This window comes from Macaca fascicularis, chromosome 2 (assembly GCF_037993035.2).
Source record: "Macaca fascicularis isolate 582-1 chromosome 2, T2T-MFA8v1.1".
In the NCBI taxonomy this organism is placed as follows: Eukaryota; Metazoa; Chordata; class Mammalia; order Primates; family Cercopithecidae; genus Macaca; species Macaca fascicularis.
In genome coordinates this window covers 29,469,287-29,541,375 of record NC_088376.1, presented here as the reverse complement: position 1 = coordinate 29,541,375, position 72,089 = coordinate 29,469,287, and the positions used below count along the sequence as shown (strand labels likewise).

At 36.8% G+C, this 72,089-nt stretch overlaps 1 long non-coding RNA gene across 1 annotated transcript; it reads right to left on the bottom strand.

The window, feature by feature from the left end:
• Positions 1-33,283: 33,283 nt before the first annotated feature.
• Positions 33,284-47,474, bottom strand: LOC141409766 (uncharacterized). Its single transcript, XR_012431786.1, has 2 exons — positions 47,261-47,474; positions 33,284-34,672 (listed from the first exon to the last, which is right to left on the bottom strand). It is a non-coding gene; the product is annotated as an uncharacterized lncRNA (long non-coding RNA).
• Between the last annotated feature and the right edge of the window lie 24,615 nt (positions 47,475-72,089).

Genomic DNA, 72,089 nt, shown 5'->3' with positions numbered 1-72,089 from the left:
TGAACCCAGGAGACGGAGGTTGCAGTGAGTCAACACGGTGCCACTGCACTCCAGCCTCAGTGACAGAGTGAGACTCCATCTCAAACAAAAACAAAAACAAACAAACAAACAAACAAACAAAAATTGGCCAGTAATGATAGAAGGATTTTCCCGAAGCTTTAGTGCTGGGAAGATGCAAAGTCCTTTAGGTGCAGCTTTGGAAGTGTAGGGGTGTGTGTGTGTGTGTGTGAATGTATGTGTGTGTACAGTGGAACCCCATTGTTTATTTAAATTGAGTTTATCTTATCTTTTTGTTATTATTTTTATTTTTTTCTTTAGAGGCAGAATCTTGCTCTGTGGCTCAGACTAGAGTGCAGTGGCATGATCCTAGCTCACTGCAGCCTTGAACTCCTGGGCTCAAGCAATCCTCCCCCCTCAGCCTTCCAAAGTATTGGGATTACAGGTGTGAGCCACTGCACCTGACCAAATTGAGTTTATTTATATCAAGTGAACAAGTGTGACACTTCCTCCAGAATATATAACTGCCCAATGGGTTCACCTTGCCCACTAGCAAGACAGGGGAATTGCAACAGAGAAAGAGTAATTCACACAGAGCTAGCTATATGGGAGACCAGAGTTTTATTACTACTCAAATTAGACTCAAATTAGACCTAAAAATTTGAGGATCAGAGTTTTTAAGAATAATTTGGTGGGTAAGGGACCCGTGAGTCAGGAGTTCTGATTGGTCAGATGGGAGATGAAGTCATAGGAAGTTAAAGCTGCCATCTTGTGCTGAGTCAGTTCCTGGATAGGGGCCAGAAGACCAGATGAGCCAGTTTATTGATCTGGGTGATGCCAGCTGATCCACCGAGTGCAGGGTCTGCAAAATATCTCAAGCCCTGATATTAGATTTTGCAATAGTGATGTTATCCCCAGGAGCAATTTGGGGAGGTTTAGAATCTTGCAGCCTTCAGCTGCATGACTGGCTAAACCACAGTGGCTAATTTGTTAGTCCTGCAAAGGCAGTGCAGTCCCCAGGTAGGAAGGGGGCTTAGTTGGGGAAAGGGCTGTTATTATCTTTGTTTCAAAGTTAAACTATAAACTAAGTTCCTCCCAAAGTTAGTTCAGCCTACATCAAGGAATGAACAAGGGCAGCTTAGAGGTTAGAAGCAAGATGGAGTTGGTTAGGTCAGATCTCTTTCACTGTAATAATTTTCTCATTTTTTAAATGAGATTTTTTGCAAAGATGGTTTTACCTTCAGGTTTGGACTAAGTCAAATGGCTATACAATTATAATGATGGTGGTAACAAAAAATAAGAGGTGTGACTGGTTTCAGTGGCTGTTTATCCCAAGAAAAAGTCACATTCTTCCGGCAATCCCAAGATAGATATTACATAAGAATATCAGAAACTGGAGAAATTAAGTAAGTTGTGCAAGGAAAACAAGCAAAGAAGTTACGCAGCCAGAATTAAGCATGAGCCTATTTGACCCATAAGCTTATCTTCTAATGACTGTAGAAGAGACTTTGACATCTGATATCGAAGTTGGCTTTCTGGGGAAGACAAACCAGACAGCTGGCATTGCAGTGGGCATTTGAGAGCTGAGAAAAGATACTCTTGAAGGAAAGTATTTCCCTCTGAGGCTTATAATTTTGGGTAACAAAGATGTTTCTGAGGAAGGAGGGTGTGAAGTGCTTTCTTCTAATTAGCCACAATTCAATGGAGATGGACACCATTAGGGATAAAGACTAAGTTTCTACATCTAAACAGAAAGGTGGGCTGTGAGGATAAAGAGGACTGGGGTGGAGTGAGGCGGGAGTCCAAAACAGGGAGTTGTTCTGAGAAACTTTAGAGGCTGGATAGGTTACTGGAGTGAGGAATCCGAGGAAAAGCAGCGCCCTGCCTACATAGAAAATGGAGATCAAGAATTGTGTGTTTGCTTCATAGTTTTCAAAAAACTGACTCTGTCCTATAACTGCTGTGAAATTTCCTGATGCCTCAGACAGCCTGACAGTCTACCAAACTAAAGTCTGGAAAAGGTGACAACATCCTGACAGAATATGATAGCTGGAAGGAATCTTAGGAGCATTGTGTCTAGTGGTTTGCCAAGTTGTTATAGATGAGAAGCCTTTTCAGCTACAAATCCTATCTGGAAGTCAGGTGAGTAAAAGAGAGAAAAACAGCTCTTTTGGTTGAAGCTGGTTTGGGAAACTAGTCTCATGCTCATTCATTTTCCTCCCTTTCTCTTCTCTTTCTAAAGTGTGGGTCTCTTTTGGTTTACCTATATACTAGGTAGATTTTCTGTACATGTGTCTGTCTCATGAATCTCTCAGAAATGACAAGTGGTCATGTAATGTCTCTTAGGTGCCAAGATATGGGGAGCAATATACCAACATTATTATAACCCCACAACCAAATTAAGGACTAAGTTTTATTCCTACGTTATTGACAGGGAATCTGGAGCATGGATAAATTTACTAGCTGAAGATTACAAAAGAAGTCAGTTCAGGAGCCAGAATTTGAACACAATCTGTCTGACTCCAAAAATTGTTATTCTTCCCACTGTGCCTCACTTAGATTTTCATGGAGAGTATTTCCTTTTGTGTTCCTAGTTTACCTTCCCCAAAGTGTGTCTGAAGAAAGAGTACCCTATACCTCTGAAATCCAATTCATGTTTAAAAAAAAAAAAAATACACGTGCACACACACACCCCTTCACCCCCAGTGATCATACAGGTCTATACAGTATATATTTAAAAAATCAATTGAACCATTTCAATTTGCTTAATTAAATTCACTAGACAAGCCCGTCAACGTAGTTCTACAGCCCCTTGAAATCACAGCTTCTATACGTGACTGGACGGTGATCAAAATTCTAGTGGGAGGCAAAGGACAAGACAGAGGTAACAGTAGGGAAGACACTGCCTCTGAAAACATTGCAGTTCTGAGCTCAGAGCGTACTCCACAGGGGTGCCAAGCAAGATGAGAAACTGACCCTATATGTTCAGTGGGAAAATCAAAAAGTAGGCCAACTGCACATTAGTTAATATTAAAGTGAGAGTCTCTGGAATTGTTTCTGCAAATCCCTCACTCACTGGTCTAATTAGGGAAAATGGAGGATCCCAATGTATCAGTAATTTCACACCAGTGGAAAGCATTGGAGTTACATAAATGTTTACCTCAATAATCCAGGCATGGGGCTATGGCTGCCTCTGAACAGTTTGTGAAGGAGGAGGGCATATAAGCAATTGTCGGAGGCTAGTGGAATTGACCCCAAAATAAGAAAATAAAATCTAGCCACTGGTCTTTGGTCGCTCTCAGCATGGTATAAAAATGTGACTCTTACAAATTCCATTTTCCAGTTGCCACTTAGCAGGCTGCTTCTCTCCCACACAAAACCCATCCTCATATTGGGCAGAGGCATGGATGTAGAGCAGCCATCATCTATCATTTCTGGCTAGGCAGCTCCAAGATGGAAGAAATGAATTGTCCCCTCTGTCTCTTTTTCCTCTTGTTTATACTTAATTGTCTTAACATACTACTGGAAACACATGTGATAAATGAGGACAGGAAACAGCATCACTCATCATCCAAATGTTTTTCATTCTCAGCTTTGTGCAATAATAATACATATTTGCATAGCTCTTTACACAACTCATTCACCAGCATCAATTTTTTACATTCTCATATGAATACTGCTAGAATAACCATGGTTTTTTACTGCTAAATAACCATGGTTTTTTAGATACAGAAACCAGCTCTCAGATAAGTTCGGCAGCTTTCCTGAGATCACACAGCTAATGAGGTGACAAGCCAGAGTTAGAACCTCAGGTCTTTTGACTTTGAATTCCGCCCTGTTTGCCTCCTCATTCTCTCTACTTTCTTTTGTCATGATAACATCAGCGTTGTCTGTCTTCCTATGAAATCGCATCTCTCCTCATTTATCTTTATCTCTTAGCCAATGAGAGTGTAGTGCATTTATTTTCAAACCTTACTGAGAGATTCCCCAATAATTTAAACACACTCATCAGCAAAACATTTCTACAAAGTTATTAAGTCCTTCACAAGCACGTTAGAGGGCCACTTTACCAGCAGCCAAAAAACGCATTAATACATTCTTGTGCGTGAAGTAGGTTAAAAATAATATGCACACCAGAGATAATGGAAACATGTTGACATTATTAAGGTTATAACACATTTGAAGCTACCTTAATTGTAATATTGAGCAAATTAAAGATTATCAAGTACAGTGTCCCTGAACATCCTGGAGCAGCATCTTTCCCCATTTGACTAATTGCTGTGACACTTGAGATCTCAGTGTGATGTTTTCCTCCACACAAGTGCACAAGTGGAGGCCACCACAACTCTTTAAATAAACAGGCAGATGTGCTTAAATAATAAATTAATTTATTGAGTAATGTCAGAGTCACAGCCTTGATTCTTTGGCTCTGCCACAAACATCCTCTAGCAGCTGAACAAAAGGGAGGTAGCTGCAATTTTTGCTCCACTGAGCTCATGTGAAAGACGGAGGGTTTTCTTAATGCTTTATCCGTAAGTGAGCTCTGCAGAGTGTGATACCCCCAGTGCTATGATGACAGAGTACAGGGGTCAGCAAATTTGCCCCCAGAGGCTTTGTGAAATTGGTGATCTCCACTGGGCTGAGCAGATGAGAAAGCAGCCAAAGACAACAGGTAAACAAGTGGGCGTGGCTGTGTTCCCATTAAACTTTATTTTCAAACACCCGCAGTTGCTGGATCTGGCAGATGGAGGTGCTGTGGATTGTCTACTGTGAGGCAGGGGATGGAACACCGGACGGGGTCCGGGGAAAGAGGTTCATTCATCTTTGAAGCAATCATGCTGTGTGGCCTCAGGCCATTCACTTGCAGTCTCTAGGCCTCTTCCTTCCCTAAAGTGATTTCTATTTCTCACAGTCTGAGGCTATGAAATTTACTCTTGAAAAGCAGTTAGCACGCAGAAGGTGGTCTAAATCAGGGGTGACAGTTTCATTGGTTGCAAGTCCTGTCATAGTTTGAGTTCCCCTCAAACAGACCCTCAAGACAAGGAATTGGATGCGAGTAGCTTATTTTGGAGAGAATCCCAGGAAGCCTGAGAAGGAACAGGGAAGTGAGTCAGCAAAGTAGAGACAGTTAATAAAGTGTGTTAATGAGGGGGTTACCACAGTAGGCAACTGGGGCTCAATCCTGCTGAGAAATCTCTGAAAGACTACCTGGAAATACCTCAGAATTGTCTCGCTGAGATGTCAAGGAAGCAGGAGTCTTTATCCAACAACTCTCATTACTCATGGGTTGATGGTTACTAGGGAGGAGAAGGGTGACTCTCTGGCACCTCCAGCCTGGTCCACAGCTATGCCAAGTGCATTCCCGCAGGAAGAGGACAACCTCAGCAGAGCACACAGGAAGCCGTCAGAACCGTCTGAGGATTAAGGGTAGGACTTTGAAAGCATCTACTGTATGTAGGTCCCATTCAGGAAGCACGAATGATTGGAAAAGGCCTGTCAAGGAGGCAACAGGGAGTGGTAAGATTTGTACCAAATTAGAGAGCACAAGTCCTATGCAAAGGGATTGTGGATTTGGAAGACATTGGCAGATGTTTCAACAGCAGTTAGAAATCCAGATTTTTATGTAATGCACTTGTCTTTTTAAATGTTAGCAACTAATTTAAAATTTTAAGCACACAGTGCTGGCTAAAGAAAAAAAAAATATGTCAGGGCTAGCAGGACTATTACGATGAGAAGATCCATCTTACATCAATAGAAAAACAAAGCACCAAACTTCCAAAGTGAATAAATGAATGAATATAGGTTTGGCTTTTTCATAAATTTATTTTCTCTGTGCTTTGTCTGCAAACCTTCTAGCCCTTACTTATTTGAGTTATTAGCACAGACCCTCACCCACCCACTTACTAAAGCCAGAAGAGAGAGATTCTAGATTTTTTTCCTAAACCTGGTCTCATTGCCAATTACTTTTTTGTTTACAAAACAAAACTTCTGGGTGCCCTTGAATTCTTTTCTAATATTTCTATTTCCAGTGCCTCAGTGACCTTAATTCAAGATCTACTCACTTTTTTTTCTAATTTATGGCCTTATCACTTTTATTACTGGCATAGACTGTGAGCACATCACCCGGCAGCTAGTATTGTTGCCTCTAACCTATGTTTCAAACTGCAAGTAAATTACTTTCTGTAAAAGACTGATCCAATCATATGACTTCCCGATTTAAAACCCATGGGGAAAATCTCCATTTTCTAATTATTAACGAAAGTGTAAATTCTTGGCATGGTTTATAATGTGCATGATTATATCTGGTTCTATTTGCTATTTCTCTGCCATGGCAAAGGATCACACTAAGCTGTTTGCTGTTCTCCAAGACCTTTTGCCCACTGGTCTGCAATCTTTTTGTAGAACCAGGATTCCCTCATCCTCACTCCACCCAAATTCACATACACGCACTGTCTCCATCTCTTCAGGTAGTCCCGAACTACCTAGGGTTTTCTTGAGGCTAGAGAAGAGAAAGACTAGTTTTCCATATAGAATTTGAAGAAATATGATGTCTACCTTTCCCATAGGTTTAGGGAATAGAATTTTCCAAGCCAAGTTCAAAGGAGTAGTTTCCTAGATGCTTATGTATGCCAGGCATATTTTCCACATTCTACTGTCTCTGTCTCTGTGTCCCTCCTAACTTAACCCGTTCTCATCATTATGACAATCTACTTTTCATAATAAACAAGTAGGACAGAGACACCCTGAATCTTTGTCTTTAGGGATCCCTTGAAGTGGTTATTTCTTGAAGCTTGGAAGATCTTTGTACTTGTAATGTACAACACCTGACAATTAGCTCTGTAACAGTCCCCAGATGCACCCAGGTGCTCAGACACTAAGGCACCAAGAGTATCACTTTAATCTATGCATGTCCTCCCCCATGTCCAGCATCCACACATCAAATTAAGAGGAGCATTACAGTTACATAAATCGGACATAATAAATGTAGACAGAGAGAAAGATCTCTCTATCTACTATATTCTAATCACAAAGGAGACTGACTATTCAAACAAACCAAGGCAAAGGAAATGCAGAATGCTATCAGATATTCAGCTACCAAACTGAAGTCCTCTTCAGCTTATAAGACAACTGTAATGCATTATAAAGGTCCTAACTAGGTGGGGGAGGCAAAGGTTCAAAATGCAATCTAAACAGGCTAGGCAGCTTTACAGTATCTATCACCCCTAAAGAAATATATATATAGCATGTGAGAGAGAATGTAAGTAAAGAAACCTGAAAATAAAGAAACAAGGAGGAAGTCAAAGTGGGCCTGAAGTCCTTTGCTCCTGAAGTTGGGACCCACCAGAGTTCCCCTAGTTCCATTTGAGTATTCCATTTATTTAGAGAATGCAATGCTATATTGTATACCTAGAATGCCCCTTTCCATTCTCCACGTGAGTTGTTATTAAAGACTTATCTCTGGAATTTTAATAATCTACCTGAGATGACACAGGGGAGCTCTCTCTGATGTTTCCACAGTTTGTTTCTTTTCTCTTTGGTCTTTTTGAGTCTTGTTGGGAACGTTATAATCCTCACCACGCTACTGTTATGCTTACATTTGTCTCTCCACTAGATTTTTGAACCCTTCCAGAGGAAGGACTTGACTTTTATCTATTTATGAGTTTCTAGTCTTGTAAATAACTGACCAACAATAAAAGTCTGTGGAGTAAATGAGAAAACAAGTCAATAGGTGAAAGGCTAGTGTCCCCTCAGGGCTAAATTACCTGGGAGGAAAATAATTGCGTGTTTAGGATACCAGCAAAGCAGAAGCACCAAAAAAATTGGAAAAATATTTTGAAAGATTTTATTGTATGATCTTATTAAAAAGTATCATGAGAGAAATCTCATGTTATTAGATTTCCTTACTCTTGTTTTACAGTTCAGAATTGCTTTTATATTATTTTGAATTACATAGGGAGGCCCATCATCTTTTCAAAGCCTAGGGTCTTAAAATCTAAATTCATCCCTGAGTCTCTCTCTCTTTTTTTTAATCTTTCCACAGTTTAACCCATCCACAAGGTATCAAGCAACTACTGTGTGCCAGGCCTTATGCTAAGTGCTGGAAATTTAAAGAAAAAAAATGCTCACCACTTTCATTTACATCTGCTTCAATATTGTACTTCAGGTTATATTTTTTTCCTATCCAATATTTCTAAGAAGACCCTCAAACTGTTTCATTTGGAGTACCAATCTTTCAAGGGTAGGTTCCAACTCTGAAATTTTGCCTTGTAAAGCAGCCAGCCCCTAACCAAACAGGCATTGCAAGTTTTTTTAATGTATATGATGGTGATCACAACCTTTCCCAAGATATGGGAAACAACTGTCATAAGAAAAGCACTTAGAAACTCAGTTTGGCTCTCTGAAATATTTATAGCAACAAACCTAAACTTGTCCAATTTTTTTTCTGCTTCTAATTTTGCTTCTCAAGAAGCATAACCATTTGCTATTATTGCTGAGGAGAAAGACTATGATGCAGAGATACCAACAGAAGGGATTTGTTTCCTTAGGTGCCTGCAGCAATGAAAGGAAGAGCTGAGATAGTAATCTATGACCACAATGCTCTTCAGCAAGCATGTGAAGAATGTTAACACTTTTGTTAACTTCAGTTGATTAATGGACCTACCTCTTTTGGTTGATACAATTTCTTAAAAATGTGCAGGTGTTTCTGTATGGGAAAGTGTTGTGTTTTGGTGCACAAGAGAGGTCCTTCAGAGGAGGTTTCTTTGATCTCTAACAATGTGCCTAAAGGCACATGCAAGAAAAGGGTACCCAGCCCTATTCTTTCTTCACAATAAAGGGACCTGGAGTGTGAAGCTGAAGTATCAGTCATGGTTCCCAAGTTGTTGACCGCAGTCTGAAAGTCTGAGTTTCCTCTGTAGATGTGTCCCTTACCAGTTCAGTTCAATTTCAGTTGGTTCATTTCTAAGTCTTGATGATCAGGGCAGAAAATATGCATGCCCAAGCTATCCACAGTTGAGGACAGTGAGAACTAAATCATAGTTTAATGCCTTTTTAAAATAAAACTCTATTACCAACACTGGATTAATGAAACATGTCCTACTAATATGGAAAAAAAAATGAAGAACAGAATTTTAATTCATTGTACTTATGGTAAAAGCTGGTAGTTCCTTTAGAATGGCCATCATTCAGCTCCTATATTCATTAGATTTATTTATCTCAAGATATAGATAAAGACAATAAGACAATAGTCTTATTATCCTATGTGGTCCACTCCTCTAACATCCAGAGGAAGCTATAACTGGGGAAAATGCTAATAGTAGTCATGGAAAAAAAGAGAAGAAAAGAAACATTTTAAAATGCTTACTATGTGTCAACCCCTGTCCTTCCCATAGTTTCTAAACAACCATACAGTAAAATTAACCCTATTTTATTGATGGGGAATTGATATTGACAATAACTTGACCAAAGGCTGAGAGTAAACTGCCAAATAAGACTTCAGATCCAAGGATACTGTTTTCCCTGCGTCTACACCTCTTCTGAGCCACAAGGGTGATAGTCATGTTTATGATATTTAACTGAAACAAAACAAACAGAAAACTAGCATTCAACTGAGCTCTTACATCTTGAGTTTTTTTTCCTGTTTCTCTTTTCTCTTGACTTTTTATATTTAAAGTATATCATTCCTGTTATAAATGTCAATAATACACCAAAAATCTTGACTCCATTCTCTCATAAAAGACGAAATAACTTCTTCCAGACGCATTAAGTTAGAGGCTTGGCAGTCAGGAAAAGTGACATAAGATTACATAAGCTAAGAAGAATTGCAGTGTATCATTGGTATCTATATTATATTATATTTTTTGGGGGGGAATGGGGCTACCTACCAGCAACTCATTTTTAGAATGATGTTGGCATCCTATCATATCTTCTCCAAAAACTTAAGGTTTCTATTCTGACATGCTTGGCAGGAAGGGCAATTTTGCATGCCAGTAGTAACAATGAGTTATTCAAGGTCACATAGCTTGTATGTGGCAGAGCCAAAGACTCAAATTGAGGTCTGCCTTATTCCAAAGACACGCTCCTAACGTATTTCGCCATGTTGATGATGAATCTGGCATTAACCACTTATAACACATACCACACATACTTATACATATGCACATGCACATGTATTTTTCCCTTTGAAAAACGTCAAGCAGTACACTTTTCTTTCTTCTTTTTTTCCCCTGGGAGTATCTCTAGATCTGGGCTGTCCAATACAGTAGTTATGCACTGCATGTTACTATTTAAATTATTAAAATTTTAAAAATTAAGATATACTTCTTCCGTCACATTAGCTGTATTCCAAGTATTTAGTAGTCCTAAGTGGCTAGTGGCCACTATAATGGACAGCACAGAAATAGAACTTTCTCATTACTGCAGAAACTAATATTGGATAGTGCTGCTCTAATTCTTTAGCCTGATAGTCTATGTAAATAAAACTGGTAGTAAAAGTTTACATAATATATTTGCATTTGATGCCACTATTTAAATACAGCACCTTTCCCTATCAGCATGCACCTGCTTCAGCTGAAAAAACGTTTTAATTCATTCACATACAGACGTATTCAAGTAACATTTTTCTTGAGTATCTATTATTTGCTTGGTACTGTGCAGAATCAAGAGAATACAAATGTAATACCTCTTCTGTGAGTAACTCACAGGCAAATGCTGAAAACAGATATAGAAAAAATATAATTTCTGTATAATCTGGAGAGTTTTGGAACAGAAGTGAATGCTGTGGGAGCAGGACTATGGTTAATACCACTGTCACTGAGATTGGTGTCAGTAGGGCTACCCTCCTGTTCTTTGAACAATCCAGCAGGACTCTCCTTCAACAAATAACCCCATGAGAATTGCATAAATCTACCCTGCGAGTCAGTGATTTAGCTGCTGTCCTCTGACTTGACTCTCTTTCTTTTCGCTGTGGCTGAAAATGGTACCAGGAAGCTGCATAAAACACCAGCGAGCTCTATCCCAACAGCAGGTGGGTATTTCTCTATTTCCTATCCCTGCTTTACAACATAAGATATCTTCTCAAAATCACCCCTGAGACACGGGGAAGCCAAATACAAACAGACTTAGATCAGATGCGCCTCCTGATTGTCCCCAATAAATCATTTGAAATTAAGAGCACTTCCATTTGGAGCCAAGCAACATAGGAATGCTACAGGGCAAATGCCAGGCTACATGGGAGGATGTAAGAGATGGCCTACAGGCAAGGTTGAGGCTCCACACAGCTCTGCATTAAGATGCCACTTTTATTATAAGGGAAAGTAAGCAATCTTTATCCAGAATCTGTGTGTGTTGGTTTGTGGCTTTAAATAAATAATTCCTAGCTCAATGTTTTAGTCTCCCTTGTCTAGTTAGAGTTGCAAAGGGGAAAATTAAATGGCAAAGTTGTATCACTGGATTACTCCAAGGAATGATCTTAATATTTGACTTGCAAACTGTGATTAATACTGCATAGGTAATGCTTTTTATGGAAGGATGGGATAGTGATCCAAATGTTGTTTGGTGAAAGTCAAAGCCAATTACACTTAAAAGAAATCTGAAGAGTTCACCCTTTGAATCAAAGAGTCAGGGGATATCTGAGCATTCTAGAATTCTTCCCCTGAGAAAAAGAAGCCAAGGGCAGCAAGGAGAAGAGAATGATCCCATTGTTTAGGGAGGGTGTTCAGGTGGGAATATTTCCTCAGACCGATCATGGCGTCTGCTTCACATTTTAGTTGCCACCAATTCTGAGGTTCATTTGCATATAAAGCATCTGGAATAAGCAAAACTAATTTGAATCTTCTTTGATAAAATGTTAGCTGGATTAAAGGATCAGGTAGCTGGTTCCTGTACAAGATTCACTGGAGGGAAGTCAGACAGAGAATGAGATAAAATCATTAGGCCAGTACCACACTGGCAACTGTTCCTCTGAAAACTCAGTCTCTGAAAATGGTATATTGATCTGGCAGCTCCCTCTCCTCCCCTCCGGACTTCATAGTGATCTATAGCGCAGAATTGTTTCACCATAGATACACCTGTGGCATTCTTATCTTCCCCTAAATTTTTAGTTCCTTTGATAGTCAGCTTTACCACAGGGCTGGGAGAACACCCAATAAAGTGTCCTACTTTAAACACCTGGGTAGGTCATTGCTACAGTTTCTATCAGAACCTTTTTAGGTGGCTTCATCCCCATCCCCCACCCTTTTGGCTAAGATAACATCTGGCAAAAACAGCAATGACACCATTCCTGTATCTAAATGAGAAGTCATTTTTAAGTGTATCTTTTAGAATTCATAACGAAACGCAGACTTGTAGCTGGAAGCCATCTTAAGACCTCACAATTAATTCCAATTGCTTAAGTTAATAGAAAAGGAAACTGAAACCCAATGAAACAGAAGTTTACAAGATCACATAACTAGTTAATGACTGAGTCAGGCTTAAAATTCCAGACTTCTTATTTCTAGTTTGTAGTCTCTTCCGTCTAATGCCAGTTTATTCAATTTTATTCAACATGTAGTTATCAAGAAACACTTATGAGAAAATGTCTCTCTTGTCTAGGCTCTGGGGAGAAACAAAGATGATGAATATGCAATTATGTTCTCAAGGAGCTTACAGTTGAATAGAAGGACAAAGTTATTGATATAAATAAAGAAAAGTGGCCTAAGAAAGAGAAATAAAAATGCTATTCAAAAGAAGGGGAAAATGGAGTTCTGGAGCTACAGGAAATTTTCTAAATGAGGGTAGGCAATCGATTACGATATTGGGTAACTTTTGTTATTGTTTCAACCCATAAGACTAGGCTTTTCACATTTTGAATTAATCTATTGGCCCACTGTGGTGTGAGAGTGAGGATGTGCCTTAGGACAAGGCCATGGCCTATATGTCTACATGCTGATAAGGAGTGATGCAGGCCAGCTTAGTGATGCCTGCCTTTCCTGCATGCCTCTTTTTTTTTTTTGTCATGCTTCATGCATCTGGATTTTCATTATCATCTCTCTGGGACCATTCAAGAAAGAAAGTACCTTGAGGAAGATCTCTTCTATTTTGTTTGCTGAGCATTTTTTATCATGAATAGGTGTTGGAGTTTGTTAATTAACTTTTTTTCTGCATCTATTGAGATGATCTGATTAAATGCTTTTTCTGTTTTTAGTTTGTTAATATGGTGAGTTACATTGATCAATTTTTGTTCACAGTTCATTTACAGAAAATGAATATTTTTCTTCCTCCCTCCCTTTCTTTTTCTTCCTCCCTCCCTCCTTCGTTCCCCCTTCTTTCCTTCCTCTCTTTCTTCTTCCCCTTCCTTCTTCTTCTTCTTCCACTTTCCTTCTGTCCTTTCATTCTTCCTTCCCTCCTCTCTTCTTTCCTTCCTCCCTTCTTTTATATTATTTTTGAATATGGAAAGCCGAAACATGCATTTTAAAGTAAGTCCCTATTGTTGGTGCTCAGAAACAGATACTGCAAAATATGGCACTTTGACATGCTGGACTGAAGAGGCACTCAGGGTCTCTCTGACCTTCCCAGCCCTCACTCCTGTCTCTCAGTCCTCTTTCTCTCCTGATGCACAAGATGAAGTTGTCCTCTGAAGTTTTCTTATCTGCCTGAAGTCCAGATTCACCCAAGAAAAACACACATCATCTCTGTTCCCTTCCCTGAGTTTTCATTAACTCACATCACAGGAAGAGTGAAGTCGGTCAGCATATGTGGACAGACTTTTGTTACAAACTCCTATCTGCTCTTTGGGCCCAGTAGACTTTGTCCCAGGCCATTGTATGTTCTCCAAGTCCATTTTCTGTCCTCTGAAAATCATTTGCTATCACCCAAATTGCCACCCATTTTTCCCATCTCTGTTCCTTTTGTAGGAACAGGGTTCCTACTGGGTTATTGGGTAGTCATTCCCCTGCACTTCCCCCGAGCCATGCATGTTAAAATAAAATATTGTATGCATTTTCTCCTATTAACCTCCCTTTCGTAAGCTGATTTTTAGCAAACCTTCAGAACGCAAAGAGAAAGTTTTCCCTTCTTCCCTATACTATCCTAGACAAACAATTTAAAATAATATGTGAACGTTGCTAAGTAGAACAGAAGGCCTTGTGTTGAAAATGTAGGTTTTTCTACTTTACACTCTAAGAGGTAAAGTGGTTTTTTTTTGTTTTGTTCTGTTTTTTGCATTTTCTGAGTTTGTTCATTTCCCTCATAATATTTAATAATAGCATTCTACTGTTCTTTTTGATTTGTTAAACTTACATAACTATTGACTCTTCTTTCCAAGTGAGCCCCTGAAAAGAGAGTGTTGCTAATGTCAAAGTTTAATGGCATCTTTCCTTAGTCTGGGCTCTCTAGAAGAAAACTCTGAGAAAAAAATTTATATGCAAGAAGTTTACTGGGGAGTGCTCTCAGACTCTGAACTATGAAGAAAAAGGATTGAACAGATAGGTTTACTTTTTTCCTTTCCTTTCCTTTCCTTTCCTTTCCTTTCCTTTCCTTTCCTTTCCTTCCTTCCTTCCTTTCTCTTTCTTTCTTTTTCCTTCCTTCCTTCCTTCTCTTTCTTTCCTTCTTCCCTGCCCTTCCTTCCTTCCTTCCTTCCTTCCTTCCTTTCTCCTTCCTTCCTTCGTTCCTTCCTTCCTTTCTTCTCTCTCTCCTTCCTTCCTTCCTTCCTTCCTTCCTTCCTTCCTTCCTTCCTTCCTTCCTTCCATCCCTCCCTCCCCCCTCCCTCCCTCCCTCCCTCCCTCCCTCCCTTTCTTTCTTTCTTTCTTTCTTTCTTTCTTTCTTTCTTTCTTTCTTTCTTTCTTTATTTCTTTTTTCTTTTCTTTCTTTTCTTGACGGACTGTCGCTCTGTTCCCAGGTTGGAGTGCAGTGGCACAATCTCGGCTCACTGCAACCTCCGCCTCCTGGGTTCAAGCCATTCTCCTGCCTCAGTCTCCAGAGTACTTGGGACTACAGGCGCCCACCACCATGTGCAGCTAATTCTTGCATTTTTAGTAGAGACAGGGTTTCACCATGTTGGCCAGGATGGTCTCCATCTCCTGACCTTGTGATCTGCCTGTCTCGGCCTCCCAAAGTGTTGGGATTAGAGGCGTGAGCCACCGTACCCGGCCACTTTTGTACTTTTCTAAACAAGTGCAAGAGACAAGGGCAAGGTGACTTTTTTTTCCATTATTAAATGAAATACAAAAGCATTTTTACCAACTCACAGTGGGCATTCAAAAATATTTTTTGGTCATGTGACCATCACATTCACATTTTCTATAAATTATTCCTTTTTTTTTTTTGTATTACTTGTTTCTCTGTATTTTTCTCTTTTAAGTAATGATAAAATATGTCAAATAGATTATGAAAATCACTTTGTAGCTATAGATTATTCTCCCTCTTGGCTTTGGCTACTTTTTCCTAATTTCTAAGAAAATTTGGAGCTTGAACTATAGTGTTTCCACTTGTATCTAAGGGTATGGTCATCAGTAGATTTTAGAGAGAAAACAAATATACTGGATGCCTAAACCAGACCTGGGCATTACCTTCTGGATACGATGGCCTTTCACACTAGTTTATATTTGACATTTCTCTAACTACCACAAGGTGGCAAAACATGTAATTGACTTGGATCATTAAAGTCTCACGAGATTTGGCTATTGATAAACAAGGGCAAGTATTCTCAAGAAAATGAAACTTGACCTGTTTTTTACTTTAAGGTGTATCTTACATGCTTGGATCTCTTCTCTTTTATAGAAACACAATAGTATGTATAATTAAAATTTATCATTCTTAACTAACCATTGGAGCCACGAAAAATAGCTAATTGTTCACTGTGAGCAATACTGCAGAAATCAGATCTGCTGATTAACAAGTAAACTTACAAACTATTCCTAAAAGGTTTTCTCATAAACCTTCTAAGAATTCATTTAGCCTCAGAAATCCCTCCAGATCTGGAAGTTACTCTGAGGCCTCTAATATAATCCCCTTGAACACACTCTTAAGATCCTTCAGCTTGCATCGGTACTTATCAAATATATTTAAATATTTGGCAATAAAATTAAAATATGAAAACTAATATAGCAATTTCCCCCAAACACACAGTTTTCCAAGGAGATTTTGATGATTTAGAAAGAAATCTGTGGAGGATTTTTGGTATTTAAATAAAAGGGCTGCATTCTTACAGTGTTTTTTATAAAAATAAATTGGTCCAAGAATATGATAAAAAATAACCTGTATAAACTAGCTAAACTTTCGAAAGACAGGGAATAGGGAGAGCAGAGTTACCTGCAGGACTGTCTTCTAGTAAGTAAAGCTGATGTATAAAATTCATATTTATAAGTCAAGCATTTTATGGAGCATAATTGTACTTTGTTAGCACATTTAAAATATGATTCAATTATTTCAACTTTTTAGGAATGTAGATATTGTATGTAATTAAATATGCATCATTATTTTGAACAGTAATTTTTAATCAAACAAGCTGCATTCACATGTATCTAGGTATGCATGTATAGAAATGTGAAAACAACAATATTTGTGTCATCATTTCACCAAATAACCTTTGAGATCTTTAACTACTTTCTGTGAATATAACTAACATGGTTAGTTATGGTTGCAGAACAAATAACCTCTTTTACTTTTTAAAAATTGAAGAAAGTACTTTCAATTGTAAAAGTGCCACTTAACTACATGCTAAATAATTAAATAATACAGATAGAATCATGTCACTCGTAGTCATCACTTCTATCCCTATATTTTTCCTAACAACAGTAACAATTTTTTCTTCACTAAATCAGTTCAGTGTAAGCATTTCCTCTATGCATTTACACACAGTACCCTCAGCAATTTTACCTTGTGTGAGGTTTTTTTTAAATGGTATAACACCATATATATTCTTCTTTAGCTTGCTTTTGCAATTCAACAGCATGTCCTGATAATCTATTTATATCATTTACATAAATTGACCACACTCAGTCCAAATTACACACAGGATGCCATTGTATGAGTATATCTATTTTCCTTCTCATTTGGATGACCACTTTAACTCTTAATTTATTTCCTAACACAACAATGCTGCAGTAGACATCATTGCATGTGACTTTTTGTGTATTTGGATATGTGTGTTTCATTTTTATTACTTTTAATAGCTTTAAGATATATTCTGATTTCCAATTCTTTTCAGTTACAAACAATGAAAAAAATTATCCCAATAAGCACTTATAAATTTTTTAGATTTTGGTGTTTTGTATCATTTGTCTTACTGACATTTTCTTCAAATATAAAACATACGGCATTTTCAATGTATATCTTGTTTAAGAATACCTATCTATTTCAAACATTTTGCCCAAATTCTTTTAAAGTAAATTTAGAGTTTAAATCCACTTGACATTTTGTTTTATTTAGTAAATAGTAAGTAGGTATCTAAGGTTATTGTTGTTTTCCTAAAATAGCAGCCAATTGTCATAACACCATCCTTTTTTCATCATATGTGTAATATACAACATTTCCATGTATATTTAGATTTGCATCTGAGAGCCCTACCATCTTCTACTACTGATGAATACTTTTTATGTATCAGCATTATTCTCCTTTAATTACAACTTTATAAAATAGTATAATATTTGTAAAAATTGAAACTCTCAATATTTCCTATTTTCTAAGAGATTTTGGTTATATTTATATACATTTTCTTGCATTTAAATTTTTATTCTTAAGAGACATGAAAGATTATAATGACATTTTGGTGGAAATGAGATTACATTTATCATTATATTGAGGATAATTGGCATTTTTCACTGTCGAATCTTCCCACTAACTTGATACATCTCCTCCTTATTGGGGGCAGTGCTTTATTAACTTTTAGATTTATTTTTGTTATGTTTGTGGTTTAGTAATTCAGATTTTCTTCATCTTCTTGAGCAAGTTTACATTTTCCCATTATATTTTCTGTTTTATCTAGGTTTTCAAATTTATTACCATAACATTTACCTCTGGATGTACACCTACGCCCCTAACATTGTTGTCCTGTGCAATCACATTTTCTTTTGAAGCAGACATGGCAAAAATGTGTTTATCAGTCTCTTCAGAGAATAAGTTTTTGTTTTATTGGTTAATACTTACGGGTTTTTTCTTTTTTTTCTGTTTTGATCTTGTTGTTTTTTTCTATTTCTCTAATTGCTGCATTTATATTTTATCCTTACTCCTACTTTTCGGAACTTGTTTGTACTTTTCTAGTTTATTTCATTGTTATTTAGCTCATTTATATGAATACTTTTTATATGCCCCTGAAGTTGTAAATTTCTCTTAGTCACTTCTTCAATAACATACCCATTGTCATTTATTTATTATTTTCTTTTATCTGTAACTTTGTTTTTATATAATTTGAAACTTTCACAAAAATTACAAAATAGTACAAATAACTCCATTATGCTTTTTATCCAGATTTGCCAATTGTTAACATTTTGCCCCATTTCCTTTTTATTCACTATCTAGATGTATCCATACGCAAACATGTATATGTCTTGTGTACACACATATATATGTGTGTGTGTATATGCATATATATTAAATGCATACATTTTTCTGAAAAATTTGAGAGTAAATTACAGACATTTTTGTTCCTGTACTCCCTAAGTATTTCTTATATAATCACAACTGAATTTTCAAATCTCAAAATATAACATTGATACAATTATATTAGCTAATCTAAAATCTATGATAAATTACACTAATTGTCCAAATAGTCTTCTTTTTCATGATACAAAACAAATACCACCTACTTCAGTCAGTTGTTACATCTCTTAAAAATCCTTTAATCTGGAAATTTTTTCTCAGTTTTTCTTTTTCTTTCATGATCTTGATTTTTTGAAAGGTAAGGATCTGTGAACAAATCGTGAACCTTAGTAGATTTGTTTCTCACAGAAACATAGATTAGAAGTTCTGAAATCACTTTTAAGCTTGAGGACCTGAGTAAATATATTGAGGATAAACAGAATTAGATTTCTCACTGACAGAGAAGGGAGTTACACATGTGAAAAAGCAGACTAGAATGAATTCTGTCCTGTGGAAGATGCCTAGAAGCAATGGTACTGCTAGAGTAAGGAGCCTAGCTAAGCTTGCGATGTAAATAGTGTTTCTTGTTAAAAGGAAACAGGACTCCTGAAGAAATAGCTGGCTCCAGAGCTAGAACAGGAAAAGTATAAAATAAGCCAGTAATACCTTAGCTCAGAGAGTAATATTCAAAAAGTGATGGAGTCACGTAAAAAAGACAAAAGAGCTATTTTGAAAGGGCTCTCATTAGCCAAATTTGAAACAATTTTGAGGTCAAAATACACAATGATTATAATAGATTATATTGTATTGAATAAAAGAATTCATGAGTCCACAGAGCTATTAATAAATTCGATCAATCGATAGATAGATAAGGGGATGGAAAACTCTTCTACTAGAATGTCACTCATAATTATTTATAATTTGAATCTTACTTTTTCTTTAATTCGGGATTACTTAGAAGTTGTGATTTTTAAAGTGAATAAATTTGGATGGTAAGGTGTGTTCATGGTGGTAATGGTGGGGGATTCTTGCTTATTGTAGTTAGTCTCTGTATTCAATTACAATCAATAAATGTGGCCCAATGAATTTTTGCTTTTTTGATTATGTTGAGATAGCCTCTGTGGAAAAATGCATAATCAATTTTTGGGAACATTCTGTCCATGTTAAATATAATTATCTCATTTAAATTGCTGTGCTCTCATTTAATGTATAAAATTATATGCAACTATACATATAATACTCTCTGTACATACAATTATACTTAAAACCAAGAAAGAGAATTACTTTCTCACAGCATAAGAGATCTAGGGCAAGAAGACACAACTCATGCAGTAGTTTCACAATTTCATAAAAGTCCCAGGCTCCATCTATCAGTCTGCTATTCCATTTTCAGCAGGTAGTTTTCTTCCTAATGGCTACCTCTTGTTCACAATCTAGTCTTTTTACCCCCACTTATCATCTTCTATACAAGAAGAAAAAAGCATGGTGCTTTGACACTTATATCAGAAAGGCTGGGTACACTAAGAAATCCGTAGTAGCCACCTGCATGTATCTCATTAGCCAGCAGCATGGCGAGTGGCCACCCCTACATATTGGTGTGAAGCTTAGGAGTGAGATTGCACATAGAGAACTGCTTGGGCAGTTATCAACATATGGATGTTACTTGCAGCTTTGTGGTGGATGAAATAAGATCTCCCAAGGACAGTGAGCAGAGATCAAATGACTTAGGGCCTAGGATCAACACCAATTAAGCAATGAGCAGAGGAAAAGCCTGCAAAGGAAGTGGAGAAGAGCCAGTCAAGGAGATTGGAAATAAACCAGGCGACTTTGGATCATAACAAAGCAACTTATTTCAAGAAGGTCCAGGAATCAAATGTCAAGAATCAAACATCAAGAGTTACAGAAGGCTGGGCGCGGTGACTCACGCTTGTAATGCCAGCACTTTGGGAGGCTGAGGCGGGCAGATCACGAGGTCAAGAGATTGAGACCATCCTAGCTAACACAATGAAACCCCATCTATACTAAAAATACAAAAAAAATTAGCCGGGCAGGGTAGCAGGCGCCTATAGTCCCAGCTACTCTGGAGGCTGAGGCAGGAGAATTGCTTGAAACAGGGAGGCGGAGATTGCAGTGAGCCGAGATCGCGACACTGCACTCCATCCTGGGCAAAAAAAAGAGCAAGACTCTGTCTCCAAAAAAAAAAAAAAAAAAAAAAAAGAAATCGCAGAAAGATAAGGATAGAATTATATATTTTGTCTACAATTGCCTGATTTTTCCCTTTTCTTATTTTTCTTCCTGCTGCAACAAGGCATGGACAAGAAATCACCTTTCCAAACCCCTGCTTACATGCTCCCTAACACACGATAGGTCCTCACTTAGTTATCATTAGCCCTCATTCTTTTCATTTACATAATTTCCTCAAGAAACTTAATGAAAACGTCATAATAGAATTTTTAAAAGAAGATATTTAAACAGTGGCTCCTCAGGGCCAGGCAGAGGGCACCATCCCTTTGCTATATTCTGTTCTCTTCCTATCACACTCAGTTCAACAAAAACAACAGCAAAAAAAAAAAAAAAGAAGAAAAAAAGAGGGGGAAAAAAAGGGGGAAAAAAAAGCCCTTATCTGCACAGTTGTGATGAATAGACTTGATTGGGCTCTCACACAGCAGGCAGGTGATGGCCATTGCCTGTCTATTTCAGGACTAAACTTTAGACTGGCCACAGGTGTTTTTCCTTTTTTGGCTCTGCGGCCCTGCCATCATTAAGTTTGCCTGAGGCAGCAGACAGCTTCTGGGAGACCAAAAGATGGGGGGAGGCAGGGTGCAGAGACAATCCAGCTGACATTTTAAGCAGGAAATGCAACCATCTGAATGTAAAGAAGATAAACCCTGTCTCTACACAGACTGTTCACTCAGGGGAAATTGAGGTAAAATATAACAGGATTTAGAGAAGGGAAATTCTAGAGAATGTGCCTTTGAGATAACCCTTGCTCTTGCCATCTGATTACTAGTAGTCCCGTCCCATTAGCTAGAAAAAAAAATGAAAAAGGGGAAAATGAAATTCAGAGTTATGACTGGAAATCTATAATTTGGTGGGAATGCTTTTCCTGTATCAAATTTAATAATTAGTTTAAATTATGTACTCAATCTAACAACACAAATATAAAACAAATATATGTATAAAATGAACTTCGTCGGGTTTCTTCTTAGCTCAGATAGATTGTTACTTTTTATGAAGTATGATTTCTAGGATACTGAAGAAGTCTTCTTGCCCCTGCTTCTCAACCCTTACCCCTAGGAATTTTTTATCTACCAACTGGTGGTGCTCTAAATTTCTTTAACAGGGTGCAAATGTTTCAAATTTGAGTTTAGGTTTGACATCCAAGGTCCCTAGAGGAAAATGAATGCTGTCTTAAATTTACCTTAGAATATAAATGAATGATATCATAGCCTGGCATTAGGTTTTCATAAGGAGGCTGTCACTAGAGGTAGAAAGGACAAGATGAAATGCAGAAGTGACAATTGTGAAGGCAGTATCCCTAAGACTTTTACATCAGCCTGGATTTTTTTTTTTTTTTTTACCCTGATGAGTTTATAAACTTTACCCTGGAGTGTATATGAGTAAATATATGCAAAATGCAGATTGCATTTCTGCATATGAAGTCTTTTACACCAGAAAAGGAAAAATTATGTGAAGTAAAATGAACACCATTGCTTACATAATTTCTAAACATAGCTTAAAAGTACAGATTCATAGATTTTTAAAATATAGGGATCATGGGGAAAGTTAAGAGTTTTGTTTGCTTGTTTTTCTTTCTGCCTTTTAAACAGAGTAGATGGATTCTTCCCCAGTTGTTAAAAATCTGATTTCTGGGGAACATGGAAACACATTTCTAAAAGATTATAAAACCTTTTATTTAAGATGATCTTAAAATTTCATGAAAGCCCAATCACTTATTTTGTAATTGAAATGTATTATTAAGAAAATTATAAAAACATTATCCAGACATTTTCCACTGTGACATTCTTGTACTTTTAGGAAGGAAAATGATGCCCTATAACAGAAAACATGCTTTTCAAAGATCAGCCCAGCAAATCGGCAGCATTGCCAAAGTTAGAGCTGTGAGATTTGTCTTCCAGGTCCCTGTTCTAATCTGCTGGATGGTCTTCTCTTTTAGTTATCACGTAAAACCATCCATGTAGCTCCAGAGAAAGGATAATTTTTTCATCAAGTGAGCCAGAGACATTCTGGCAGCCATTTTCTAAATTACTACCAAGACTCTGTTATTGCTAGGTTTCCCACCTCCATCCCATCCCCAGTAGTTAATTGATTTAAAAAACACATTTATTGCTGTTATAAAAGGAGTAGGTGATATTTACATGAATTGTATATTTGCATGTGGTGTTTCTTTTACAGAGGTAATGCTCACAGGGGACCTCATAAATGTAGACTATTTAGTCTACTCACATGCTGCTCAAGGACCTTCACATTTGGAATCTGGGATGAGTTTCCTCAAGCTGGAATAACTTAAGGGTGCTCTAGGGGAAATCTGGCTGCTGATGGGCTGGAGAAGCTGTAGTGAACAATATCTGGACTTACATGTAGATCATTGCTTGGAGGAACTAATGATGATAAACAGTCATTGACTTTGAGCCTCATCCCAGAATATGTGTGCTGGGCTAATGGATAATGGGAAAGAATTAGACAGTTCAAGTATGCATTCCAATGGGCACACAGATAGGCTTAGTTTATCAGGAGACAATGCTCTGTACTTTGTGTTTGTCACTATATTTCCAAGGATACACAAGACAGTCATATTTCTTGGTGTTTTAAATACCCATATGTATTTGTAAACCATAGAGTTGTAAAATCCAGTCCCTTTGGATGGATTGAGTAAAACTGAAGTGAAAGAAGTAATGGTTGTAAGTCAATGTTTTTCTTTGTTGTTGTTAGCATAATAAAAGGGCTGCAGAAGAAATATCTCTTGCAGGTGGGGCCTTGGTAGGTAATTAGGCCATGAGAGTTCTTCATTAATACTTTTGCAAAATTATAATCTTCATTATGGTGAGGTTCTGTAGCGTTAATAGAAGAAAGTCTCACAATTATGGAAAAATAATCATGTTCATTAAACAAGCCTGCTTGCCGCTTATGCCACTCAAGGTACAGCACTAAATTCTAAGGAAGACACAGAGTGAGAGAAGTGATGGCTCTGCCTGCCCTTGAGGAGCTTAGAGTTTATCAGGGAAGATAAGGAACATGAATATAAACAATGATGGCATAGGATAAAGATCAGAAAGTTTTATAGAAAAAGTTCAGGAGAAAACTGTGGGAGTGGTGAGGAAACAGGCTCTACTCAAAGCTATTGGCAGTCAGAGAAGGCATCCTTGTGGCAGTGAGATAAGATTAGAGCTTTAAAAGATAGGTGGAATTTGAGTATTTAGAGATGAGAGAGGAAGGAATTCTAGGAAGAAAAACTAATGCAATCAAAAACTTGAGGAGCTATATAGAAAGACAGACGGTCAAGTTCTGAAAACAAGAAAGTTAAGATTGACTGGATTTTTATTAATCAGTTCATAATTAGATTTGCTTAGAGTGCCTAGAAAGATGAATCTAGTTTTAAGAATATTTTTCACCTATTTGACGCACCTTGGTGAGAGAAAGCTAGTGGTTACAGAAAAGACCATATGGAAAGATTGAATTTAGTTAGCTACAGAGACTCATTAAGAAACAGGAGAGTTAGCATTTGCTTGAGTGGAGCATCTCAAGGAAACCCTATTTGGAAGAGAGCAAGTTTGTTAAGTAGGTGGAATATTCCTTTGCCTAGCATTTGTTGGATAAAATTTTTTGGTCCTCAATTTTACTGTTAACATTCATTTCAGGAAGACATGTTGAGTTTTAGTTGGCTTTCTGTCATATCCCATGGGTCATTTTCAGACTAATTTGTGTTTTTCAAGATTCAGCAACCAAAGCTATCTTCGCCTGTCTGCTCCATTTTACATCCATCCTCCACCCAAGAAAGTGTTCTCAAATAACAGTATTAATTGGAAGAGAGACAATGAGAAAAAAGAATAAAGGAATATATTTTAACATTGATGTAGAGTTTGCTATCTTACTGTGAGCCATTTGTGAATATATTAGTTCTATTTCCCTTTTTATGAATAAGTGTTGGTGTGACTGGCTAATTCTTCTGAAGGAAATAGATACCTGCAGAGTCCATGTCATCTGCAATCTCACCTACCACTTTGAGCTTTCTTTTTTTTTTTTTTTTTTTTTTTTTACTTTTTGAAATATATATTGTGAATTCTTTTGTCAGAGAGCCATACCCAGATTATAATTTCTTAAAATTATCTGAATATTTTTTTGAGTAGTTTACATTTGCTATAAACAATTTGAAAATTTTAGTAAAGATTTATATGTGCTGCTATCTGTAGTCTACTTCAGTTGTTTTTGATCTTTGAGTTCTGTCCGTATTTCTGAATATCTTCATGCAGCTGTAGTCTTGCCTTTATACGACTTTCTTTCTTTCCTCAACCACTTAAGTATTCTCCTTTGTCGTATGCTGAGGTATATATTTTAATGGCTAACTATTCTGTCAAAATGGACTACGAACTTAGCCATTAAAATATATACCTCAGCACTTTGAGCTTTCATATCAGTGTACTGAGTGTATGACCCAACCCTAATTCTTCATGCAGCAAGGGCCAAACAAAAGTAACTATCTACTTACAAGACTTGGAATTTTGGTGTGTGTGGAGGGGGAGGGGCGTACTCAGTACCCCGGAAATCCTGATTTCAACAGTAGCATGTTCATTATTTCAGAAACCTTTCTGAGATTACGAAAGACAATTTTGATTTACTCTCATTCTATAATTCACTTCCTCCTCCTTTCTTTCTTCCCATTTGGTTTTTGTGATTCTTGGTCTGTTCTTGACTTCAATAATGCTGACAATCTACAATTTCCTCCTCTATTTTTTGAGTATCTTTTTTTTTTATAGTAGCCTATAAACTACCTCATTAATCAGATAGTGTAAAATCCAATTAGAGACATTAGAATCCAGAAATACAAGTGTTAAGGAATGTATTTCTTGATTGACAAGGAAGCCAAATAGACCCATCTATTTAGAATCTTAGCAACAATTAGCTGCCTTAGTTTCATTTATTGTGACATAAAAAATCTGGTTTATTGAGAGCTCTATTGAAGAAGATTTCTATGATATGCACCATGAGAAAATATCTTCAAACTAAAATGATTGTTTTGCTGTAATAAATTGAACCATATGTACACTATGTTATTCAATCTTTTTTCTTCAAGGCATAAATTGATATTAAAGACATTTAAGTCATAACACATGGTTATCCAGGCATGAACGAGGCAATAACCCATATAAGTTGTCAAGGTGAAGCCAAAGCATTTATTAAAGGTTTGTGTTGTTTTTGAAAAGTGCATGGTTGGATAAACATGGATTAGTGCTATTATGCTGCTACGATGACTCAAGTGTGTTTTTACAGTGTCAGTAATTTTTATGTTTAAAAATCACTGGTGCAGTATATTAGCTATAATTTATGTTTATCATCTTGTGTACTCTAATAGGTTTCAACAAACCATTTAACACTTCAGCTTGTGCATATACATTACTTAATAGGTATTTATCTTAAAAAAGAGATACTTAACGGGACTTTCAAAGCTTGCAACTGCATGCTAAGAGAGAATACTGCAGTGTGTCACATTAACTTTCTTTTTCCTGTTTGCAGTTAACTTTGAACATTCTGACCACTTACTTCTTTGTTCAATGTGCCTCAGAATGGCACAAGAAGAATATAGTCTGTTAACGTCCTTGTCAGCAGGAATGACATCAAGTTCTCCCTGCATTGAGTGTCCGTCACACTTGCTAAGTAGGGTGGCTGCAAGATACAGCCAGCACAGCTGAAAATATGACAAAGGCCCAGAAATCAGTTTGCCTTATTGGGGTGCCCTTTCAGAAAGTACTGGTTTACTTCTGACTGTAGTTGTATCTGTGAGGCAATTTTTTATTTATGTGACCTAGCCACTTATTTTAGAAGAGTCTCAGAGAGAACTCTAGGGGCTGACTGTATGGGAGTGGGGGTTGGTGGGGAGTCAGTTGCAACTTCCCAGTCACAGGAGGTTTGTTGCAGCAATACAAGAGGGGCACTTCATTTATCATGACACTATTGATTCTTCCAAATAGTGCTATGCTTATTGTTTTTGCTGCAATGATGACCTATTTCTCTTTTGGTTATTCTCGGTAGATGAATTACCAGAGTTTAGTTTTTTCATAAAGGAGATTGATTCACTTTTAAACTATATCCAGAGTTGGTGATGTGGAATGAGGTGTTTGTCTGAAAAAAAAAATTAGTTTAGTTTAACTACATTTTGACTTACTGAAAGGCATGACAGAGATGGATTTGGAGGGGAAATACTCATGAAACTCTAGTTACCACTCAAATAAATAATGCCACTTTATTTCTGAGATGGCTGGATAAGATTTTGTTAGGGATCCTGAAATTATAAATATACTGATCCACTCAGTAATAAATGTTTAGAAAGAGACTATAAATTCTCTAGGGCCAACCAAGCACATCAGTTGGCTGAGTTAGCAAACAGGGAGGATTTATTACTCATCAGAGACAAGTTGACCAAGATGAACTGTTTGGTATTGTGAACAACCTTTTCTCTTGTAAAACTTGTGATGTCACTTTGACACCATATCAGAGATAGCCATTATATCTTGATCTTTTCAGAATCAGCAATCTCTGGTAACTGTACCAAAATAGTTTCTAACACATTTCATACTTTACTATTTTCATAATACCATTAAAGTTATATGCAAAACATCATGGACAGTTTATATAAAAATGCATGTAGATTGTGTTTTCCATGAAAATAATTGGAGGGAAAAACTCATTAGCATCCAGCATGAATAGTTATAGTTTCCAAAGGAACAATAAGGATAATGATTTAGCCCAAAACTTCCAATAGAACTTTCTAGAATGATGTAGAACTTTTGGAAATGATGCACCTTCCAGAATGCATCATGTCTGAGCTATCTAATACAGTAGCCAAGAGCTGCGTATGGCTATTGAGTACTTGAAATGTGGCTAGTGTAACTGAAGAACTGAAATTTTCATATATTGAATTTTAATTGTAATATAAATAACTACATGTAGTTAGTGGTTACCATGTTGTACAGTGCAAAGAGATCAGTCTATGTAAGAGAAAGCTTGCAGAACTAGTTACCTGTGGGAGTAGCACTGGGTCACAGAAACAGAACTGATAATGGCAGACAGGGAGATATTTCAAGTGCCCTCTTTTAAAAGTCAGTTTAGGGCAAATCAGAAAATACAAGAAAGATGACAGGAGCCATAAGATATCAAAACCTGAACAGCAAGAGAGCTTACTGTAAGAGTGAAACTGTCCACACACGAAGCTTAATATCAGTACAAGTAGACAAATATGGAACTAAATTTTATGAAACATAAAACAGATAAAATATTTTAAAGAGTTTATATTTAGAAAACAAAGCATACTTAGTAATGGAAAATACTTAGGTATCATTATTAATATTCTTATTTACTTTAACAAAGTACTTGAGAGAATATGAACTGGAATACCTATACTAATTTAATAGTTCTCATCTCAGCAAATGATAATGCCATTCCTGAGTAGTTAAGTGAGAATCCTAGGACTTACTCCCAATTGCTGTCTTTCATCTCATCCTCAATTAATAATCTATCACCGATTCTGCCCTTCTTACCTTTTACAGAGAAGGTGTCTTGATTCTCTCCTCTTCATCCTCTCAAGTGCCATTTTTGCTCAGGCCATTTCTCTGTCAGGCTTTTAGATATATATCATAGTTGTCTTCTGGCTTATAGTTTCCTCTGTCCCTCTAGCCACCCCTTCCCACAAGTACCAAGGTCATGTTGGTCACCTACTTAAAACCCTTCAAGGATTCTGTGGACTGAATTCTGGACTAAATGTTTATATCCACACAAATTTATATGTCAAAATGCTAGTCTTCAGTGTACTTGCAGGTGGGGCCTTGGGAGGTAATTATGCCGTGAGAGTAGAGCCCTCATGAATGCGATTAGTGCCCTTATAAGAAGAGATATGAGAAAGCTTGCATCTTCTCTCTTTCTGCTCCCCTTTAGATGAGGGTAGAATGAGAAGATGGCCATCTGCAAACCAGGAAATGAGAAAAAGGGCCCTCACCAGGCACCATATCTACCAGTACCTTGATCTTGAACTTCCCAACCTCTACAACTGTGCCAAATAGATGTCTGTTGTTTAAGTCTCTCAGTCTATGGTATTCTGTTTTGGCAGAGCGAACTGACTAATACAAAGGGCTTCTCATCACCTGCAAGTTATTGCTCAAGACCTTTAGCACACCATACATGTCACTTCTTCTTCTTTCCCTTCCTGTCTTTCAAGCCCTGACCCCTGACACTGACTGACTTACACCTTCTATTCTAACCCTTACTGAGTCACAGCTTCCCCTTTTGCTGGCTCTTCATCTTTATACATATTGTCCCTATATTTCCTCCCCCTTTTACTCATCCTTCAAGACTCACCTCAAATACCTCCTCTGTGAATCTTTCTCCTGCACGTCTCCCCCAAAAAAGAATTAGTAATATGGTATTCTTATTCTACATCCCTATTCAGTGTAGTTATGGCGTTGAATTCTGATTCTCTACTTGCCTGTCTTCCTCAATTGACTGGGGGACCTCGGGGCAAGAAAACATACTTTATTCATCATTACATTTCCAATACCTGGTGCCATGACTGACTCCCAGTAGAAACTTCATGGATGTCTGGTGAATGAATGGACACTTACACGGTCACGTCTCTTACCTAGCAATGTCTGAGGTATGCCTAGCTGCTGAGGCTCTGTTATGACTTGGATATGCCTGACTGAAACTACCAGAGGTGAAGTCTTTACAACTTGGAAAAATTAAATACTTACCTCAATAGATAGATAGATATACAACTTTATTTTTAAATACATTTTAGCATGTTATATTATCAAAGGGGACTCTATTAAGACCACTAATAATCCCAAATAACTAACTTAATGAACAGAGTTGTCAGACAGTTAATCTATACAAATATTGTTACTTTTTCATGTTTTGTGATATTTGTAGTATTTTCGGCATTTAAAAAGATTGTATCATTTGTGATGATTTTCTTACTCCAAAATATATTCATGTATATACCAAATATTGCGTGCATACTTTTGGGTTCTTTTTCTTAAAAAGCACCTCCAAAATTGTATAAGCTTCAGGTCTTTAAAAGGGAGGCCGAAGTATTAACCTTCTCTAAGTATAAAATGTAGAATCAGAATTGAATTTTTTTGAAAAAAGACCAAAAAAGTTAAGCATTGGTATGAATTTGGACAAGTCAGTTAACCTCATTGTATCTCCATATCCTTTCTATAAAATGAAAGAGTGGTAAGAAAGAGGAAAGACCCTGTAGTCTAAATTTTATTATTTCCTTAAGTCTAACAATAATTAAAAATTGTGTGATAAACTGGTTTGTTCATACCTGTGGCATACCTGGTGTTTCTCTGAGAGTCCTAGGGTTGTAATATTCAGCAAATATCTAATTTCCACCTTCAAATTACCTAATCATAGTCATAGGAAGGTAAGCAGGCAGGACATTAGATGACTGGTGGTTGGGGATATTGGCAAATTTGGTTGAAAAAAATTAACTTTGGTCAGTATAACAGGTATGTTAGCAAAGCTTAAGTAAACAGTTTATTTTTTTCTTTCCTTCACCAACTACTTATTTATCCCTTCTATAACTCAAGAACTATGTTAGTAAATGAGAATACAAAAATTAATAAAATGCAATGCTCTCCCCCAACAACTATACAGGGTAAATGGCTAAGACAGGTAAAGAAGCCCAGAATGGCCCATTTGGAAATATTAAGAGAAGGCAATGAATATTAACGAATGTGACTAATTTAGCCAGGCAGAAAAAATTACGTAGAGGCAGGTAGTGGGATTGGGATAGGATAAGATTTGAGGCAAATTTCAGGTGGAGTCTTCAGTATGTACAGTGGTATGAACATGGGAAATAATTTATTGCATATTATGATCTAAGAAGAAATACGACTTCAGAGTTGTAATTTGCAATAGCTACAATCTTCCAGGGAGCTAGAGTAAGTGAGAGTAACACAATAGGGATTGATAGGGGGCTGTTCTCAGCTGGAGGGCACAGACTCTCTGTAAGGGAGAACATCAGTACTCAGCCCCAGTGGACTCCTATCTTGGAGAAGACAGAGCTGCTGTTTCTATAAGACTTTTAGCACATCTGTTGAAAAAGTGATCACTTGGTCATGTGAGAAAGGCTGTAATACATGACAGACATGTTTAAATCATTGCTTAAAGGAAGCAAAACATGGTTTCAAGGCTGTATGTGTTAAAGGCCTTGTGGAATATATTGTTTTATATTAATTACAGTCAATATTATTATTGCATTAAATGTAAGAAGTTCTCCTTTCTTATAATCTCAAAATCTCTCAAGAGGAATCAACAGTATTTTAAAAACTTTTTAATTGTAAAAAATTTTAAACATACGCAAAATTAGAGAGAATAACATAATCTAGGTACCTGTTACCCAGCTCCAACAATTGTCAGCATTTTACCATTCTTGTTTAATCAATGTATTCACTCTTTAAATCCCAAACATTTCATTCCTTCATCCATAAAAACTACTATTTCTCCAAAAGATAAGAATTTTCAAAACATTATCACACTGAAAAAATTGCAATAATTCATTATTATTATCTAATACCCAGTTTATGTTCAACCTTTCCTGATTATTTCATTAAATGTCTCTTTTTCTTTCAGTTTGTTTAAATCAGCATCCAGACAAGGTTTTAAGTCCATTTGCATAGCTCTTCTCAAAAATGATTTTGCAACAGACAAAGCTATTTACTTTAAAGAAACTGTGTTGCCCTTAACAATAAACATATAAAAAGTGGGCCATGATTAATGCTCTTGGTAACTCTTTTACTCTTCCGGGCTCTGTTAATTATTGCTGTGTGACCTTGATTTTAACCTTTTGTTTAAATTCCTTCATCTGTAGAATAGGGATTTAAAAAAAATCTATCTTGTTGAGTCCTTAGTAGGATTAAATTAAATAAACCAGTATTGGGGGATTTAGAGTGGTGCCTAGTACAAGGCAAGCCTTATGTAAGGGTTTGTTAAATAAATTTTTTAAAAGTAATTCCCTTCCTTCCGCTCCCCTCCCCTCCCCTCCCTTTCCCTCCCCTTCCCTCCCCTTCCCTCCCCTCCTCTTCCCTTCCCCATATTGGCCAGGATGGTCTCAAACTCCTGGCTTCAAGAGATCTGCTCACCTTGGCCTCCCAAAGTGCTGGGATTACAGGCCTGAGCCACCATGTCCGGTTATTATGACCTCTCTTATCAGAGATTAAAAAATAATAATAATTAAAATATATATATATATATATTTCTTTTAGACTGGAAGATCCCTGCCCTTATTTTCAAGTGACTTGTGTGATGTTCTCTATTTTGTGCAGTGAGGTAGTCTGTCATTTAAAAATAAAGCCCTTAATGTTTAAAAAGAAAAATACAAAATAAGATAGTTCTTTTTTCATTGTCAAAAAGGCAAGTGTCAACAATATCACAGGGAAAGTTGTGGAATCTCCCCTGTTTGTGCATTGAATGAATTATAATAACATTGATAACATCTTAAATACCAGAAGGCTTACAATTCTTTTATTTATATATGTGGAAAAACTTGGGAAATTTGGCTACAGCTTTCTTGTTGTTGTATTATAAGAAGAAAGGGGTTTCTTTGTGGCATTACTGCATTTAATATGCAGATAAACTTCTGCCTTGGATGACACATAAAGTGATACTCAAATTCTAAGATCCTTTTTTTATCATCCCAGAGAGAATCAGTTTGTACAAACTTGATACATAGCCATAGTCCCTATTTTTTGTTTTTTAAAGTCAAAGGAAGCCAGTAAGCTGAAGAAATCATGGGAAGAGTTGAGTCAAGCAATTCCAGACAAAGCATTCCAGACTGCTTCCAACTTCAGAGAAATTTTCTGACCATCGTCTTAGACTTTCCTTATCTATGATGTCATACTAAAAGAACACTTTGACTATGTAACAGCAGATTATAAATACATAGCCTACAATTTGTATTTTTGCCTCTCAATCCAAGATACCAAAAATTATATTTAAAAAAATTAGATGAGTCCTAAACTTCATATTTATAGGATTCAAACAAGTTTAGTAGCTATATCCTCACATTCTTCTTTAGCGTGTTTTTTTTTTTTGTATAAAGTTTAGAAACACTGCTTAACAAATACAAAAAATGCTACTAGTGTTTTACTATTTTAATTTGAACTTGATATATCTCTTAAACTGTAAGTATCCTTAGCAAATTATTGGCAGTCATAGAAATTATCATCTTTACATTTAATCCCTCCCTCCCTCCCTCCCTCCCTCCCTCCCTTCCTTCCTTCCTTCCTTCCTTCCTTCCTTCCTTCCTTCCTTCCTTCCTTCCTTCCTTCCTTCCTTCCTTCCTTCTCTTTCTTTCTTTCTTTCTTTCTTTCTTTCTTTCTTTCTTTCTTTCTTTCTTTCTTTCTTTCTTTCTTTCTTTCTTTCTTTTTCTTTCTTTCTTTCTTTCTTTATTTTTCTTTTCTCCTTCCTTCCTCCCTCCCTCCCTCCCTTCCTTCCCTTTTTCTTTCTCTTTCTTTCTGTCTGTCTTTCTTTCTCTCCTCTCCTTCTTTCTCTTTTTCCTTCATGCCTTCCTGCCTGCCTGCCATTATCAATCACTTGAAACCCAGCATATATAACACTTGTAAGGTCCTGAGAATGTAAAAGCAGATAAGACATGCTAGCTGCCCTCACGATGCTCGCAGTCTTGTGGGGAAGACAGATTGTGTAAACAATCAGCATTGTCGTGACTTAGAAGTGCCATGATTGAAACTTCATGGTGAGAACATGCAGAGCCATGGAGATATAAATACAAATTTTCCCCTCTTGTCAAAGGTAAGGCCTACATAACAGCTAAGTTACAGAGTGGATCTGAGGTAGGGAATGCTGAGGGGGAACAGGTTTGGATGAGGAAATTTGAAGTGCCTGTAATATATCTAGATGGCAATGCCAGGTAGGTTGTTGAAAATGCAGGTTTGGAGTTTAGAAGAAAACACCAACCTGAACATTGGTGAGCCAACAGCATTCAGGCAGCAGTTAAAGCCAATGATGTGGGATAGTGTTCTACAGGAGTCCAAAAGACAATCGCCTCAACATCCCCAAGAGAAACTTCATTCTATTAGAGACAGAATGAAAAGGGATCTATGTTTTCTAAATGCATTTTAAATCCTTGCCTGAGAGCCAGTTTTGAAAAAGCATCTTGGCTACAGGGAAGCAAGAGAAAGTATAATGGAGGAGAGAGAAGAGGAGAGGGGGACTAAAACTGGTTTGAATTGTTCATGTTCTCTAAGTAAGAAAGAGAGCAGGTATTCAGACCTAGAATTCAAAGCCCATTCTGTTTCCCCATGAAAGCCATGGGTCAAGGACTCAGGGAGAATTTCTGGATACAGCATATTCTCAGCTGCGAGAGGCAGAATAAGGGGTTTTGTGAATTTAAAGATGGGTTTGAGACTCATCTTGGAGAGTGATTTGTAAATATATAGATTAAGTTTCCCTGTAAAGTTAGGTTGGGACCCAAGGATGAAAGCGTTTACTAAGAATGCTGATGCAAAATGTCTTGGAAAGGAAAAGAGTGTTATTTAAGTACATAACTTAATGCCTCCAGGTTTATCTCCTCACGTTATTATAGGTAGTTGTTAAAGAAGGTGTGTAACAGGTAATCAAGCATCTTGAGGACAGTAGCTTTGATGAGTCGTCTCTGAGCATGAATCCCCTGATCTCATCTCCTGTGGATCTCTGCTGTCAGCCACTCTTAAACCTTGCAGCAAGGCCCAGTGGACAGGGAGTGTAGGCTAGGATGTAAGCTTCATGAGGAAACCTGTGTGAGTCTCCACATATCTTTCCATGCTAACATACCACCTCTGTTACCTTGGGCCAGTTCTGTAGCATGTCTGAGCTTCAATTCTCAGATCTGTAAAATAAATACAAAAGTCCTTACCTCCTGAAGACTCAACATGATAATCTAAGCATCATCAAAATGGGGGGTTATTCTTGTTCTAGACCAATTCCTACCTCGTAGAATAATAATCATTTCATAAATATTTGTTGAATGAGTAAATGTACGTGAAGTATGTAAGTGTGTCTAGCATAAAATAGGTGCTTAAGAATTATTTACTTCTTCCAGAAGTTAGTATGGGCACTCACTCTTCCCATCTCCCAAGTTTAGGTAAATACACGTCTGTCTCATCTGCCTATACATATTACAGATGTGCTCAATTTCTTAAGGAAACACCATTGATGTATTTCCTTGGCCTTAGACTTCACCTGAAAATCAACAGAGAAAATATAACAGGATGAAATACAGTTGCAAAGCATTATTTCACAATGTTCCAAGTGATTTCCAAAGACTGTTAATGGGAGCTATGTGGGAGTAAAAACATATCAAATGTCAAATCCAAAAATGTTGAGGAATCACTGCCTTAAACAGGTTTCTTCATTCTTGGACTTTTCAAAGCCTTTATTATTCGAATGCAAATTGTGATTCTCCAAGAGTTGAGTAAAATATACAACTTCCCAACCCTATTTGATCAGAGGACCCTTTTGTCGTAGAGAATATTTCATTTTCCTGAGATAACTCTTTGGGAAATGTGAATCTAATCATTAGCTAGAAGAGTAGACACAAGGCAAAAGAATTTATTTTTATGGGGTAGTAAAACACTTTTTTAGGTCAGGGAAGGCTTGTTTAGGATTGAGATGTGGAGTACTCACAACCCAAGACAGTCATCGAGGAAATTTCCTTCCAATGAAGCAGTTAGGTGAGTGAAAACAAATGAACATAAAATAAGTATATAATAACACCTTGGGAAAATTAAACATCTCTCCATTTAACATCTGTCACATAGATAATTGTAGCAACTAGATTGATTATGAGAGAGGAATCTGGAAGTTCAAAAGGGAAGCAGCTGAGTTTGCTTATATCACCTGCAAAGGGACTACTTTCTTTGGCAGATTGATATTGCACAAAGGCTTGAAGTTTCATTAAAGACACATGGTTGGATGCTGTACAGTATGTTACAGAATGTGTGTGTAATCAGACAATATGTTGCATTAGACTATCAGAAAATATAATAGTATTATACATGCATCCTGGACTGTGCTATGCTGTACATGACATCTTTATACAAGGAAACTATATAACATCATGTCATATCTGTATAACAATAAAAATATGATCAGCATATTAATTATAAAATGGCAGGTCAAATCCTCTGAATCATGATTTAGTGTCAATTGGGATTTTTTTCCCTTGTGCAATTTCATAATACTTCAGTGTCTATTATAATTTTGAAAAGCATAGAAGTTTGCATTTTCTGAAAGTCCTGGTTATGTAAAATGGAAGAATTCAAAAATAAAAACAAAACATGAACAAGGACAAATAACACAACAGAATTCTTAAGTTAACCATGTCAATGGAGACATTCACACCTGCAGATAATACTCTATTCTTTACATGTAAACTTCCTGCTGAAAGCAGGTCAGAGTTAACAGCTGAATCAACTTGGAGAGTTTTTTTTAAAAAAATTAGTTTTATGTTCCTTTAAATAATTGCCTCATTATATTTTGTACATCTGTGCAGGGGTCTGATGATGACATTTGGTAAATTTCCAAATAGCTATAAAACCAGGGGAATACCAGTTAAGCAATAGTATCATCCACCTGTAGGTTAGAAAGAGGCTTTATATAATAGCTAAAACAAAAAAATTCCTTAAACAAAAGAATTGATTCTGCTCTGTGATGAAATAATTCTGTTTCATGTGATGATATCAGATACCATATTTTTTTAAATAAAATTGTCAGTAGTCCAGAAGAGACCAACAAAAATGATAAAAGGTTTGGAAAACAAGACCTGTGAGAAATAGTTAAGAGAATAGCAATATTCATTCAAGTCAAAGGAGGCTGAGGGGAGATATAACTGTCTACCTAAAAGTTAAATGATGTTACAAGCAAAAGAGGCATTAATTATTGGTGGTAGTAGAAGAGGGTAGTTAGAAGAAAAGAGCTGCACCCATTTTATTTAATATTAGGAACAATTTTTGTAGCCAAAAATCATTCATAGGATGGAGTTAATGGCCATTACTATTGCTACAGTAATTTGTTATGATGAGAAAGGAAATGTCCATCAAAGCATTCATGGATCCATAAATCAACCTATAATAAGTGAATGAGCATCACAATTCACAAGAAAAATATCCTTAAATATTTAGATCACAAATGGCTGATGCTTTTAGTAAAAAAGCACAATTAGCAAATAGAAAAATTTTGCATTTGTTCTTTGAACTACCTGATAATACATTTTTTATAAAGTTATAATTATCAAAGAATGGAACTATCATATGAACTGACAGAAAGGGTTGAATAAACAGAATGTGAAACCTAGAAATGCATTCTTACTTATTATATAGAGTAATATGCATTCTTACATTATTATATAGAGAATTAATATATGACAAGAAAGTAGGAAAATAAATTACATTTTTAAATTTGTCAAGAAGAAAGGGGGAAAGAAAATTTTATTTTATAGATTAGGCAAAACAATTGATTAATGATGTAGAAAAAATTAAGGTAATAGTCACATGTTACACCAAAAGGAAGTCTTGTTGGATTAAAACAATGATTTTCAACAGTTGGTAATGGGAAATGATGGGGGGTGTCTATGACAATCTTTTCATGGTTTTGTGAGCTACAAATGTTTTCACCACTCAGAGAGTCTGCTATACTTTCTGGGAGTTACAACCCTGTCCTTGGTGAGAAAATTGAAGTTAAAGGGATATAGTGATTTGCCTAGGAATTAATTGAACAAGTATTTATTTAGGATCTGCTATTCACCAGGTATTATGCTAGGCACTAGAAATAGACAGATGAAAGGGTAAGATCCCTCTTCCAGTGAACTTTGGTGTACACCTGCTGTTTTAGTCCGTTGAGACTGTTATATACTATAGACTGAAAGGCTTAAACAACAAACATTTATTTCTCACAATTTTAGAGGCTGAGAAGTCCAAGATCAAGGTGTCACCAGATCCTGTGAGAGCCTGATTCCTGGTTTGCAGATGTCATCTTCTCATTGTATCCTCACACAGTGGAGAGAAAGAGAGCAAGCTCCCCTGTGTCTCTTCCAATCCTGTTCATGAGGACTTCACCCTCATGACCCAACTACCTCCCAAAGCATTCCTCACACCATAGCATTGGGGATTAGGTGAATTTGGGGGTAGATACAAACATTCACTCCATAGTACCTGCTGTTCTCATCTGCCAAACATCCACACACTCATCTTCTGATAGCAGCACCCTGATTTTCCTTTGGGAAACCACAGTACTTCCAACCTCAAATGATGGGGTTTAGATAGAGTTTCTTCCACCCCCAACCCCAGGTAGGAATATGGAATTTTGCTTGGCTAATGAGTGTGCATTGCACCCCTGGCCACAGTGATTGGTTCAGGAATAAACATTGAAAGCCTGTCTTGGCTCTAATGTTGGGACTATTGGTTACATGAGAGCTTCCTTGCTTTGGTATTTCTAGGCTAGTAGAAAGTAACCCAGAGTTACTATAGGGCGTTTTGCCACTAAGTAGAAAAATTTGCCTTAGGATGAACTGAAGAAGTAAAGCAGAAAAACAAACGAAGAAACAGCATATTCTTATTGTATTATTTGAATTGCTGGATACAGCCTTGCCTGCAGGTGACTATTCCTGAACTTTTAAATTGTGTAAACTAATAATTTTCTTTTTGCAGTTGTTTTCACATTCGGTTCTTTGTTTGGGGGGGGAGGAAGGGGAAGAGACAGGCAAGCATATTTAAACAGTAAATCATATCAAATGGTGGAAGGTGATAAGGTTATGAAGAGAAGACTGAAATAGAGCAGGGCATGATGTGTATGTATGTGTGGAGGGGAGCACAATTTTAAAAAATGAGTGGCCAAACTAGGACCTTCTGAGAAGGTGACATCTGCACAAAGGCTTGAAAAGTTTGAGAGACATCTGGAGGAAGAGTATTCAGAAAGTCTACATCCTAAGACAGGTGATTAATAAAGAAATCTAACTTCTACAAAAGAATCTCTGCCTTAACTTCCTCTCTGTGATGGAATCCTATTAATTTCTTTTCAACTGCAGTATTTCAATTGATCTTGGACAGTTAAATTTATTAATAAGGAAAACAAACACTACTCAAGAAGTTCTAGATTTTAGAAGCTGAAATCAAGAGAAAACTGTCTAAAATTGGCTGTCTATATATTGTTATATGTATATAATTATATATGTGTATATGTGTATATATAAACTTTTATTTTTTTCAAAATTCTACTTATGGATAAAGTTTTCAAATGTAAGCTATTTGCCCTTTGTTTTACTTTTGAAGAATAAATTTAATAAGCTAATATTTAAGCCTGTGTACAATGATTCCACAGTCAGAGTTTAGAATATTTTCTAAACAACCACTTAGAACAAACTATACTAAGTAAGGTACTATCAGCCTTAACAGAAGCAATACTGGCAAACAATTATTTTCGTTGCAGCACTGACAATTATGTAAATGTGTCTGGATCAGCAATGGGCACCTAATTATGACATCTAATTATGCCAATTTATTTATATACCTCCTTGAACAACATTTTATTTATAACTCCCTCACTTATTCAAAGACAAGATAAAGTAAAGAGACATTAACCATAGACAATTGCCTCATCTTTTCAATATGAATACAAGCTAATCTATTGGAATCTCAGTAATCTGGTATATGTCCTCTTCATGTGAGTTTGCTTTTCACTCAATCTCTTTTGAATTTCATAAGGTGAGCAGAAGTGAATGTGCTCTGGATGAAGAATTGATAGCATTCATTTTCCTTCCTAGCAGAGGGAGCTATCCCATTTCACATTACTTGAGCAAAATAATCAACATCGATTACTCCTTCTACTAAGCATGAGAAAATTATTCTATCCTCAACCACAAACAGAATAACTCAAGAAATACATATTATCACCATATCAGCATTATTTCCTCTAATTTAGATATTTTCATTTAGGGTCTTTTTTCTTCTTTCTTTTCTTTCTCTCATTCACTCTCCTTTAAATTCTTTCTTTAAAAAACAATGGAATTTCTTGGAATTTGATAACATCTCTTGACTTCTACAGAGGAGTGTTATAAGCTTTCTCAGATATGTTCTCTAGAAGCAGAGCCTAAGATGAGGATCACTGTGCTAGGTGATGCACTGGCAGATTGCTCTCAGATAAGGGGACTAAATGAAGCACAGTATGGCAGGGCAAGGAACAGGCAAGAAAGTAGGTTCAACTGGAAATTAACCCCAGACTGAGCCTGAGGGGAGCTCTGGAACAAGAGTTGTGCTAGAGAGTTGAACCCACCTTGAGGCAAGGAGCTGGTTTTCATATCACAGGATGATTTAGTCATTCACCTATTATGGTATATCTGTACCTATAAAAGTCAAAAAATATTTCATTCATTTGCATGTGATTCATGCCAAAGACCTGCCAGAGAGCGTAGATATGTTGTCTCTCAGTTCTAAGCCTTTTGATTCTAAATAACATTTGAAGTACTTTTTGTTTTCTTCTCAGAACAAAATGTACTCACTCTCTTGTTCCAAAACACTACATTTTCCCTCCATATTAGTTCACAGACCCTGATTGGTATAAAGGGATTAACCCAGGGCTGAAGAGTTACATGTAGATGCTTGGTAAAGTGTGGTCTGCAGGCCAGCAACATCACCTGGAAGTTTATTAGAAATGCAAGCCCCAACAACTCCAACCCATAAAATCAAAATCTATTTAACAAAGATCCACTGGACTGGTAGTTAAGAACTGAGCTTATTAAAATCTCCAGACACAACTAGAATTGAACCATTTTCTGACAGGGGAGAAACAATTAAGACAGACTTGAATTGGCCTGCCTAAATCACTCAATTAAAGAAAAAAAACAGAAATAATCCAGCATTTTTTCATCTCAGTGTTCAAATGTGAAAAAATCTGTGTAAATGTTTGTAACCTGTCATATATCTCTTCTGGTTCTGTTCTACCAAGTCATCTGAAGGTACTATAGGAAACTCTTCAGCAGTTTCTACTGAAACCTTAGAAAATCTTACTTTCATGGGTTATAGAAAGCAGGAAACCAAATTAAGTTTTGACTGCCAAGGAGGGAAAGAGTGAATCATTTTCATTTGATGGTTGCCAAATCATCAATCATTCTAAATTAATTCTCATTCCCTCTGACACTTGAGAAATACCAAAATGCACTTGAGAAAATGTCCTGAAGAAAATCTGGGATGTAGGAGCTATAGTTCTTTGTATTGGTAAGGGCTATCACCTTAAGAATTTAGTATTCCACACCCATGATGGAGTTTAGGATTGCCAATTGAGTTGGAGTTCCTTAGTGTGTAATATTTGGCAAGATTCATTGGAACTCTATAGGCCTGAGGGCACCCATATATTCCACACAATTCTTTTCAAAATATTATCAACTTTTTAAAAGATGCAAATATGTGTGAGAGCTATAAATTCTCCTATTTTAAATATCATGCTGTCCCTTTGCGAGAATCTCATGGGCATAGATAATTACTTCTATATGAGGAATAATGAATCACAACATTTTTTGATTCATATCTACACTCTTCTGGCAGGTCGCTGGCATGAATCACATGCAAATGAATGAAATGTTTTCGGAATTTTACTAGCACAGATATACTATACATCATACTCTAAAATATATGTAAGATAGGATAAAATAGAATATTTCTGTCCCGAGCATTCTTCTCTCAAAAGGATGATTAGAATGAACCAATCTCCCATTTCCCCTGAAAAAGCTGTCAAAGAACAGGGCCTTCCACTGCTCAGCAGCCTAGGACAAGATCTCTCGGGGATGGAAGTAGAAAATTAGGATTTTAAAATATTTCTGTAGTCTCTTTGAGGTTTTAGATAAAAGCGTTGGTTTACAATGTAATGTAACATGTGTCTTTTATTCAATAAATAATCATTTATTGTGCCTCTATTAAATGTCTAGCCCTTGACTAACTTTCTGGGGATCCCCCCCAAATAAAAGACCTTGTGTGTGCTCTTAATAACATTACAGTTTAATGGGAGAGACAAACACTCAAACCAATCAGGCAAATCTCTCTAAAATATATGAACAAAGTACTATTGGTAAATAGAGAAGGTATAACCATCTGCCAAGTCACAGCTGGCTACCCAAAAAGAATGATCTTTTTTTTTTTTTTTTTTTTTTTTTAAGTGGAATCTTTCTCTGTCACCCAGGCTGGAGTGCAGTGTTATGATCTTGGCTCACTGCAACCTCCGCCTCCTGGGTTCAAGCAATTCTCCTGCCTCAGCCTTCCGAGTAGCTGGGACTACAGGCACATGTCACCATGCCTGGCTAATTTTTTGTATTTTTGGTAGAGATGGGGGTTTCACTGTGTTAGCCAGGATGGTCTCGATCTCCTGACCTCGTGATCTGCCTGCCTTGGCCTCCCAAAGTGCTGGGATTACAGGCTTGAGAACCGTGCCTAGCCAGAGTGGTCTTTAAGAATCAAATTTCTCCAGGAGGATGAGGGGAAAAAACTTCCTAGACTAAAAACAATACTTGGCATGTAATCACAACAATAATAACTAGCTAATATTTATTGCAAACTTGCCATGTACCAGAACCTGTTCCAAGCACTTTACATGTATTAGCTTATTTTAATCCTCTCATCCATATAAGGTATTCAAAATCATTAGATGTATTTAATAAATAAGCAAATTGGAATTTGTAGAGATTAATTTCTAAAAAAAACTGCATTCATAGTGATTGGCATATGAGGAAGTCACATTTTCAGGCACACATCATGTCAAGTATGGTGGAAGCAACTTCAGTGTTATCTTAGTCAGCTCAGGCTGACTGGGTGACTTAAACAACTATCATTTATTTCTCATGGTTCTGGAGACTGTGAAGTCCAAGATCACGGCTCTGGCAGATTTGGTGTCTGGTAAGGAGCTGCTTCTTGATACCCGGATGGCTATCTTCTCGCTGTGTCCTCACATAGCAGAGTGCAGAGAGAGCTTTAGTCTTGTCATCTCTTTATAAGAACACTAATCGCATGTGGGCTCCGTTTTCATGATCTCATTTAAACCTAATTATTTCCAAAAGCCCAACTCCAAATGCTATCACATTGGGCATTAGAGCTCTAGCATTTGAATTTTATGGGGATGCAAGAATTGAGTCCATAACAAGTATGGAGGTGTGTTGGGAGACAAGAATGTAAGAGCTACAGTGAGCAAGATCATGAGGGACCTTGTCCTCATGTTAACTAGTTTGGACTTTATACTGCCAGAAATTGGACGGTCACGATGTTTTGAAGCAGGAAAATGATATGTAAGATTAGTTTTCAGGAAAAAAAAATGCTAGTGACTGTGTGGAGAATACATTGGGAGAGTGTTAGATTTGCTGCATCTACTAGGGGACAATAGGCATACCTAGACCGGAGAAATAATACAGGTCAGAACTAAACGTAATAAAATTGAGAAGGAGGATGCATTGCTGAAGCAGTATGCAGAAGTCTTGAGGGCTCATTGATTGGAGGGTTCTTTGATATAGACAAAGGGGTTCAAGATTACTTTTACATTCTGAGTCTGGGTCTCTGAGTTAGGCAGATTTCTAGATTGCATAACTATGTTTCCCTAATAGATATGATGCTAAAAAGAAGGCAGTTTTGGGGAGACTATGTATGTTTTTGTAACTTTGTAGTTGTTATAACTGGAATTACTTTGGGATATCCAGTTGAAGATTTCTAGTAGGTAGTTGGCAGTAAATGTGTGGTGTGTACTTGGGTATGCACACACACTTATACAAATAGATTTGGGGGTTGAAAGTTCTACCACTTATTTAGTCAGTTATTCTGTTGCAAAATCTGAATGCTTTACGTATTGAGTACCCTAAAAAAATCAACAAGCATTTGTTGAATGACTGATTCAAAAAGTTCTACACAATTGATGTAGGCTTTAACCTACATCACCACAGTTCTCCTTAATATTTCAAGAAAAAATTATGGTTGCCCTCTTTTCTAAATCTGAAATGCAGCATTGGTAAGTAGTAAAAATTGCTGCTCTTCCCTTCATTCCATTTTATGTTTTGCAGGTTTTGGGCAAGGCAAATAAAAGAAATTTATTTTCATCGACTAGCTTAAAAAAGAGTATTCACAGGATGGAGAAATTAAATCTACATTTGATCTAAGTTTCATATAAACATTTAAACTAATGCCTATGTTAGAAAATCTGTTGTATTGCTTATGATTATTTTAAAATTCCTTGAGCTACCTTTGTTTTATTAGAATAGTCACAGCCATATCCCAGAGCTTCCCATTTCTTCTTGAATCAAGGATGGAATGTGATTATAGATCAAATTTTAACATGCAACAAATATTTGTTTTATAAAAGACCTTACAGAGAAGTATCTCTGCAAATTTTAAGGGCTGATTAGCTCTTTGGATCCTAAAGATGGTGAATATCACGGTAAAAGTTATGACATTTTTAAAAACCCATTCACTTACACTAAATATAGTGTAGCATGGGGATAAGGCTTGTTTATATGATGCATTTCACTATTATCAAATATTAATTGAATATCATGCACATAGAGAAGGCAGAACAGAAATTAAAACCCAATATTTCAATGCAACATTTTCTTCTCCCCTTTTGTTATTCCTCCAACTCAGTGCCTGAGAATAGGTAGTAAATCAAATTACTGAGAGACATAGTTCTCCAGCTTGATTGCTATAAGAGAGTATGAGAGCAAGGCCCAGGAGAAATTGAAAGGAAAAAGAAGAGGAAGAAAATGGGGTAGGGAAGAAACTGATTCAAATCAATGCCAGCGTCAAAAAATAAAAAAAACACAACAACAACAACAACAACAAAAAGTAAATCAGAGAAAAAAAAAAGCTTCCAGAAAAAAGGAATGTCTATATGCTTAAAACAAGGCAGAGAGACGTCTATTAAAACAAATGGCATATTGCAACATTCATATAAATGAATATAAAAGGACAAAGAGGAGAGAGCATGCTTCAGCTGGATATTTAAGGGAATGCTACTCCCTTCTGAAATGGTAAGAAGAAAAAGAATGTACTCTCTTCAGGAAGAAAATTTAGTATTCTTATAAGGGATATGCTTACTGAGTTCTCTGTTGAATCCAGTTTAGCATTATTTTTGTCAGACTTCGTTTCTTAGCAGGAACTACATGAAGAAGGATTTGCTTTTTAGATTTTCGTCTTAAGGAAAGAACAAAGGTTTTGAATGAGAGTATGTAGGATCAGCATCCGAAGTCTACGACTTGATATGTGTGTAATCTTGGATAAATACCCCTGACTCTTTAAGTCTCAATTTTCTCATCAGACCAGTGAAGAAAGTAAAGCTCATAGGCTTCTTAATGAATCTTAGATGAGAAAATGAAAGGGGCCATGGCCAGGAGAAGGTGCACTTTGTCTCATCGAGTTCAGTTTTGAAAATGTTATCTCAAGAGCCCACTTAGACAACTTTTGAGCTTCAGAATCTGAGAAGCTGCCTAAGGAATTTTTCCAACAAGCAGTTTACAGAAGGGTAGGCTAGGAATACTGTAGGAGTACCTGAAGAGGAAAGCAAGCATGCGGGAGCCTGCTCCTTGTTCCTTCTGTTTCAGATAAACTGCTGAATATGTTAAGCTAGACTAGAAATTGATGAAACAAGAGTTTTTCTTTGGGTCATCTACAACACAGCTTTTCACTCTGAAAGGTAACAAGATAGAATGTGCATGAGAGCACTTGGAAAACGATAGCTCTATTTAAATAAAAGGCATTGTTATTATTTCTAAAGCCTCTGGAGCAAGGTATGCATGTACCGTGTTATGTTGGCTTTGGGCAGTGTGCGTCTCTTAAATGGAGGTCAGGTGCCTGAACCCCTACTTAACTTGAACTACTGAAGCTTCCATTATCCTCTTCATTGATCCGGAGAGGCAAGCACAAATAAAACCCAAATGACTGTCTCCAACAACAAGGAATCTTTAAATGTGCATCATTTGGCAGTGGCATTATCTTAAGATGATTATCCAGTGTATAAATGTTTATTGCCTTGCTTTAAGATGCACAATGTAAGATTAACAATCATGGTGTTTTTCGTATAAATGCAATATTTCTGCTATTGTGTTTGTGGAATTCAGCTAGATAATAATTGATTCCGTGACAGGGATTGGCTAATTTGCCAACAGTATAGTATAAAACACATTTATACAGTCAATTACACCCAAGTGCATGGCCTATTTGCTTTATAATTTCATAAACTTGCCAGCAATTTAAATAAAAAAGTTCCATTAAATTATCATATCATGTGATGGAATGATATTGCCAAGTATATTAAACCATGTGTGTTCAGCCAGAATTAATTAAATATTATTACTTTTTTCTTATTAACACATTGAACTTACCCTTCCTACTCTCTACTCGAAATAGAAGCCTATTAGTGAACAAAGTAAACTTAAGGGCAAAGTTTAAACATTTTCCTGAGGGTGTTTCATTAAGAACCCTGGTTCTTTTGTTTAAACATTTGCTCTTGGTAAATGTACTTGTATTGTGAAAATATTTTATGTTCTTAGATATGAATACTGGAAAGTTTAAAGAATACTTTTACTTAATTATTTGGGTATTCAAGAAGGAAACATTTATGTCTTCAGCTTAGAGAAAGTCACGATATAAACTATTTCCCTGTTATTCCAATATTATTTGTTTCTGATTATATTATTTGTGGCGCTATGAATATCTAATCTTAGTAAGGGAAAGATGCAAGTCTGGATAATTTAGCAATTCAAAAATGAATAAAATACAATATTTTCTAACACAGAAGATACCTGTTTCATATGAAATAAATTAACCAGGCCTCCCCAAGGGACTCATACTTCAATAATTCTGCAGTGAACAATAAGAATTAAACTCTTAATATTGCCCTTGTTTTATTTTATTAAAAGCAAAATATAGAGGTGAACTTCTCCCTGACATATACTAATTATTCTAATTAGGTGCTCAGGGTAACAAACACACTTGACCTTTATTCTCATTCTTGTTCTTTGTCCATATCATAATTTACCAGGTTGCCCCACACTTTATCAATTTGGAATTACAAGGTATTTTTTGGCTTCTTCCTCTTGCTGTGTGTGTGGGTGTGTGGGTGTGTGGGTGTGTGGGTGTTTTGATTTTTATTTCTAAATACAGTATTTCTTTCATTTCATAAATAGAAACAGTTTCTTTTCTCTTGGTAAAGTAAACCATATATATCAGTTAGAAGCAGACTACGGGCATTAAAAGCCAAAGGGAGATTAGTTAGAAGCATAGAATGGACTCATGGACTTGGCAGGTGGCTGAAGGAGAAGGTTTAGCAAAGGACACAAATCAGGAATATTTCAAAAGCTAGGCATGCAGCAGGATCCACAGCAAGACCACTCCATGGGAATGGTTGGCTTTCAAGCTACCTCTATTCCTACATTGAATCTTACAGCAAATTCCTCCCATACCTTGAGTTCTCTGTTTAGCATCAAAGTCCTGGGGGGGAAAGGATGCCACTAGTGTGCCTTGCAGCTCTAGGTGAAAGGAGAGAAGACCTGGTTTCTTCAACATCTTTTGTGGGAGGTGGGTACTGTCCTCAGCCACGTTGTACACAGCAGGAACATTCTCAAAGGGAAGAGTAAGGTGAAAGAAAACAAATGGGTGTGATTGTTACAACTCAACCCCCCAAAACTAAATAAATCAAATAGAAAATTGTTGACCAAAGAGCAAAGTAAATTAAAGTTCAAAGTGCAAATGCCTTTACAGACTACTATAGATTAACAATATTAATAGCTTAATTAGACCTTTTGAATCTTGTGTATTTACATATGAAAATACATCTTATTATATCATACCATGTATATTATTCTGTAACTCTATGTAAACTTTAAATATTAAATAACTGTTAACCTTTTTTATTTTAATATGTAGAGATTTACCCAATCAAATTTTATGGTTTCCTAGTATTCCATTATATGGATTTTCATAATTTATTTAGCCACATTTCTATTGATAGGTATTAAGACTGTTTTTCATTCTCTCACTATTATGAACATCTTTACAAATTTATCTTTGCCTTCTTCAATTATTTCCTTAAGAACAATTTTCAGAAGTGGAACTTATAGGTCAAAGGTAATCCTCATTTGAAAAATATTGCCAAATTGCCCTCTAGAAAGACAGTGACAATTTACACCCCCACAAACAGTATATGTTATGAAATCATTAACATCATCAACTTCTTCATCATTTTTCCTTCTTAATCACCAGAAAGGTGTGAAAAAACCCTTATGCTTAAACATAAAGATTTATAATTACTAGCACTTACCTTAATAAGACAGTGCTTACAATTGGGTAAGCATAGTTTTCACAACAGTCTACTCAGACTCAGCAGATATTTAATTATTATAGTCAAAAGAATTTACCTTGAATAATGGTGTAGACAGGAGTCTAACAGACTGTATATTTTACTTGCTTCCTGTGTACTTTGTTACACATAGTGTTATTTATTCCGTGTAGGTGACTTCAAATTTATGTAATTGTACACATCAGATCGATGAGTCAAGCAAAATTCTATTTGCAGTGATATAATGAGGATAAAGAGACTTTGCCCAAAGAATTCAGGTTTTGACAGTCATCCTTTTCCCTTTACAATGGTAACTGAAAATCCACCTTATTTTACTAATCACATAGAAAAATTCTCACATTTAGGGAATCTTTGTCCTTGAAGCTTTATTTACACTGATCTTGAAAATATACAGTATTTCCAAAGCACTTCAAAAATCAGGGAAACTATTTTGACAAGAGGAGACTGTGTTAATGCCAAACTTGAAAATGTGAAGATTTTGCTTATTCGAGTGAGTGGTGTTTTTGAATAAGACAAAATCTATAATCTTAGTAAATATTACACACTATTATTAAAGAAGCAGAAAAGAATTGTGCTAGAGTTAATTAAGGCTTTAAGAAATGCCTGCTTTTATTGGCAAAAAAAAATTTGTTGCAACAAGAAAACTAAAAATTAAGAGGATGGTTGGCAGCAATATTGATATGCTAATGGATAAACATGCTAATTTAGAAAAAAACTAATCAGCAAAGACATTACTAATGGAAATGTACAGGAAATGGCTAATGCTGTATGCAAACCTGGTATCTACAAAATTAAGAAGAAACCAGTTTTGTTTTCATAATTGTAACTTGAGAGTCAGAATCTTCTCTAAGCTTTGCTACAGGAAGATAGTGACAAATTTGCTGGGTGCTAGCAGAGTTAATTCATACACACACACACACACATACATGTATATATGTATATATTTACATTACACCCACTTATATACAATAGGACACTAAGGCGTCTATTATCCCAGTCTCATAGGTACTAGGTGGCAACTTCCATATGAGAAAAGCAGACAATGACTTTTCAGGTAAAATAGTCTCTGAATTTGATGGGCATGAAGTGGTAATTTTATTGATAATATTAACCTGGTAAATATAATTCTTCAAATGTACATATATTCTGAGCAGTTCCTTTCCTTTGCTTTGTTTTCTAAACTCAAAGATAGGCACTTAAATACCTACGGGACTCAGGATAGTAATTTAAATGAGTAACCATGTAATACACTACGTGTAATTTACTAGGGAGTAGTAGGGATTGAGGCAGACTGAAGAATTAACTTTACAGGGGCAGATAATACTCAGTCCAGGGGGTGAAATGTCAGCCCAGAATGAGTCCCTGATGTCACCAGATCTAATTTTTCAGGAGAAGCTGGAAACACAAACTTTTAAATAAAATCTCTTCAAACTGTACAATATTGAATCAGCCAATTTAGGGTTAAATTGGCTTAATAATAAATTTTTCTCCTCCTGCCATCATCATCCTTGATTGACATGCTTTCACCTTATATACCCTTGCTGTTATGTACAGTTGCATTTAGTCCTCGGCATGGTCAGCCTCCACATTGCCATCTGAGAATGAAAATGAGAATAAAGCACCCATTTTTAAAGAGAACCTTCAAACATTTAATTAACTTTGCTTTATTTCTGACTGTTCTTTCTCCTCTGGCTGAAATGTGGAACCATTATTTGGGCCAGTGGCAACAACTTATTCTCACTGAACATAATGTCCTTTTTTATCTAAGGTTGAGGTCAAGGTCTTGGAAACTGATGCTCAAAAGATATAGGCTCTGGCCCTTCAAAAGAACTGTTTTCCTTCAAAACTGTTGTGTGTTTGCCTTGGTATTACATCCATTTAGAAGCTCAGGAGCTGAACATTGCCAATTTCTGTTTTCATTTTTGCAGTAGGAACCATTGTTCAAGGACAATGTGGGTCAATGTTTTGAAACCCATTTTGGGAGAGGATATTAATTGATACATGAAAACATCTCAATTCATTAGCTATCATTATAATGATTTTATTTTACCTTAGAAATTCAAACATCTTATTGGTAATTGATAGATACTTGTGAATCTTATGGAGGAAAGGCAATTTGTTTAAAAAAATATGTATCATTGGAGTTGAGAACAAAAATGTAGACAAGAACCCAATTAGCAAATATAAAAATTGTTCCTGTGTGATTTGTGTATATTAGGTTTCACTCCATTCTATAAACATACCATATCTACAAAATATCTTCCTGTGGAATATGGAATTATTTAAGGATATACCCTAAAACTGCCAATATAATTAAAAATATCCTCATTCTGATGACATTCTGAGAATTACGCTTAATATATCACCTTCAACTTTCAGAAGAATGAACAATTCTAAACAAAGCAATTATTAACTTTTGTCATTGGTGAATCAATAAAGTTCTTAGGGTCAACAGCCAATAATTGAAAGTATTTTAGTTGCCACATTGGCTGGATGGAGAGAGAGTCTTACTGTTCAGGATTAAATATGTTTCTTTTACGTCAGAATTTTTGTCTGGGAGCTCTGTAACAACTAGAGGTAGCTTTTGAGTTTTCAGAATTAAAAGGGATTTACCACTCAGAAACACAGAGGGAAAGGAATGAAGTAATGTAGAGGGAACTGAGGCCCAATTAACAGGCAGAACAAATATGAGGAAGAAATTCAAAGTGGCCATTGCTTAGATAAAGATCAATAATATCCAGCCAAGATGTCAGGTGTTGGGAAGATATTGGAGCCAAAGAAAGTAGTGGACAGTAAGAAGGAGGAGAAAAAGAGAGGACCTAAAGAACTACCTTGAACTCTGTCTTAGTTTGGGTTCTCTTGAAAGCAGAAGCCAAAAGAGTTGGATACAGGTTATTTATTTGGGAATTGATCCCAGGAAGCAGGGAGTAGGGAACAGGGAGGGTAAGATGGGCAACTAGCAAAGGTAATAAACTACACTACTGAGCTGGTTATTTTTGTGAGCAATTAGTGCTCAGTCCAGTTGGGGAAATGTGGGGAACTCTGTAGAAAGTGCATCCAAATTATTTCTCTAAGAACCAGAGGTCTGGGGAAATATCCACCAACACCCATCCCTCATTGGCTGAGAGATTTCTCTGAGAGTGTTAACTCCTCTTACTCACAGGGATCATCTACCTGCCTTCTGAGAGCAATCTTTTGGCTTCATGTAAAACCCTAGGAAAGAAAAGCAGAGTGATGCTGAGCTGGCCGATTGAAGTGGGATAATATCAGCATATACAAAACTGTCCACTACAGCTGCACATAATATGAGCTGGGCTGAGGGGATGTGATGCAGAGCACAAAAACAATTTGATGCAAGCACCACATAGTGCTTGGGTTTTAGCCTTATGGAATGGCAGATTTGTGGAGTGTGGGCAAAGTGGGCTAATTGACAAAGAAATGGATATGAAGAAATCCTCCAAACCCACTGGCATCCTGAGCCAATATCTTTTTATTTCTGTATTTCTTCTTTAAAAAAATGGGATACATGTGCAGAACGTGCAGGTTTGTTACATGGGTATACATGTGCAATGGTGGTTTGTTGCACCTATTGACCTGTCCTCTAATTTCCATCTTCTCAACCCTTACCCCCCAACAGGCCCTGGTGTGTGATGTTCCCCTCTCAGTGTCCATGTGTTCTCAATGTTCAACTCACACTTATGAGTGAGAACATGTAGTGTTTGGTTTTCTGTTCCTGTGTTAGTTTGCTGAGGATGATGGCTCCAGCTTTATCCATGTCCCTGCAAAGGACATGATCTCATTCCTTTTTATGGCTGCATAGTATTCCATGGTGTATATGTACCACATTTCCTTTATCCAGTATGTCATTGATGGGCATTTGGGTTGCTTCCATGTCTTTACTATTGTAAATAGTGCTGCAATAAACATATCTGTGCATGTATCTTTATAGTAGAATGATTTATATTCATTTGGGTATATATCCAGTGATGAGGTTGCTGGGTCAAATGGTATTTCTGCTTCTAGATCTTGAGGAATCGCCATACTGTCTTCCACAGTGGTTGAACTAATTTACGCTCCCACCGACAGCGTAAAAGCATTCCTATTTCTCTACAGCCTCGCCATCATCTATTGTTTCCTGACTTTTTAATAATCACCATTCTGACTGGCATGAGATGATATCTCATTGTGGTTTTGATTTGCATTTCTCTGATGATCAGTGATGTTGATGATCAGTTTTCATATGGTTGTTGACTGTATAAATGTCTTCTTTTGAGAAGTGTCTGTTCATATCCTTTGCCCACTTTTTGATGGGGTTGTTTTTTTCTTGTAAATATGTTTGAGTTCCTTGTAAATTCTGGATATTAGCCTTTTGTCAGATGGGTAGATTGCAAAAGTTTCCTCCCATTCTGTAGGTTGCCTGTTCACTCTGATGACAGTGTCTTTCACGGGGTAGAAGTTCTTTAGTTTAATTCAATCCCATTTGTCAATTTTGACTTTTGTTGCAATTGCTTTTGACATTTTATCATGAAGTCATTGCCCATGCCTATGTGCTGAGTGGTACTGCCTAAGTTTTTTTCTAGGGTTTAGAGCTTTGGGTCTTACATTTAAGCCTTTAATCTGTCTTGAGTTAATTTTTGTATAAGGTGTAAGGAAGGGGCCCAGTTTCAGTTTTCTCCATATGGCTAGCCAGTTTCCTATTTTTAATGCTATGCTTTCAAGTGGCTTCATATTCAGGTGACACAATTGCCTCCCCTCCATTATGACTTTTCCTGTTACTGCATCACACCAGATGATGAAACTCTTCCATGATCCCCTAACTCAAACAAGAATTTAGGATCACTTCTCAAAATCCAGTCAGTCTCCAAACCATGATCTACTAGCCTGCATATATCAAAAAACACTTTGTTTTTTTTTCCCACAGCCTTCACACCATGTATGCCTGCACTTATCTATCTACCTTTATCATGTGCCCTTTCTCACCAATCAGGTCTTGGCTGTTTAGTTCACTTCCGCAGCATGGAGCACAGAGCCTGACCCACAGAGGCACCCACTAGATAAATGCCAGAGGTTTTTGTCTCTGCCTCTCGTGTTATCTTGTTTGTCTTTCTCCACGAGATGCTAATTATCTCAATGTGAGCAGTTCCTCTCTCCAGCAAGTTGTGTGTAGCAATAAGTGATCTCCCCCTGTTCTCCCGTATTTTTCATCATGTTTAGTGCAATACCATAACCCTTGAATAACACTATGGGACCCACACACAAAGTACAACTAGTGATACTTGAAGTGCTCCCAAGAAGCAGAGAAAAGTCATGACATTACAAGAAAAAGTTGAATTGCTTGATAAGCACCATAGACTGAGCTCTGCAGTTGCAGTTGCTCATCATTTCAAACAGATGATATGAATTTACAGTACTGATAAATACAGTACTGTACTGTAAATGTATTTTCTTTTCCTTTTGATTTTCTTAATAATATTTTCTTTTCTCTTGCTTACTTTATTATGGATATAATACATAATACATGTAACATACAAAATATGTATTAATCAACAGTTTATGTTATTGATAAAGCTTCCATCAACAGTAGGTTATTAGCAGTTAAGTTTTGGATGAATTAAAAGTTATACATAGATTTTCAGCTGCATGAGGAGTGGGTGCCACATCCCCTGTGCTGTTCAGGGTTCAAGTATATATCCACGAAGTGTAAGAAAAGCAAAAGAGGAAACCAGTTCTGAGGGGAAATGAAAGAAATGATTAAACTGGGCATAAAGATCAATACAGTTCTAATGAAGGAGCAAATTTAGCTAAACTGTCTAGCATCTGTGCATAAAGAAAATATGATGCTTGGTCTATCCTCTATATTAGCTGAAAGAAGAAGGCATATTAATTCTACAGGGGAAATACAGGTTTTCCTGGCTAAGTTCTAATAAATATATGGAATGTAACACAGGTCAGAGAGGTACATGATAAATAATGTCCTGACAATCGCTCTATAGGGAAAGCAGACAACTCTTTCTTGTGATTACTTTGGTAGAAGCTGAGGATTTAGCATTAAATTAGTATGAAGGAACATATAATGAATACTCTGATTTCAAATAATTTTCCCTTGGTTTAAGTTCATCTGCATATAGAATTTAGAAAAATGTCAAAAGTGTTGTGTAACACACACTTTTATTTATACTATTTTTAAAGCAAATGGTACACGTTTACTTAAAAAATAAAAATAGTTTCTTTTGCTGTGCAGAAGCTCTTTAGTTTAATGAGATCCCATTTGTCAATTTTGGCTTTTGCTGCCGTTGCTTTTGGTGTTTTAGACATGAAGTCTTTGCCCATGCCTATGTCATGAATGGTACTACCTAGGTTTTCCTCTAGGGTTTTTATGGTATTAGGTCTAACATTTAAGTCTCTAATCCATCTTGAATTAATTTTCGTATAAGGAGTAAGGAGAGGATCCAGTTTCAGCTTTCTACTTATGGCTAGCCAATTTTCCCAGCACCATTTATTAAATAGGGAATCCTTTCCCCATTTCTTGTTTCTCTCAGGTTTGTCAAAGATCAGATGGCTGTAGATGTGTGGTATTATTTCTGAGGACTCTGTTCTGTTCCATTGGTCTATATCTCTGTTTTGGTACCAGTACCATGCTGTTTTGGTTACTGTAGCCTTGTAGTATAGTTTGAAGTCAGGTAGCGTGATGCCTCCAGCTTTGTTCTTTTGACTTAGGATTGTCTTGGAGATGCGGGCTCTTTTTTGGTTCCATATGAACTTTAAAGTAGTTTTTTCCAATTCTGTGAAGAAACTCGTTGGTAGCTTGATGGGGATGGCATTGAATCTATAAATAACCTTGGGCAGTATGGCCATTTTCACGATATTGATTCTTCCTATCCATGAGCATGGTATGTTCTTCCATTTGTTTGTGTCCTCTTTTATTTCACTGAGCAGTGGTATGTAGTTCTCCTTGAAGAGGTCCTTTACATCCCTTGTAAGTTGGATTCCTAGGTATTTTATTCTCTTTGAAGCAATTGTGAATGGAAGTTCATTCATGATTTGGCTCTCTGTTTGTCTGTTACTGGTGTATACGAATGCTTGTGATTTTTGCACATTAATTTTGTATCCTGAGACTTTGCTGAAGTTGCTTATCAGCTTAAGGAGATTTTGGGCTGAGACAATGGGATTTTCTAAATATACAATCATGTCATCTGCAAAGAGGGACAATTTGACTTCTTCTTTTCCTAACTGAATACCCTTGATTTCTTTCTCTTGCCTGATTGCCCTAGCCAGAACTTCCAACACTATGTTGAATAGGAGTGGTGAGAGAAAAGAAACTACCATCAGAGTGAACAGGCAACCTACAGAATGGGAGAAAATTTTTGCAATCTACTCATCTGACAAAGGGCTAATATCCAGAACCTACAAAGAACTCAAACAAATTTACAAGAAAAAAACAAACAACCCCATCAAAAAGTGGGCAAAGGATATGAACAGACATTTCTCAAAAGAAGACATTCATACAGCCAACAGACACATGAAAAAATGCTCATCATCACGGGCCATCAGAGAAATGCAAATCAAAACCACAATGAGATACCATCTCACACCAGTTAGAATGGCGATCATTCAAAAGTCAGGAAACAACAGGTGCTGGAGAGGATGTGGAGAAATAGGAACACTTTTACACTGTTGGTGGGATTGTAAACTAGTTCAACCATTATGGAAAACAGTATGGCGATTCCTCAAGGATCTAGAACTAGATGTACCATATGACCCAGCCATCCCATTACTGGGTATATACCCAAAGGATTATAAATCATGCTGCTATAAAGACACATACACACGTATGTTTATTGCGGCACTATTCACAATAGCAAAGACTTGGAATCAACCCAAATGTCCATCAGTGACAGACTGGATTAAGAAAATGTGGCACATATACACCATGGAATACTATGCAGCCATAAAAAAGGATGAGTTTGTGTCCTTTGTAGGGACATGGATGCAGCTGGAAACCATCATTCTTAGCAAACTATCACAAGAACAGAAAACCAAACACCGCATGTTCTCACTCATAGGTGGGAACTGAACAATGAGATCACTTGGACTCGGGAAGGGGAGCATCACACACCGGGTCCTATCATGGGGCGGGGGAGGGGGGAGGGATTGCATTGGGAGTTATACCTGATGTAAATGACGAGTTGATGGGTGCTGACGAGTTGATGGGTGCAGCACAGCAACATGGCACAAGTATACATATGTAACAAACCTGCACGTTATGCACATGTTCCCTAGAACTTAAAGTATAATAATAAAAAATAATTAAAAATAAATAAATAAAAATAAAAATAATTAAAATTTAAATTGCATTCCTACTGACATGTCCCCATACCACCATTTAAATTTGTTATGTATCCATTCCTTCAGATTGTCTTCAATGTTTTTCTCAACCCCTTACGCTTGTATGAACATAGAGCTTTATTTTTATATCATACTATACACATATTCTTTAATTTGCATTATTCCCACAATATATTATTTCTCTCTTATATTCTAATTCCTAATGATTTTTTTTTTCTGGCAAAGCTTTTGATAGAATCTAGAGGGGAAAAAGTAAAGATAAACTATTTTGACAAGTGGATAAAAACAGGGGCTTTAGAATCTGACCTGCTGGCAGTTACGGCTTCCATGATCAATAATTGGACAAATAATGGCTTTAAGACTCAATTTCCTCATCTGTGAAATAGGGGTGATAATAATACATAAGCTCTCTACAGAATATTCAATAAGATTAAATAAAATACATACAAAGTATTAAAAAACAGCACCTGCACATAGAAAGAACCCATTTAAAGGCCTTTCAATCCTGACCTTCTAGATTATTGACTGAGGGGAGCATTAGCCTTTAGAAACCTAACTAGTTGATGGTAGGTATGATGAGGTATGGTGTTCTTTTGAGAAACATGAGAAGGGCACTCCACCCCTATACAGGTTCCTCAAATAAAGCTCCATTTTATCCTGAAGGGAGACTTGGATTTTCTCCAGAATCTTTATAAAAACTTTACAAAAAGACTCATCGCCCTAAACAACCAAGTATGGTCCCAAAAGCTCTGAAGTGAACAATTTTCAGAGATGCTCGGCCCCAGTCTGCCACAAAGTGCAAATGCAGCGGGGGTAGTCCTCTCACTGGCTTCAGAGGACCTCTGGCCCAGCCCGGGTGGCTCAGAAGGGCCAGTGAGCACCGGGCCTGAGAAGCTCCCCACCTGCCCACCCAACGGCAGCTCAGCTGGGCTGGGTCTGGGGTCCCTGGGTCACCACATGGCCCCCTCCCACAGGGCCTTAGAGACGACCTCTGCATCTCTGGCAGTTTCTGTTAGGGCAACACGGGTCCCTCCATGGGGGGCTGGATGCGGCCTCCAGTGTATTCCCTTCCCTAAGAGTGGAGCCTCCCCAGGAGCTGACTCTGCACCTCCTCCTTAGCCCTCATGGGGCCCCAAGGCATTTGAGCATGTTGGGTCTAAGTGCGAAATAAAGAAATCCTCCCAGAAAAAAAATATGTATCGGCCTCAGAAAAGGAAATCTCAAAATGACCCCATGGGATTACTAGTCACAGTTAGTTAAGATTTTATACAGAGATGATCTCATTTGACCCCTATGAAGTCTCTGTAAGGTGAAAATTATTTTACAACAGAATTTTAGCATCTCCCATGCCCTTTATGTTGAGTTTGACTTATTGAAACTTTTGGACTCTAAGGACATGGAAGTAATAAGACATCCAATGGACTGTCAGGACTCTGAGCTCATTTGAATCCTGCTATGCTCAATCTGGGAAGCTCATACTGGTGTACAATGCAGCGGTTTACAAAGCAATCCCAGTGGGGTTGTGTACTAGCTGCTTATTTGTTTGCAAGTGCAATTCCAGACGTTGATTTTTCATCTAGTCATCCCTTGCTAGTTTGGTGTCGTGTTGCCTTAGAGACAGTTTTCTCTATGTGTTATCCCTTGACAATTGATGTCAACCAGAGTCTTCCTTATCATCATGTGGAGATGGAAGACAGAACCAATAAGGAGTTAGACATTTTCTCAGCTCATCCTGCTTTGAATTTCCTTCTCCAGAAGCTTCCTCAGGCCATGTTTTAACTCATGGTAAAATATGCCTCATGTCGATTTAAAAAAAGAAAGCTCAGACATCCAGAGTAGAAGGGGTATCTGATAACCTTTCCTCCTTACTTTCTTCCTTTTTTCCTTCTCCCTCTCCTCCTCTCTTCTCTTCACTTACCTTCCTCTCTTCAGTCCATTCCATTTCATTCTAGTTTAATCCAGTCTAGTCTAGTCTAGTCTATCCTCCCTCACTCCTCCCTTTCCCATCTCTCCATCTTACACATGTGTAACACCTACACACACACACACACACACACACACACACTCTCTCTTAACTTTTCCTCAGACATCTCAGAGAAAACTCGTTGGAAATGCTTAAGGCTAAATCAAAAGTGAATAAATGTTTCCTTTACCAGGAACTTTAACTTTTTCTTTGAAGTTTAATTTAGTTCCTGAATGTTAAAGATGATATATTTGATATCTGTAAATCTGTCTGTACTCGTCTGTGCATGTGAATATATATACATGAGCAAAAATGAAAAAAAGAAAATAAAATCCCCCCAACTTCTGCTTTGACTGCAAGATTAGAGGTTCTAACTTCTTGATTATTCCTTAACAAGAACATTTTAGAGAAATCAGTATCTTTTGTCCTCATTCCATATAGATTACTGCAGTTTGCAGACAGCCCTTTTTGCATATTATGTAAATAGAAAGTTACATTAACAACACTGTAGGTAATGTAGGAACATTTTTTTTAATTTCTCTTTTTTTCTTATAGAAAGAGCTTCTGATTAAGAGCTGTGAATGCTGTTCATATTTAATTCCTTGCTGACTCCCCAAGTACTGTCTAGGATGCCTCAAATACTTTTTATAAAACCATTAGTATTTGGCACTACTCATCCCAAAATGATCACAAGTTAGCCCAATAGACAATGTAGAATTTTGAGTATATCCTGCTCTGAGTTACCCAGGCGAGAGTTAAAGTGTGTGTGCTGGCAGGAGGGTTATCAAAATAAATCTAACATCCATAGGTAGCATTTTTACATAAGTGTTGGGAATATGAGAGGTGGTGGGAGGAAGCAGAATCTCAGAGCACTTCAGAGCTGGATAAATAAGCTCTAACTTCAACAGAGAACAGGAGGGAGTGGGAGAGGGAAAGAGAGCCTCGATGCTCTTTACAGGGTGTGTCAAGTTATACAGACGCAAATAGAGTCAGCGTTTTGGTGATGCATGCTATAATTTTGCAAAATATTAGAATAGTGACATGCTGCTCGGTAGCTAATTACAACATATGTTAGGTTCACAAACAGATGCATAAACCTATCCTAAAATTTACCCCAAGGACAATGCAACAATAGTTTTAAAAAATCTTCACTTCAGAGTGACCTTAGTTGTTACTGGAAACAAAATATTCAGCCTGCAAAGTACATTCGTGGCCCTGGCCCCTGACTCAACAGAAATTCTAGAGACAATGTCCTGCCCCACCACTGACTTCCTCAGGTCCCTAAAATCTATGGAAGTGAATAATCTACCAGCTTTCCTACGAATATGACTTCCTCCTTAACGCAGAGAAGAAAATTGCTCTGTTGAATTCAGAAGAAGTATCTGATTATAATTCATAAAGCTACAAAAAATTATATGGTTTCATCAGTTTATGAGACTGTCTCACCTTAAGAAGTCAGTAAAATGTCTCTCCTTGAGCAAATAGAGTTTATAATGTTTCTATACAAGCAGTGTTGAATGGATTCCTCCACGCTCTTTTTGGAAATGTTTGTTGTGATAGTATGTGACACAATTTACTTATTATTGTGGCAGTAGGAGTTTAATGTGATTGAAAGCCATCAAAAGGCATAGCATCTGAATGTCAAACATGACTTGTATCTATAATTCCAGACAACGATTTGGATGCCTGTTGATTCTCTTCCTCATTCACAATGATTTTTCCCCCCTTTCCACTAAGTGGCACTGTGTTATTTGCATTTTTCTGTTCAGGTCAAAATATCCAAACATTTGGAATGCTGGTATGAAAACCAGTTTAAAGCTTTGTTGTAAATTTCTACTAAATAGATTGGGATAGGAAAAAAGCAGCAATTAAATTTTTAAATTTTTATAAGAAAAAACCCTCTATGAAGCTTTCTCTTTTCTGTATTTAACTCTTTCCCACTTTTTCTTTCCAACTTCATTAGCCTCCAAATAAGCACACCATATTATATATGTCGAAGGAAGTTTTATTTAGACTTATAAGGGCTGATCTATTCCCATACTGTTTAAATTAATGTTCAAAAAAGAATTCAAACCACATTCTAACATTTGGACTATGTAAGAAGGAAACAGATTTTTTGGGGAAAAAAAGATGTTGTTTTAGCTAGGCAGAATGGGCTGTAGGAACATAGACACGTGCAGACTGAATTTCTAAATGTGTGTATTATCTGATAAGATCTGGGCTGCTCATGTGTCAATTCAGAAAGTAAATGAGTACATGAGCAGATTTTTTTCTTTCTTCTTCTTTTCTCTCTATCCTTTCCTTTTTTCCTTCCTTCCTTTTTATTTTATTTTATTTTTTCATTTTTTCCCATCTCCTCCTTTCTTTCTTCTAATAGTATAGGATTTACTTTTATCTCAGCCACCTGCAGCCTAAAGCTTGGAAACACTCTGGTTCTTCACTAGCTGCTGACATTTCAGACCAAATTAGCCCCAGAAATGCAAGGTGACTTTAAAAAAATAAACTAGAGCATTGAAAGAGTGGCCTGGATTTGCATCAGGTGTTACATTTCGAGAATTCGGTTCTCATTACCCTCTCCAAATACAACACACCATTGACAGGCAGAGTGCTCTGTCAGGTTGGCATCTATACAATCAGCCTATATTAAAAAAATTATGAACAAACACAAAGTTACTGACTTTGTGTGTGGGTGACCACCTTTAGTTTTCGTTAGAACAGATTTTTCCAGTTTCTGCAGTGCAGCAAAAACACTGCCAGATAAAGAAGCACAGATACAACCTTCGAAAGAACTGTGAGGCCAAAATTCTGTGCATGTATGTGATTGTGTGTGTGTGTGTGTGTGTGTGTGTGTGTGTGTGTGTGTGTGTGTTGGGGAGCATTCTTTTTGAAACAAATATATTACATTCCAATTAGCCAGCTTTTAGCAGTTACTTTCTTTGGTGTTTTGGCTTCTATTTGTAGCATGTATGGTAATATATTATTTCTCATAAATGAAGTGTATTTTTTAATTAGAAAAATAAAAGAAATTCGTGAGCCAGTAAAACGTCAGTCTACCTTTTTAAAAAATACATTACCTTTTAGAGAATAGTACCACTCTGTCTTCTGTATACAAGATATTATAGCAATTTCCTTTAAAACTAGCTAACATTCAAAAGCAGATGAATTTGTAGACTTCCTCAGACAAATGGATTGCAGAGAACCTGGAACAGCATTGAAACCAGCACCATGCCATGAGCTAGTGTTACTGGGGAGGGGGAACTGTCCCAATGTTGTCACGTGAATACAAAGGCTGGTGAAGTGGTGGCAAGTTGGCATGCTTTCCTTAGCATATATTAGTCCTTTGGAATAATCTTTAAACCAAAAGAACTGTATCAGGGACACTTTGGTTTATTTACAATAGACTTGTGAAGAGTCACAGCCATTATTGGATTCAAACCAGCCCAAGTAACCTATTTAGTTTTCTTCAAGTTAGCTTCTCCCAAACTTGTTTGGCCTTGCATCCCTTTTTGTTAACCACATGTATTGCACTCCCAATGGACTAGTTCGACAGTCAAGGTAGACTATATTATACTGAGGTAACGAAGAGCCTCCCAGATGTCAATGGTTTATTTCAATAAAGATTTGTCTGTTTCTTACATCATGATCCACGTTCAGCATGTCCTTAGGGATCAGCAGGAGTGCTGTGTTCATGGACCAAAACTGAAGAAAGAGCCATCATATGAAGCAGGCCAGTTGCTGTGCTAGAGGGAAAACAGAAAGCTCACGAATATTCCACCCAAACACCAACCTCTAGGTGCCCTGAATCCAAGGTGACTCTCAGCACTTCTGATCACAATTAATTGTGGACTAGTCATATGGTTTCATCCAAACACAAGAGGACAGGAAATGTAATCCCAACATATGCCCAAAAGGCAGAGATCCTAAAATAATTTGGGAACAGTACTAATGACTACCATACATAGTATTTTTCAGAATGTATTTTAAGACTTCCTGGACAACTTATTATGTCTCTTACATGCTCCAAATCTCATTGTTGTGCATTTTCCCAAGATCAAGTAGAGTTTACCTAAGAGAAAGAGGAGAGATGGCAATCCAACACACTGAAAATACTCCAATTACATGTGAAAAATACCTTTTTACATTTGAGCTTCATAAAAACCCTATTATATGTGTTGGGCAAAGATTATGATAAGCAATTTTTTTCATGAGAAATTGAGAGGTGAGTGAAATGACCCTTCTGAGTTGACATAGTATTCAAGTGGTTTTTGTACATCAGAAGGAAACACTGGGAGATGGGAAATGTTAACAGGTTCAAACCCCGAGACAGTTGAGCTAGCAAGAAGTGTCACTGCAGTTTGGTGTTATTCTGAATTCAACCAGATTTATCCAGGACTGGTACCAGGGTTGGAGAGATTATTGAACAAAAATATAGTGAGAAATAAAGCTCACTGACAAAAATGTTAAAAAAAACAAAGTTTTGGTGAGGTGCCAAGAGGTGACAACTTGCTTCATAAATATCTTGAGAGCTTCTGGCCACTCAAAGCAATGAGCATTGAATCATTAAAGAAAAAATTCATGAAGTGACATCAAAAAGAAGATTTTAACCTAGCATTTCAGCCTCAAAAAGGACAGTTAAAAGTCAAATAAAAAATAAATTCTGCATTTTTAATGTGCTGTTGGACTCCTATTGAGGAAGATAAATTCTGATTTATTGTTGTCTGCCTCAGAAAGAAGATGGAAGCACAGAATGACATTTTATAGCTTTGTTTTGGTTTGTTAGTGTAGGTGGGGGTATCAGGCTGTAGGAGAGGGTATGCCATGACAGCCACTAGCAAGCCACAAGCCACATCTCATTACCCATTTCACGTCCTGCCTCACCTCCATCTCCCCCAACCCCTAAATCTACCATAATTAGTCTTGCGATGCTTACATTGCACCAGCCACACGCCTGAGGCATTATCTCCTATCTGTGGTATTACGTGCTGCAATCCCACAGCTAAATGTGGTAACCCAAATTTCACAGAGACGCTGTAGCAGGCTTGCTGAGATAACCCATCTTCATATGTGGAGTGCCAGGTCACACGGAGCCTGTAGGCTTGGAGTGCTATGGATGCTTTGTGTAGCTTCTTCCTACGCACCCTATAGCTTACCCATCCTTCCAGAGATCACAGGAACCCTAAATAGCAAATATGGCATCCTAACTAGAACACCACCTGTTTTGTGCAAGTGTACATGGGCTTCTGCCACCCGGCTGCTTCTCTCTCCCTCGCTCTCTCTCTCTCTCTCTCTTTTGGTGGAGAAGAGGCAAAGTTTAGGGTCCATCTCTGTTGTCTGGCTGACTAAATATACATAAAACTGCTAGATATGGGCTCATTGTCTATCCTCAGGCCAATAGTACCTGTGCCACCTACACAAACACAGTGACCTACATATATCTCTCACATATGTTCCTTTGAACATTTTACATATGCTTGCAGGTGCTGGGATCCTGGGCAATAAAGATCGTTGCTTGACAAGCCTCTTTGTTCCACATTTCAGAATATCTGTGGCTTTTTGTTGTCAAAAGAGATATATTCTTTTGTCTCTCTCTCTCTCTCTCTCTCTCTCTCTTTCTTTCTCTCTCCCCCTCTCTCTCTCTCTGTGGTGTGGGATTGCTTAGAAGCATGCAGGTTTTGACATATGCTTTTACCCGAAAATGTATCTGCTCCTGCTGCTTTATTGGACCCCCTAATTACTTGTAAAAAAATAATAATAAATTGGGCAGGTGTTTGCTCTTCCGGATGATTAATTGACAATGATTTCACTACAATTGACGGCAGAAAGCTAGGAAGCTGTGAGTTGGGGTTCATCAGCTTGAGAGGACAATTTACAAAAAGCTAAAATTGCCTGAAAACTATATGTTTTTCATTTCAGGCTTGGAAATGTCTTAGTCCCCGTATTGAGCCCTGTCACATATATAATTCTCTGTTTCATATACAGGAAACTCTGGAGCTGATAAAATGAGCTTAGAAATATTTTTTTCCCTAAGTGAAAAAGATCACCCAGATCAGTCACTATTATGTGTTGAAAGAAGTGCATTACAGCAGGAACAGTTAAGTCTGATGTAAACTTGACCATGCTCTTTCACTATGTCGTTGGTGTTTTGCTTTTCAATTTACCAGTATCAGCAGCAGTAGCAGCCAGCCTCAGATGGTCTCTGAGGACCATACTTCCCAGAATATTAGCATAGTGAGGTTGGGGGGATTCCATATTAATTTTTTTATAGCTTCAAAGAAAAACACAAGATATTTTCATACTGGTGAGTGAACATAAATGCACTGAAAAATAAAGAGATCTAAATTTCAGAAACAGACCAAATCAAGCACGCTCATATTTGATTGATACTAAAACTTTCCAGGTCTTTCAAGGGTCCTAGTAACATACAGAATACATGAAATATTGAGATTTTATTATTTTAATTAAGACTCCTGGGCACAAAGCTTAATTTCAGATTACCAGGTTTTCAGGACGGGAATAGATTGGCTAACAGAATTTTCCATGAAAAAGAAAGTGGTGAACTATGTAAAATAAGTTAGATTCAAGGTTTGGCTGGAGTTCAGGCCATATTTTTATGTTGATCCTTAGAACTCATTCATTCACTCTATTTTTATTTTACAGCTGAGCTTGTAAGCATGAATAATGTAGATACACAAATAGCATAGAAAGTGACTGTAGCCAGGAGGTAGTGAGAGAGAGAAAAGAGTCCATATTTCCTGAAAACAACTCCAAATAGGAAAGACATTTTCATGCTTTTTAAAAGACAGTAACAAATAAAGAAGGCTTATCAGTAATGCTTATCAACTTAATGCATCCAATGAAATATTTTTTTTTCTAAACATAGCTATTAGAAGCCAACTTACAAAGAATTACTTTGACCTTTGCATGGTATTTTTTAACAAATTTATAAGAGAAAAATAATGATATTCTAGAACTACATTACTGAAAGCACAAAATTGATGACCTCTCCTTATCTTTAAAGAACCCCTCAACATATGGTTGCAATTCCAAATATTTTAAAGAAACATTTCAACAAGCCAGCAGGTTATTTAGTAAAAAATGAATATAAGAACTCTCTCTTAAATGTTTACATAGAGAAATTATATTATCCTTGACTATAATGAAAAGATACAAAGTGGAGATTTTTAAATATTGTGTATTTTCAGCAAATGGCTTTGGGCACTGTATCCATTATTTGAGATAGCTATTCTTGGCTCTAAAACTTCATCATGTTATTTTGATATTCTGATTTGCCAAGTAGGTAAAGAGTCCAATTCTAACTTGTCCTTTCATAAGAAAGAATAAAAAATACACAGAAGTACTTGATTGAAAAATTTTTTTATGGAGAGAGCATGAGTTTCCTTCCCTTGCTCTAGAAAGAAAAAAAAAATCTATCTATCTATCTAGATAGATAGATAGATAGATAGATAGATAGATAGATAGATAGATATATGCACACATTAACCTTACTGAAGCATTTGCATGGTCAGTTTCTTTTCAACTTTAAAAATTCAGATTGAATATGCCTCTCTCTAATAACTTTATAAACCACCTCTCTGCTGTTATAACATTGGTTAAGTAAAGCAGACGTTTGCTGTAAGCCTGAATGATCTGCGGGCGTTAGGCTTCTGTGCACTAGTCCAATGTGTTCGTCAAATTAAGACTTCCCTAAGGAAATAGCAACAATCCCCAAACTCTAGCAGTAAATTATAATACTAACTCTGTACTAATGTATTTTATACAGGTGAATTAATCTGTCTCAAACACACACACACACACACACACACACACAATGACCACTCGCACAGCTTTCCAAAGGTGGCACAAATCAAATTAACTTTTAAAAAGCATGGATAGGACGGCAATTGAGAACTTCTTAAAGAAAATATAGTCTTCTTTTGTATAAAATTCTCCATTTCCCAAGTTCCACCTAAGCACCTTGATTGCTTTATGTATTAAACTGTGTGTACTCAACTCCTGCTCTGGATAGGCTGTGAGTCGGGAAAGACACAAAGCAGACAGGCATATCCCAGCTGTAAAATTGCACACTCTACCATAAGTGAGCAATCTAGACTACCTACTTCATCTCCTTCTACCAAAATATTACATTTTCTCTTTCAATAAAGATGTTTTATAATGGCAATGAGGTGCTGTAACTCATGAAGTTTCTGCTGCTTACTTGCTCTCTGTGTCCTCTAACTCCCACTCTATCATGAGAGCATATGTTGTATCTCTGTCATGAATTATTATTTGACGATTCCATGTTGAAATTTGCACTTGGAAGGCAGTTTCCCCACCCTCACGGCAAAGATTTCTGCTTATTCTTAGAAGGTCCATATTGTCTAATGCCTTCCATGTTGTAAAACAATTCCTCAGGTGCTGCATCCAGGGGCTTGGTCTCCTAAAATTCTCAATTAGCAAAACCATCCTGAACTTATATAGGTACCTAAGGTGCTGTGCCTCTTTGTTTTGAAATAACCATTTGTGTACACTATATTCAAGAATGAGATTTGCTCTTCCATGGGCAAACTCAGTTGCAAAACATTTCAGCTGGCAATGATAAAAATCTCACTGGCATGAAGTGAGGGAAGAGGCATCTATTTTTTCATGCACTGCCTTCTACCTTTCTCCCTAATAATAAATTGAGTGGATGGAGAGTAATAATACGCATTTTGTTTTAGTCTTTGTGATTCTGACTTTCATCAAGAGGATTCCGAACTATTCCCTGGTGGGTAGATTTTTCTTTCAAGTTAACATTTGGTGGTTCTCTCTTAACAGTGGTGTATCAGAGCTGGCTCATACTGGTTCATGAGAACCAAACGGGCACACTACTTCTCCATTGTACTTTTGGTAGACAGCTAGTTAGCTTGAAATAAGCTATTGTGAGAGAATTTACACCACAGAAATCAATAAATGCCATAAATCAGGGCTTTCTTGGGAGACGACTGGGGTTAGTTGCTAAACAGTTACCAGCACACCAACACCGCCTACCTAGTAAATAAGGTATTCTAAAGGTGCCGAAAGTACCATAAATAGCAGACCTAGAATGACAGTGGCTAACCTCTAGTCGTAAAGGTAACACATAAAATAAGGTAAAAATAGTTTAGGTCATTAGCAGAAAAGAGGTTATGTTGGCAATGTAACTTATTAACTAAGGACTCAGGCTTGATTCAATTTGCATTGGTCCCCTTGCTAGTTGAATACCCATCAGCAGCTCACTCACTTCTCTGAACCTCAGTTTAGTTTGCTGTAAAATGGAAATAAAAGTTAGTTTCCTCATGTGGTGGTTTCGAGGATTAATTGAGATGATGAATGCAGGTACTGGTTGCCTGGCACATACTGAGGACTCAATACATTTTGGCCATTATTATTAAAGACAAGTAGTTGAAAAATTGTCAGTTTCATCTTCGTTGCAGTTGCTTATCTACCTAATTCCGATTATACATGCCTTCTTTATTGTAGTCAGATGTACCAAGTTTGTTCTGGCCTCTGAGCCTTTGCATTTGTTGTTCCTTCTGACTGAAAATCTCTCCCGTGGAATTTTGCCTGGTTGGCTCATTCTCATTATTCTGGTATCAATTCAGATGTTAACTATTCAAAGAGGACTTCCTTATTCACTCTTCCCTGGCCATGCATTCTAACTCTCACCCACCTGGTCATCATGTCCCAGATTTTCCTCTTCCATACTTCTATAGAAGTTATCATCATGAGAAGTTTCCTTTTTATTTGGTTGTTTTTAACTATCTCTCTTAATGAATCAAAGACCCACAAAAGCAGCAACCTCATTCGTTTTTTCCTTTGTGTAATCCCAAGCACCAGGAATAATGCCTGGCATGTGGTAGGCATGCAATAAATATCAGTGAATGAATGAATAAATAAATGGTGACTTTGGAGACAAAATAGTGAATTCACTACTTAGGTGGGGGGCTGATCTACAATTCTATTTTTAGTCCAATTAAGGGTTGTTTTTGATAACAAAATAGCAATATTTATGGATCCACAGGAGGTAAAAATGTTCATTAATGCTCTGGATAAATAAAGGAGTGAGCAGTAGAAAATCTATTGACATATTTAATCAGGAAACTGAAAACAACTAGACATAGCTGATTTTGTGAGGCATGGAAAGATTGGATTCAGAGTAACTTGATTGGGTAGATTTTTAAAAATATTATATACACACTGCTAAAAGGTTTTTTCTGTGATCTTAGCATAATGATTGGAAATAAGAAAGTGGTATTTAAATTCCCAATCATTAACCATCCTGATTATTATAGTTTTGAATGGGAGGAAAGATATAATGTGAACTAGCCTTCTTGGTATGCAAGAGTTTCCATAGACTTCTGTGCAGGTGTGTGAGTGAGACTGTTTTCCCCCTCATGATATTTGTCTGAGCATACAAAGAGGGGGTGAGGAGTGCTGAAGAAAGAAAGACAGAATAAACCAGTTAGCATAAATATTTTTAATGCTTACGGTATCAAATAATGAAGTAAGCATTTTTATGAGAAGCGATATTTTTTAAGGATCATGAGAGGTTTGAAGAGCTTTTAAAAATACCATTCTAAAAGTGAAGGACTTTAATTAATAGAAAAAATATTTGCTATATATTACACTTATACAGTAGGATTAGGAAAAGTGTTAAGAAGTAAGAAATAGAATTTTAGCATAGGCATGTATTTCTTGCCTTATTGAGGAAAAGACATTTTATAAGTGGACGCCACACTATAAATGCAAGGTATGTGGATGTAGAGCTCTTTATCTTATATCTGGATTAAATGCTCAAGGTCCAATATTTTTCTTTATTTTTTAGATTAGCTAGGATAGAGCAGGAGGTGACTTGCATAATGTTGATAGCATTTTCAATTACATTGTGGATATATAGTAAGATTGAACATTTGAAAGAATTACAGAAACTCCCAGGTATCAGTTGCAGGAGATTTAAAAGGCAGTTATTTAATGCTTTTATGTATGTGTTTGTGTGTGTGTATGTGTTTATATACGTATATACACACATAATAGTCATTATCATCATTCTGAGGCAAATAATTCAGATAGGTACATAGCTACACACGATTGTTTGGACCTATTTTATTATATACATGTAGAATTTTAAGAATTAGCTTCAGATTCTTAAAATATAAAAGCTCGGATTTCCTCTGCCAAGTATTTCACAATTGCGCTTACATGGTCTAAAATGCAACAAATTTAGGAGAATGATATTTTATATAAAAATAAACAGGCACATAACTACTACACATGTAATCTATTGTTTATCAAAACGTGCAAGCCCATACCTCATACAAATTCTGGTACCCATACTTGTACAAAGGCTACTTCTTATCGTTGTTAATGTATGACACTATGTAGCCAGAGATTGATCCTAAATTAGAGTACACTATGGAGAAACAGCATCTGGTAACAACTTGCCATATGCTAGAAATTTTTAGGTGCTATGTATATTTTATTTCATTTAATCCTCATAACAATTTATATATATAATATATACGTATATTATATTTTTGTTTTTTCCCTCTCTTATCTCCTTATCGTGTACATAATATATATTGACTTTATTATCATAGTTTTTAAGTTATAGGATGTCAAGTAGAAGAGTAAACATTATTCAAGGACATTGTATCTTCTTCCGGGGAAAGGATTAGTGCATGTTCGATTGTGGTTGTAAGCAAAATAGTTGCATCATGTTAGGTGGAAGTATGACCTTGCTATTTTCCTTATTTGGTGATTAAGTATGGTTTTAGGACATGTATATGGTTGCCAAGTTCACAAGGGGTAAACTCGTGATGGTTAATTGTATCTGTCAACGTTACTGAGCCATGGTGCCCAGATATGTGGTCAGACATTCTGAATATTCCTGCTAGTGTGTTTTGGGATGAGACTGACATTTAAATAAGTTGACTTTGAGTGAAGCAGATTGCCCTTCATAATGTTGGTGGGCTTCATCCAATCAGTTAGAGGTCTTAATTGAACTTAATACTGACCTCCCCCAAGCAAGAGACAATTCAGTGGCATACTGCCTTCAGACTTAAACTGCAGCATGGGTTCTTCTGTGGGCCTCCAGCCTGCCAGCCTAACCTGCCTAATTTAGACTTCGAACTCATGTGCCTCCATACTCACACGATCCAATTTATTAAAATAAATCTCATCACACAAAAGCACAAACACACACATCACACATCTTATTGGTTCTGTTTCTCTGGAGAGACTGGAATAATAAACAATCCAGTCATGAAGCACACAGAGGTTTAATTGTCCAACATCATAAAACCAGCAAACAGTGGAATTAGAGTCCAAAGCCACATCTTCTGATGTGAAAGCCAACATTGTTTTGCATCTTTCCCATGATTCTCAAAAGAGGCTTCTAATAATCAACATTTCAACAACTTATTTGTTATTGAATATGTTACTAATTATGATCATTTATTAATCTATAAACACTGAAAGGACAAGAAATATGCCTTAGACATCTTATTTTTTAAGTTTAGCACTATTTATAACGCAGGAACCACCAGAAAACACACACACACATGCATACAGGCACATACCTCCACCATACACATACACAGGCATATCGCACACCCCCAACATTTATCATATCACACACATGTATACACTTCCTACAGCATAAATTATTTAATTCAAGAGAGTCTACAATTTACATACACTTAGGCAATAGCTTATTCCTTTTCTTCCGTGTTTGATTCCATGAGTACTATTGAACAAGAGAAGATATTTTAATGCCTCTACATTTCCATTTCTTTATTTATTAAACCTAAATTTGGCCTGCAACAGGGTTACCTGACTCAGATTTTAGACATTTGCAAATCACCTTCCTGTTACTTGCCTTATTCACAAACCACTAAAAGTGTAATATGCTGCCAAAAAATGCAGAGATGGAGTGAAGACACTACTTGGGTTAGTTTCAACCTAAGGAGTAACTTGTTTTTTGAATATTTATTAAGATAAATTTTTAAAGTTTTTAAAATTTAAATTGTCTGCCTGCAAACTAAAATCACTCAGTATTAGCAATGAAATGAGGACCACATTTGGGAAAATAGGTCTAAATTAGAGCTTAAACTCTTGTTTAGTTCCCTCTCTCTGTTTATAAGTTGGCTACTGAATGAACATTAGATAATTCTAAAACTTATCCCAGATGTAATCTTCCTAATTCTACAAAATCTAAAATAATATAAATGTGATTTAAAAAAAAAAAAGTGTTCTTGGTCTGTCAGCTGCAGTGGCTCACACCTGTAATCCTAGCCCTTTGGGAGGCTGAGGCAGGCAAATCACCAGAAGCCAGGAGTTCAAGACCAGCCTGACCAACATGGTGAAACCCTGTCTCTACTAAAGATACAAAAATTAGCCAGGTGTGGTGTTGCATGTCTGTAGTCCCAGCTACTCAGGAGGCTGAGGCCTGAGAATCACTTAAACCTGGGAGGCAGAGGTTGCAGTGAGCCGAGATTGTGCCACTGCATACCAGCTTGGGCAATAGAGTGAGACTCTGTCTAAAAAAAAGGAGAGAAAAGAAAAGAAATGTTCTTGGTCATCAATACAGATGCTCTTTAACACACAC